General features: G+C 32.1%; 2 protein-coding genes and 1 pseudogene across 3 annotated transcripts; 1 reads left to right on the top strand and 2 right to left on the bottom strand.

Moving 5' to 3' along the window:
• The first annotated feature begins 4,918 nt into the window (after positions 1 to 4,918).
• Positions 4,919 to 5,562, top strand: LOC109120074 (cytochrome P450 71D6-like; annotated as a pseudogene).
• Positions 5,563 to 39,972: 34,410 nt separating this feature from the next.
• On the bottom strand, positions 39,973 to 42,567 carry LOC138348188 (uncharacterized). The gene has a single exon (XM_069296811.1). It carries the CDS (start codon positions 42,565 to 42,567, stop codon positions 39,973 to 39,975), a length of 2,595 nt encoding a protein of 864 aa, XP_069152912.1.
• Positions 42,568 to 42,878: 311 nt separating this feature from the next.
• LOC138348317 (uncharacterized) lies at positions 42,879 to 47,811 on the bottom strand. Of its 2 annotated transcripts, none has more exons than XM_069297245.1 (2): positions 47,463 to 47,811; positions 42,879 to 44,920 (listed from the first exon to the last, which is right to left on the bottom strand). In XM_069297245.1, exon 2 carries the CDS (start codon positions 44,914 to 44,916, stop codon positions 43,609 to 43,611), a length of 1,308 nt encoding a protein of 435 aa, XP_069153346.1. In that variant the 5' UTR covers positions 44,917 to 44,920; positions 47,463 to 47,811; the 3' UTR covers positions 42,879 to 43,608. The 2 variants fall into 2 exon arrangements, with proteins under 2 accessions (XP_069153346.1, XP_069153345.1); XM_069297244.1 differs by having other exon boundaries at positions 42,879 to 47,311.
• Between the last annotated feature and the right edge of the window lie 13,838 nt (positions 47,812 to 61,649).

A 61,649-nucleotide genomic window follows, 5' to 3' on the forward strand; every position in this document is an offset into this window, starting at 1 on the left:
ATCGAGAGATGAGCTTTCGAAAAAAGCCAAAGAATATTGAGTTGGGTTTTTTATTCAACAAGCGGTTACGATTAGGGAAAAGGATTGATTAAAAGGTTAAAGAAGAATACTATGACATATTTTCCAAGTTCATCAACCACAAGGCTAGTAGAATTTATTTTGAGCTATAATCGGAGGACTTAATAAAAAAAGTTCAGCTTCGTGCCATACATAGGTTTAAAGAAAATATACTCTAAAATTGGCTAGTAGTTAATTGGATTCATGGTTCAAAAATATACTCCCAAATGCACACTCCAAGTATACGTGATTGCGCAAGTAATATAATGGTTCTAAAAGATAGTCGAATTATCAGACCCAAAGAGCTTGTCGATTGACTATTTACCTAATTATATTAATTCTAATTATTTATGCAAGTGTGCCACAAGATTTGATTAATATTTGAATACTAAGAATGCAAGTTTTATGATTCAAAAATAATGTGGTGACACTTGTCTATTCCCAATAAGACAAGTCATCCTCAACCCGATGAAATGAAAGAAAAATGAAAAGATAAAACAAAGAACAAGATAAAACCAGAAAACTTATTCATTTTATTAACACTCCAAAATCTGGTTGTCACATGTACAATCCACTATTACATAAAAATGTGAAATTAAGAAATAAGGGACTGAAATGTCCCTCAAGTATTTGAATTGGTACAAAAACACCATCCATCCATCTATAGGTACAAAAATACCCCTGGCATTCACATTTCGGTTCATAATTACCCCCGGCGCCCACCTTTGCTTCAAAATTACCCTTATGTCTAACAAATGATACTCATTAGGTGATGGAAGGTAATATTGTACCAAATCTCACAATTTAAGGGCATTTTAGACCCTTTTTCGTGAAAATAATTTGAAATTCTTAATATATAAGGTCACACGATTTTAGATTTCATAGTGAATTTGAAATTATGAAAAGGTTAGGCATCTACTCTCTACACTCCTCCCTCCCCGACCCTTCACTACCTGTCTCTTCCAAAAAAAAAAATATATTTGGATGTTGTCTACCAATTTTATTTTTTTTTATTTATGACAAACAAGAGAGAGAGAGAAGGAAAATAACAATGCATTCATATAGAAATAATTAGTTCAATAAAAGATGATTTAATTAAGCATATATGTACAAATATTACATATTTCTTTTATGTGTACCCAAAATTAAAAATAAAAGAATAAAAATAATCATTTCTCTTATCCCCACCCTCATCTCATCATCACAATAATACTAATTAAAAGAATATAAATATATGAGTTCATTTCAAGTTTGAGTCTCGGATATCTTAATTAAAAATATGTGATAAAAAAGGGGAATAAAGGAGAAAATGGACAAGACATTTATATAATTGAGAGAAGTTTATATTAAGGGAAAAAGTTTGAGATATATATATATCCAAACTTTGACCAAAATTGTTGTAACAATACCGAACTTCGTAAATGACCTTTTACCGCTTTATTATTTAATATTGTATTTTAAAAGTATACATGTGCCCACGTGTACATCATAAATATGCATCATTATAAAATAGTAATGTTTTCACGTGAGCACATATACACCTTTAATTAAAATACACTATTTAATAGTGCAGAAGGTAAAAGGTCCTCCATAAAATATGGTATTGTAATAGCAATTTCAGACATTTTTTCCTTATATTAATGATTAGAATAAATTTTTTACATGGACAATCTATCGTGGTAAGTATAGATTTTTGTTAGATCCCCATCTATGAGTAGGGTTACGTATAATAAATTGGGGTTGATTTAAAATAGGTCAATAAGAAGACATCATGAAATTAGATATTTTTTTGATATTATTTTAAAGTGTATCGGGTCAAAATTTAATCATAAGTGGATTTTATTGAAAAATAGAATATTAAAAATATCATTTTTATTATTTATTTGAGAAATTTGGACCAATCACATTAAGCAATATAATAAATAAATATTTAATAATTTTACTTTAAGGAAGCTATTAAAATAAGGGCAATATGAGTTAAAGGATTAACATCAAGGGTATTTTTAAGCTGAATGGTGGACGTCAAGGGTATTATAGGGCCAATAGGTTGATAGAGGGTAATTTTGTACCAAATTAAAATACTTGAAGGGCATTTTAGATCCTTCTACGTTCATAAAATATTCACAAAAAATTGAGATATGACCTCTTATGTTCGAGAAATGCATTACTAACAATCCTAGAAAGAATTGAGGGAACAAAAAGAATTGTACCAATATCGTTTATCAATAATAATTATGTTCTTCATCAGAATTTATTTTCATCACGTGTAAATTTGTTGCAAAAAAAATTGGCACGCCTAGTGACACCAAACTTGTCCTTCATCACTTCTCTCACAAATTAGATCTGCCACTCGAAATCCACAAAACTACAAAGATGGAAGATTTATTTATTTTTATGGGTACTTCAATTCTAGTCTTTGAATTTCAATAAGTCTATTCTAGCGATACCTTTAAAGTAGAAAGTATTTGTAGACATCAAAATTTTATAGAATTCTACTAGACGAGTTCCACTTCAATTAGAGTTCTTAGAGGCTACTCTATCCTAAACTCTTACTCATGCCTATATAAGGATAATATATTCCCTTATAAAGGCATCTAGAAATTTCTACAAATTATATACATGACTTATCAAGTAATTATACTTTTGTTTAGTATGTAAAATTATCGGAAATGATATTTGATAGAGTATATTACTTTCTAATCTTGAATCACATTAAATACACAAATAAAAAAATTAAAAGTGAACTAAAGAATCCAGTACTTTATAAACCAGAGAAATTATCGATAACATGGAGAATTAAGTATTGTCAATGAATAAGGAGATAACAACTGAGTCTGATTGTGAATAACAGCAAGAATACTTTTATTATTTAAATATATAAATAAATATTTTGAGTTATAATTATATTTACTTATTAATTTGTATATATTGTATCCATAATTCAACTATTATTAATGTATAATACTGTGTCCCTACGTAATTTGTCCCTAAACCAAGCTATCATTATGGAAAAAAGAAGGGGTAAATATGAAATTTTGTTATTTTAATCCATTTATAATAATATCTACATAACTTATTTCATCTATCCTCCATAAAATTATAAATAAATTTCCTCATAAGTTATGTAAGTATTAAACATATGAAATCATTAAAACACAACCAAACATTTTATAAAATTAATACATATATAATTTTTATAAAACATTTGAACCTTACCAGCCAAATATTGTATAAAAAATATGAATAAATTTTACTCTATTTACCACCAAATATGGTATACTAAAATGTTGGGTTTTATTTGCCCTAAATATCTTACCATAAATAAGTTTTCCTTTTCGGAAAAGGTTATGGATTGACTAATCCTTTTTCTGGTAGGAAAAGGTTTAGGACTCTATAAATAGATGTATGTTCCTTCTAACTTAATCAGCATTCACAATATAGTCATAAGGGCTTTTAGAGTTTTGCTTAGGGGGAGAATTTATGGGTCAGAGGCTTGATACGTTATCACTTGTGTGAACCTCCCATGTATTCTTAGTGAATTGGTTGAGGTTGTTTCTCTCTGTATTTTGTACTCTCATATTTATAGTGGATTGCTCATCTCCTCTGTGGACGTAGGTCGATTGACCGAACCACGTTAAATCTTTGTGTCTTTTGGTATATTTCTCATTGTCTTCTTACTCGTAGTCTTTCGAGGTTTGCATTGCTAGCTTCCTCATTTACACCTGCTTATTTTTTGTCCTAACAAGTAGTATCAGAGCCAAATTCAATGATGGAGTCAGGTTCAGTGGTTCGATAATCGATGATTGAACCAGGTTAGAAAGAGTTGTTCATCTTGGCGGGTGTAGTTCTAGCCGCAACCTTTTTGACAGTAATGAATATTTTGTTGGAGAAATTATTTCAGACAGGTTCTCTTTGTTGAGACATAAATTTTGCAAAGGAGATGATGGAGAGGAGAAGCAAGTTGTTGAAAATTAAGTGAATAAGGTGGAAAAATTTATTTTGTCAGAAATTCAGGCCAAGGGGGAGATTTCTTGGGGTTTTATTTGCCCTAAATTTCTTACCATAAATAGGTTTTCCTTTTAGGAAAGGTTATGGATTGACTAATCCTTTTTCTGGTAGGAAAAGGTTTAGGACTCTATAAATAGAGGCGTGTTCCTTCTAACTTAATCACCATTCACAATGTAGTCATAAGGGCTTTGAGAGTTTTGCTTAGGGGGAGAATTTATGGGTCACAAGCTTGATACGTTATCACTTGTGTGAACCTCCCATGTATTCTTAGTGAATTGGTTGAGGTTGTTTCTCTCTGTATTTTGTAATCTTATATTTATAGTGGATTGCTCATCTCCTTTATGGACGTAGGTCGATTGACTGAACCACGTTAAATCTTTGTGTCTTTTGGTATATTTCTCGTTGTCTTCTTACTCATAGTCTTTCGAGGTTTGCATTGCTAGCTTCCCCATTTACACCTGCTTATTTTTGGTCATAACATAAAAGGCCAGACACAATTAGGACCGTACGCTTGAATACCTTATAGTTATAATTATAATAATACGGAGGCTTTGTCATATCCTTATTAATATTTGAATGCCAATAAGTAATAACAATAACATTCTTTGTTATGTGCTCATTAATATTTAAATGTCAATCATTGCAGTACCTACTCCACTTGCAAACAGGTTTTAAATGAGACTCCAAAAATACTCTACTCCAACAATGCTAGAAGGACGTGATATATAGTACTTTTTCATATTGAAATTTAATATTGAAATTTACGATCAAAATTGAAAAAAATTGACTCTCAAAATTCAAACTAAGCGTATAAAACAACACACTGAATTGAGCTTAGAAAAATCATCCAAACATGCAACTGGTTTCCATTTTCCTTTTCATATGTTTCCTCTTTTTGTTAAGGAAATGGAAAAATTACTCAAAAAATCGCCTCCTAGTCCATGAAAACTTCCTTTTATAGGAAGTATGTATAACCTGGCTGGCGGACTTCCACACCGCGTTCATAGAGATTTAGCTGAATAATATGGACTGCTCATGCACCTTCAACTCGTGTGAAGTTTCTGTTGTTGTGGTTACTTCTTCTGAGATGGCTAAACAAGTAGTAAAAACTCATGACCTCACATTTGCATCTAGGCCTAAATTCATGGCCATGGACATTATATGTTATGGTAGGTGTTACATTGCCTTGACCCCCTACAGAGAGTATTGGAGACAAATGCGTAAAATTTGTGTTATGGTAATGTTGAGTGCAAAGAATGTCCGATCATTCAGCTCTGATGAACTAGTTTGTCTCATTGACTCTATCCAATCATCTTCGTCTTCTGGTGAGCCGGTTAATTTTACGGAAAGGATCATTTGGTTCAACTGGAATAGAATACAGTGAACAACAGACCATACCTTGAGGCACGAGCCCAAAAACAATATACAACATACAAAATTAATCAAACAATAACCTAACCAAACCCCCATAAACTTACAAGGTACAAACAACAAACATAATTGTCACGAACCAAAGTAAACCCTAGGTGTAACATGACATATGGAACCCCAAGAGGCCCTACAAAAGCCACTTAGCATACATCATACAAGATAATACGAGTAAACAGTTCACAATATAGCATTTCATATAAAGAGCTTGACAAAAGCTGAAGTCTAAACAAAAGTCTCAAAGCATCTAGTACATCATAAGGAAAGTGATTGAGAAGTAACCCAAACATCACAAAAAGTCTGAAAATAGAAATGACATGAAAGCAATTAGTATAAATCCCACAAAATAGTCATTAATCGTAATTTATCTTATTATCCATGAAAAGACACAATTAGTAACCAGTCCAAACTAGAGTTCATTAAGAACTCCTTAATCTTGATTCAACTTAGGTGAGGAAAACTTTCAACCTTATGAATGCTTTCGTGAAAAAAAGCCCTTTCACAATCATGTATTAGTAGTATGTGAGAAATTATTTCACAACAACAATATCAAAGTTTTGCACTCAAAGCAACCTTAAATTATTTATATCAATTTTCACAAATGTACATGCATACTTTCATAAATTTACCTTTATAGTTCATAAGCTTAATTCATTTAAAGTAAAGTAGAAATCCGAGTTTTGGACTTTAGTGGATAGCGGGGAAGAGAGTGGTTTAATTTTCAGTTTTGTTCGTTTCTTTTTACTTTAAAATAATTCATTTAGTCAAATTGACATGTTATCGCGAGTGTATTTCACACATTTTCTACTTTTAGCTTATTCACAATTCTTTTTTCAAATGGTTAAAATTCGAAATGATAAAGGTGTTCAATAGGTACAAGTCAAGTTGAGGTATCTAAGTGAATTATGTGGAAAACTTTAAGGAGTCATAAATAACTTAAGTCTACTTCAATCCATGCATAAAAAGATGAAAATAGTTAAGTTTTACTGAGAGTAGAGTGACCTGCACATGTTTTCGTATAAAATACATAAACTATTTGATAAAAAATTAAAACAAAGGGATAATGCACAAGTACCCCCTCAACCTATGCCCGAAATCCCAGAGACACACTTATATTATTCTAAGGTCCTATTACCCCCCTGAACTTATTTTATAAGTAATTTTCTACCCCTTTTTTGCCTATGTGGCACGAGTTTGAGAAAAAAAGTCAATCATCGTTGGGCCCACAAGATAGTGCCACGTAGGTCGAAAAGGGGTAAAAAATTATTAATAAAATAAGTTCAGGGGGGTAATAGGACTTTAGTATAGTATAAGTGCGTCTCTGGGATTTCGGGCATAGATTGAGGGGGTACTTGGGCATTATCCCTAAAACAAAAATATAAAAGCGTTTAAGTTTTAAATATTTGTGGGATGCTTGTGTTAAGAATGATAATTTATGGGGAAATTTTTACCAAATTAAGACATAATATAAATCAGTTTACTAAAATAATATATTTTTAATTTTTTTTACAAAACTAGTGTAAACGTATTTCACAGTAACGTTTTAAGGTATACTTTGTTTTTAAAGAACTAAGAGCGTTAGATTGATATACGTAACTGTAAGTAACGTTTTACTCCTATAATGTCATTTTGAGTAACGTTTCACTCCTAAAACATTACTGTGAATAACATTTTAGGAGTAAAACGTTAGTCTAAGTAACGTGTATCAATCTAACGCCGTCAACTATAAAAAAATATACCCTAAAACGTTACAGTGAAATACGTTTATACTAGTTTTGTAAAATTTTAGAAAAACGTATTATTTTGGTGAATTACTTTATATTATGGCTTAGTTTGGTCAAAACCCCATTTAAGGGCGTAGTTTAAGTTGAGAGTATAGTTCATGGATGCTTTTGGTCAAAAACTCTATCTTACTCCAAATGTTATGTTCTAATTTTTCGAGTTCTAGTTCAATGCAGGAAAGGACGCAACTCACCGGTGTTGGGGGAGCCTTTCCCTGAAAAAAACTTTGTGATACACATCCTAATACTTGAGTACAATGAGTTGTTTGGAAGCTTAGTAGCTAAAGCGTGCTTGCGTGTTAATGGGGATACGCGAATTCGGGCTACTAAGTGGAACAGAGGAACAAATCATAAGGAATGAAGCTCACACAAAAGCGAATTTCAACTACTATTTTAGAGTATCGAAGCTCAATCACATTAATCACACCTACAACCAGAAGAAAAAAAATACTTAGCGCCCTATCCTAGAATAATATATAATTATTTGAAAGTATAAATGAGATTAGTAGATATGATATTAATGAATACTGCCGCAAAATGAACTCTTTTTAGGCACCAAATGCCAATAAGAGACCCTCTCTTAAAATATAGATCAAAACACACACTTTTTGACCATAAATGAGTTAATTGTTCACCATTACCGTTAACTTCAACTATTCCATCCGAATAGTATTCGGTTTGAAGCCGGACTTTAATATAAATATACATATGATCAAATAACTTTTTTTATATTTTTAAGGGATAAGACCCGCATAGCCTTCTAGACTATGATCAAAGTATCAAAGACACACCTAAATTACACTATGGTTCTATTACCTCCTTAAACTCATTTTTTTCATATTTTTGTGCACCTTTTGTGATGACGTGACACCTTCAACTATCCAAGTTAGTTGTGTTTGTACACACGCGTCCAGCACCTGCCGTGTGCGTAAAAATATTCTTATTTTCTTTATCTTGTATCTAAATTAAGTTAATACACATTTTTACCTTTTATCGAAACTTTTTTGATCATTATTCATTGTTTTCTCTCTTTATTTTTCTGATAAATTTATTTACTCCTTTTATTTTCTTCGTCTTTTGTTTTGATTTCAACTTCAATTTCAAATGTCTTGTATTTAAAATAAGTTAATTTCGAATGAATATAAAAAAAAGTGAAGAAAATCAAATAAAACATAAAAAAATATAAAGTTAAAATTAAAGGACACTTTTTTCATTTTTTTTAAAAAAGTACACATTATTTTTTAAAAATAATCAAATGTGAAAAGATAACAAATTAATTAAAGAAAGTTTAAAGTGAGAAAAAAAATAAAAACAAATATTTTATAAAAAAAGAAATAAAAATTATATATATATATATATATATATATATATATATATATTAATCAATACATATAACAAACTAATTACAAAATTATCAATTAAAAAATAAGATATGTCCAATTTATGCACTCAACATTGCCTTCACGAGAATGAGCACACTCTTTTTCTTCCATTTTAAATTAGTTTTAGGGGAATAGTACTGTAGTACTTAAATTTAGGTGTGGGTTAAGATTTTTATCATAGTCTAATATTATTTGCGTCTTATGCCTATTTTCAACCTACTTATTAATTAAAAAAAAGTATTTTTACACCCAAAAAAAAGGAATGATATTGATATACAATCATATTTTAAATAACTTAATATGAATAACGGATTGAAAATTTAAGTTTTTCAAAAAAATTATCTTTTTGTCAAAGTAGTTAACTGAAGTGAATAAAGTTGATTTATTCTTTTTTAATTTTCAAACAATAACAAGTAAAAAAATAAATTTAGACAAATAGTCAAGGACATTTTGCAAAAATCAAACAATCCTTCATTTTCCCCTATTTTCCCTTGTAATGGAAAAAAGTAGCAAGTTCCAAGAGCCACACTTCAATGGCAGTCTCAAAATGCCAATTTAATAATAATAATAATAATAATAATAATAATAATAATAATAATAATAATAATAATAATAATAATAATAATAATAATAATAATAATAATAATAATAATAATAATAATAATAATAATAATAATAATAATAATAATAATAATAATAATAATAATAATAATAATAATAATAATAATAATAATAATAATAATAATAATAATAATAATAATAATAATAATAATAATAATAATAATAATAATAATAATAATAATAATAATAATAATAATAATAATAATAATAATAATAATAATAATAATAATAATAATAATAATAATAATAATAATAATAATAATAATAATAATAATAATAATAATAATAATAATAATAATAATAATAATAATAATAATAATAATAATAATAATAATAATAATAATAATAATAATAATAATAATAATAATAATAATAATAATAATAATAATAATAATAATAATAATAATAATAATAATAATAATAATAATAATAATAATAATAATAATAATAATAATAATAATAATAATAATAATAATAATAATAATAATAATAATAATAATAATAATAATAATAATAATAATAATAATAATAATAATAATAATAATAATAATAATAATAATAATAATAATAATAATAATAATAATAATAATAATAATAATAATAATAATAATAATAATAATAATAATAATAATAATAATAATAATAATAATAATAATAATAATAATAATAATAATAATAATAATAATAATAATAATAATAATAATAATAATAATAATAATAATAATAATAATAATAATAATAATAATAATAATAATAATAATAATAATAATAATAATAATAATAATAATAATAATAATAATAATAATAATAATAATAATAATAATAATAATAATAATAATAATAATAATAATAATAATAATAATAATAATAATAATAATAATAATAATAATAATAATAATAATAATAATAATAATAATAATAATAATAATAATAATAATAATAACAACAACGACGACGACGACGATGATAATAATAATAATATAGCATATTAATGAATATCAAATTGGCACTAGCAAATATGAATATAATAGGTAGAAATATAAATTACACATCAAAACTTTCTTAAAAAAAATTAGGATAATGAGCAAAACAAAATTCACATTTACATTATTAAAAATAAATCTAAAGCTTAATGATAGTAGAAAAAAATACTTAGTATTTTTAAATAAATAGACATTGACTTGAATAAGATTTGAAATCTAACTTTAATAGTAAAATATATTAATGAAATATCATAATATAAAAAGCAAAAAATATTAATCAAATATCATAATATAGAAGGAAAATATATAAATGAAATACAACAATATAAAAGGAAATTATAGTAATGAAATATCAAGTGAAGTTAGAAAATATGAACAGAAAAAAGATAAACTATACATCAATTATTATTTTTTTAATTTTCGTATAATTAGGAAAATAAAAGTTCTCACTTTGTTAAAATGATTAAGTTCAAAAAGACAACAATAATAAGTGATTATAGTTAGGGATACTATAAATTGCAAACTAAATTAATTTGCAACTCAAAATAAATTTAATTATTTTACATGTATTAACATCAAATACACATTGACTTGAATAAAATTTAAAAGTTAACTTTAACAGGAAATGTTATAATAAAATACAACGATTAAAATATCAATAAATTACATTAATAGAAAATAAAATATATTAATAAAATATCAAATTAGAGTATAATTAGAAGATAGACAAAATGCACATGAAAATCTTTTTTTTTGGGTATTAATAAGCAACATCAAATATTTATTTGCATTAAAAAAAGAAAATTTAAAACTAAATCACAATATAAGAATATCTTGATGTTCTTACATAAAGTAATCAACTCTTAATAGACAATTAAAACTAACTGATCATAATTATAAATAATACATATAGCAAATTAAATAATTTAAAATATTACAATAAAACTAAATATTTCACATACATTAACATTAAATAGACTATGACTTGAATAAGATTCGAAAATCCATCTTTAATGGGAAAATATGTTAATGAAATACAACACTATAAAAGGAAAGAAAAATACATAAGTACCCCCTAGACTATGACCAAAATTCTAGAGATATACCTTAACTAAACTGAGGTCCTATTACCCTCCTGAACTTATTTTTTTGGTAATTTTATACACCTTTTGTCTTATGTGGCTTACTCCGTAATTCCACGCCAGCAAGTGAGAGATATTTGAATGTCACGTAAGCCAAAAAGGTGCAAAAAATTACAAAAAAAATAATTTTAGGGGGATAATAGAACTTTAGAATAGTTAAAGAATGACTCTGAAATTTCGGTCATGGTCTAGGGGGGTACTTGTATATTTTCTCTAAAAAGAAATTATATTAATGACATATCAACTTGAAGTAAGAAAATATGAACATAATTAGAAAAAAAGATAAACTTTGCACCAATTTTTTAACTTTTTTTATATAAGAAAAATCAAAATTCTCATTTTCATTAATTAATAGTAATAAATCTAAAGTCTAACTATAAAGAAAAGGAAAAAGGGTTAGAAATATATCTTAACTTTGATCGAAATTGTTATAACAATCTCAAACTTTGAGCAGAAATATATCCTTTGCACTATTCAATTGTGTATTTTTTAGGTATATGTGTGCCTATGTAGACAAGTTACTATTTATGATGATGAAAATTTTATAACATCCACGTAGATACATATATACCTTTAAAATACACTATTAAATAGCACAGGGGATAAAAGAATCTGCTCTAAGTTTGTGATTATTACATCACTTTGGATCAAAATTCGGATATATTTCAAAAAAAAAATCCCCAAAGAAAAATATCATAATATTCTTACATGAATTCTTCAACCAAATCGACAATTAAAAATACTACTTATAATTAGGAATAATATAAATTGGATATTAAAATAATTTAATAATTAAAATAAATTTAAATCATTCACATGTATTAACATCAAATAAACATTGAATTGAATAAGATCCAAAAATCTAACTTTAGTAAGTAAGTAATTAAATAAAAATACAACAATAAAATATAATGATGGAACAAATATTAATCAAATATCAAATAGGAGTTGAGCAAATATGAATATAATGAGTAGAAGAGAAAATACATAAGTACCTCCTTCCCTCCCCAAAACCTACGCTTGAAATCTCATACACACACGTATACTATACTAGATTTCTATTACCTCCCTCCCCCCTCCCCCCAACCCTGAATTTATTTTATAAATAATTTTCTACTCCTTTTTAGCCTGCATGTTGAGAATTTTTTCAAGCTATCTGGTTGATAGTGTTACGTAGGCAAAAAAAAGTTGAAAGTTCTTAATAAATTATTTTCGAGAGAAAGAAATATAATAAAGTCTTAGTATAGTATAAATGTACATATATGAGATTTTGAACATAGGTTAGGAGTACTTATGCATTTTCCCTTTGTAGAAAAATAAACTAAACATCAAAATCTTTAAAAAAAATTGTTTAATAGCCAAAGTCAAAATTCTCACTTGCATTAGGTTAATCATAATAGAAAAAATATCTTAATGTTCTTATAAATTTTAATCAAGTCTATAAAGGTAAGAAAACACAAGCGATTATAATAAGAAAGAGAAAATGGTCTACCCCGCCCCCCTCCCAATCTATATTTGAAATCAACTACACACTCCAACTTTACATGAACTTCATATTTTTCTATTTTCTACACACTTATACGCTGACCTGTCATAGGGTTTATAATATACTCTAATTTTTTTTTAAATCTCTAATTTGTTTTTTAATTTTTCTCAAAATTCATCAAAAATGGCAAATGAAAACTTGAATAAGCTTTGAAATCAAGTTGAAAATACACAACAAATTCCTTAGATTATCAACATAAATGCATATGCAAATGGAGAAAGAGATGAAAAAGAGAGAAAAAATATTTTTTATGGATCTTTTACGTTTTAGGAGGGAAATTGGGGGAAGACTGAAATTGGGAGTTGAAAAGTAGGGTACTCGGCGCGTGCAATTAAGCTGGAATATTTGATTGGTTTATGTATTGTGGTCAGTGTTTAAGTGTGTAGAAAATAGAGAAATATGAAGTTCATGAGGGTGTAATAGAACACCCGTAAAATTGGAGTGTGTAATTGGGATTTTGGGTAAAGATTAGAGGGGTTTTAGACCAATTTCTCAAAAAGAAATAATATAAATTACATATGTAATAATTTAAAATTTTTACTTTAAAAATTAAATGGACAGTCTTTGATTACATGTTTTTACATACTAGGAGTATTTAGTATAATTATGTAGTTATTTTCATGATCTCTTAGAAGAGAAAATTCATGTCTTTGAACCCGTGACGATTAAATTGAATGTTCTATTTAGAGTACATTCAATGCAGAGCACACCTTCATTATAAATAATAGTCTACTTTTAACTAAATTGTGAAAAAATCTCTATCTTAATATTAAAATGAATGGAGGATTATTGTATTGTGGTATATTACACAAACACATGTTCTTGTACTTTTCTGTTAGAGCCCTCCAAACTCTTAAGGTGATCAGTAGCTGACCCAAATACCCCTGATTCGAGATGAAGTCATGTTCCTGTACTTATCTGTTTGTGCCTCGATTACTTCATCGCGTACCTCTGACGACACACCTCTGCAAAAGTTAAACCTTAAAGAACAAAAAATCATTTGTAAATTCTGTTTCTCTTCAATTATAAGTTTTACCATCTTTTAAAAATTTGTGATGTTGGATAAATTGAATAATTAATATATATATATATATATATATATATATATATATATATATATATATATATATATATATATATATATAGTATGTGTGTGTGGATGCGCGCGCGCGCGCGTGTGTGTGTTATGGTACGAAAAAGGTAATCAACAGTGTTGCTGTCAACAACTGAAGCAGAGTATCGGGCAGCACAATAGAGTATGTGACTTATGCAGTTGATGGAAGATTTACAACAACCAATTGGCTACTCAGTTACCTTATATTGTGACAGGCAATCAACGATTTGCTTGGCTGAAAATCCTGTTTGTTCGTACAAAGACTAAGCACAAGGAAATACATTATAAATCACATTTTACTATATCTTGAATCCTAAAAATCACTGAAAAATTTGTGATCATTGATATAGTAATGCACTTAAGACACTTTTCTTGATCACATAAGATATAAATTCTTACAAATCTAATTTAAATACATAACCAAAAAACCTTCTCTATGCCTTCTTTTATTTGTCAATTTATACCCAAAATTAACAGAGATTCTACTCCTTTTGAATTGTTACAAAAAATAGGCGGACATTAAAATTTGTCAAAGCTGATGCCATCAAGAATGATGAGGAGTGGAAATTGAATAAAGATCACCCTTTCTAGCAGCAGTAATTCCAGCCGATTCAGTCAAGTCCAAGTCTTTTGGCTCCATTCCAATCGAAGTGATAAAGCAATTGAGCCAAAGGCAAATGATATTCCGGGACAAAATCTTCTCCCTCCACCAAACGGAAGATACTCAATAAGATTATTTAGTGTATCTCCAACCTATACTCTATTTTACTCTCCAACTGCTCTTCTTGGTTCTCAAGGAGTTATTGCATTGGATACCCAGTGGCGGATCCAAGATTTGAAAGTTATGAATGCTCACTTATTTAGAATAGAAGAAAAGAAAAAAATGCAAGAAATAAAGGCAAACATACAGCAGTGAAATAATAGAAGAGAAAAACTGTCTTTTTTAAAAAAAACTTTAAGGGCAAATTTTTTTAAAAATTATTCAATCAACACCACTTAATGATATTGATCAATAATTCATTTTACACAATGAGATTAGTTAGTGCATTTTCAACCTTATACTCTATTTTACTTTCCAACTGCTCTTCTTGTTGTTCAAGGAGTTGTTGTGCTTAATACCCAGTGGTAAATCCAGGATTTGAAGGTTATGGCCTCTCATTTTTTTAGCGTAGAAGAAAGGGAAAAAACAAACAAATAGCAATAAGAAGAAGAAAAAAAGGCAAACATATAGAGTAAAAATGTTTGGAAAAAAACCCTTCACTAGGACTTGAACACTCAACACTTGGGGTCATTTGCGCAAGCCTTACCTTGCATCTAAGAACCAAACATTCCATCAAACATTTTGGTTAATAGGGTCTCAAGAATTAATTATATGAAATTTTCATTATTTACAATGAACATATACAAATTTCCGTTAGACCCCCATGGATACCCAATGAACTTACCCACCGATTGATTAGAGTCGTATTCCATGGAATTTTGGACGAGGGGCAATATGTTAGTCAATGATAGTTAGAAGTGTTAATGATAGTGGACAAAATGGTATTGGAGAATCAATTCCTAGTAACCAGATAGCAAATAACAAATCATCAACTTACCCCAAAGTTACAAATAAAATTTCAAAGCATACAACTGATTGGAATTCGTTTTGTTTAACCTCAATATAAGTTGTCTTTAGAAGTTGGTGACAACTTCGAACATCTTTTTGCCATGATAGTGGCATGAGAGGCTACTGGCTCAGGTGTAAGGTCTTACAAGTATCACAAAAGTAACGTCTGAAAGTTCAATATGATGACATTCAAGATTGTGATGGTCCTGGAAAGGTCAAGGTACCTTACATATATCCTTCACTTTGTTTCCTCATTACCTTTGATTAGTTTATAGAAACGGATTCCTTCCTACAGAGTTATAGGCTTTGATAGACTGGTCATAAGATGCACCTGACACCTCACAAGTTGGCCCCAACTTCAGGAGGATTATTTTGACTATTCTTTGAAGTATGAGTTGAAGAGGATGTCTGGTGGTCTGGCGGGTGGTATGAAGGTGATTTTGCTAGATTGATGTCTATGGAAGCAGTCATCTTCAGTTTTACTTTCCTAGTATGAAATAACAGTCCCAAGAAGACTAAAAGTTTAAAATAGAATTGGGAATTATTGGAGACTATTTTTACATACATTGGTTGTTGAGTTATCCTTATGCAAAGTTGTAATGCATCAATCAGTCAATATGAATTCCCTTTTTATTTAGTATTTTTCTATTCTTTTCTAGTTTTTGGGACTATTATTTCTTACTAGAGAATCAATCCTGAAGATCAGCGCTCCCACAAACAACAAATACAACAACACCTTCCCATCACCCGTCAGGCCACCAAGCATCATCTACAACTTCTATTCTAAAGAATACTCAATATAATCCTCCAGAGGTTGGGTCTTAACTGTGATGTGCAATGTGTATCTGAAGCCCAATTTTTCTGATTCTCCAACTCCGTAGGAAGTAATCCATTCCTATAAATCAAAAAAAGGTGATGAAAAAATATGGTAAAGGTAGAGTGGACAAGTTAATATATGTAAGAATATCATATGTTATAGTATACATATTTAAGTTATAGTCACAGTTGTTAAGGTACCTCGAGCTTTTAAGGACCATCACAATCCTAGATGACGTCATATTGAACTTTCAGATTTTTTGTGAAACATGTATAGCCTTAGACTTGAACCAACAACTTTTCACGTCTCTATCATGGCAAAGAACCACTAAAGTTGCCACCAACTTCAAAAGACAACCCATATAAAGGCTTAACAAGCTGAATTCCAACTGCCCTATGCTTGGGAATTATATTTTAGACTTCGCCTGAGTTGGTGGTGGTTTGACTTTTGCAATTTGATTACCAGTCATTATAGTTCCGATACTAGAATGGCCACTTGCAACGACACTTCTTCTCTTTTGACTTCTCGGTATATTTACAAGATAAGGGAAGTTAAATTTACTATAATGCATAGAAGATTTAACTTAAGATAAACATAATTATATCATTTTCTCTACAGAGATCCAATTCTATATAGCTAAAAACATGGATGTTCAAGTACCACAATTCCACGGATGGCTGTGAGGTAGATCATATATCACGTGTAGTCTTAATCTTTATGAGCACAGAAGCTTTGAATTCAAGTGCATATAACCATCAAGAAGAAAAAAAAATCATTAATGAAATATGAAAAAAATATATTATGACAAAATTTACCAAATACATCAAACCAAAGACTAGTATTAATGATCCCGAGCTATAATTAGAAGTTCCACAGTAGGCTAGTAATTAATTTGCATCTACCGAAACATAAAACCACAACCCCAAATGAAACACAAACAGAATTTTTCTAAAACCATAGATAAACTAACCTTAATTGAAGAGAACTCTCAATACTACTCACTTACAAAGAGCAGATCTATTTTCGAGAATTACCAACCAAGGACCAATAAAGTGCAAACCCCCATGAAAAATGAAACGGGGTTTGCTGATTTTAAAAGAATAACCATTTACAAGAACAAAAATATGCAAGCATTGAACGAATTCAGAAGACATCAAATGCTCACATGATTTATAACAAATACTTAAGGCTGGAATACAAAACAAGCAGCAGAAGAGAACCCGGATTTCAAGAAAAACAAAAGGCTAAGCACGTTATAGATACAAGCTCACCTCAAAACTAGCAAATGTATGTTGCTTTATCGAGAGATGAGCTTTTGAAAAAAGCCAAAGGATGATGAGTTGGGTTTTTTGTTCAACAAGCGGTTACGATTAGGGAAAATGAACGATTAAAAGGTTAAAGAAGAATACTATGACACATTTTCCAAGTTCATCAACCACAAGGCTAGTAGAATGTATTTTGAGCTATAATCGGAGGACTTAATAAAAAAAGATCATCTTCGTGCCATACATATCTTTAAAGAAAATATACTCTAAAATAGGCTAGTAGTTAATTGGATTCATGGTTCAAAAATATACTCCCAAATGCACACCCCAATATACGTGATTGCGCAAGTAATATAATGGTTCTAAAAGGTAGTCGAATTATCAGACCCAAAGAGCTTGTCGATTGACTATTTACCTAATTATATTAATTCTAATTATTTATGCAAGTGTGCCACAGAATTTAGTTAATATTTGAATACTAAGAATGCAAGTTTTATGATTCAAACATAATGTGCTGACACTTGTCTATTCCCAATAAGACAAGTCATCCTCAACCCGATGAAATGAAAGAAAAGCGGAATGATAAAATAAGAACAAGAGAAAACCAGAAAACTAATTCATTTTATTAACACTCAAAACCTGGTTGTCACATGTACAGTCCACTAATACATAAAAATGTGAAATTAAGAAATAAGGGCCTGAAATGTCCCTCAAGTAGTTGAATTGGTACAAAAACACCATCCATTCCATCGATCGGTACAAAAATACCCCTGGCATTCACATTTCGGTTCATAATTACCCCTGACGCCCACCTTTTGCTTCAATATTACCCTTATGTATAACAAATGATACTCATTAGGTGGTTGGAAGGTAATATTTTACCAAATCTCACAATTTATGGAAATTTTAGACCCTTTTCCGTGAAAATAATTTGAAATTCTTAATATATAAGGTCACACGATTTTGAATTTCATAGTAAATTTGAAATTATGAAAAAGATTAGGCATCTACTCTCTACACTCCTCCCTCCCCAACCCTTCATTTCCTGTCTCTTCCCCAAAAAAATTCTATTTGGGTGTTGTCTATCATTTATATTTTTTATTTATGACAAACAAGAGATAGAAAAAGAAGAAAATAATAATGCATTCATATACAAATAATAAGTTCAATAAAAGATGATTTAATTAAGGAAATATGTACAAATATTACATATTTCTTTTGTGTGTACCCAAAATTAAAAATAAAAGAATAAAAACAATCATTTCTCTTATCCCCACCCTTATCTCATCGTCACAATAATACTAATTAAAAGAATATAAATATGTGAGTTCATTTCAAGTTTGAGTCTCGGATATCCTAATTAAAAATAGGTGATCAAAAAGGGGAATAAAGGAGAAAATGGACAAGACATTTATTTAATTGAGAGAAGTTTATACTAAGGGAAAAAGTTTGAAATATATATATCCAAACTTTGATCAAAATTGTTGTAACAATACCGAACTTTGGAAATGACATTTTACCGCTGCATTATTTAATATTGTATTTTAAAGGTATATATGTGTCCATGTGGACATCATAAATATGCATCATTATAAAATAGTAATGTTTCCACGTGAGCATATATACACCTTTAATTAAAATACACTATTTAATAGTGCAGAAGGTAAAAGGTCCTCCATAAATATGGTATTGTAATAGCAATTTCTACCAAAGTTGGAGTATTTTTTAGACCCTTTTCCCTTATATTAATGATTATAATAAATTTTTTAGATGGACAATCTGTCGTGTTAAGTATAGATTTTTGTTGGAACCCCATCTATGAGTAGGGTTACGTATAATAAATTGCGGTTGATTTATAACAGGTCAATAAGAAGATATCATGAAATTAATTATTTTTTCGATATTATTTTCAAGTGTATCGGGTCAAAATTTAATCATAAGTGGTTTTTATAGAAAAATAGAATATTAAAAACATCATTTTTATTATTTATTTGAGAAATTTGGACCAATCACATTAAGCAATATAATAAATAAATATTTAATAATTTTACTTTAAGGAAGCTATTAAAATAAGGGCAATATTAGTTAAAGGATTAACATCAAGGGTATTTTTAAGCTAAAAGGTGGACGTCAAGGGTATTATAGGGCCGATAGGTTGATGGAGGGTAATTTAGTACCTATTCAAATACTTGAAAGGCATTTTAGATCCTCCTCCGTACATAAAATATTCACGAAAAATCGAGATATGACCTCTTATGTTCGAGGAATACATTACTAACAACCCTAGAAAGAATTGAGGTCATTTTATACATTATAATTATGTTTCTTCATAACAATTTATTTTTCACCACGTGTAAATTTGTTGCAAACAAATAGGCACGCCTAGTGACACCAAACTTATCCTTCATCACTTCTCTCACAATTTAGATCTGCCACTCGAAAACCACAAAACTACAGAGATGGAAGATTTATTTATTTTTATGGGTACTTCAATTCTAGTCTATAAATTTCAACAAGTCTATTCTAACGATACCTTTAAAGTAGGAGGCATTTGTAGACATCAAAATGTTATAGAACTCTACTAGACGAGTTCCACTTCAATTAGAGTTCTTAGAGGCTACTCTACCCTAAACTCTTACTAATGCCTATATAAGGATAATATATTCCCTTGTAGAGGCATCTAGAAATTTCTACAAATTATATACATCAAGTTATTATAATTTTGTTTAGTATGTAAAATTATCGGAAATGATATTTGATAGTGTATATTACTTTTGTCTAATCTTGAATCACATTAAATACACAAATAAAAAAAATTAAAAGTGAACTAAAGAATCCAGTACCTTATAAAAACCAGAGAAACTATCGATAACATAGAGAATTAAGTATTGTCAATGAATAAGGAGATAACAACTGAGTCTGATTGTTGCTTCCTAAAATGCTACTTTGTGAATAACTGCAAGAATACTTTTATTATTTAAATATATAAATAAATATTTTGAGTTACAATTATAATTACTTATTAATTTGTATATATTGTATCTATTATTCAACTAGAGATAGCTATTATTAATGTATAGTACTGTGTCCCTAAACCAAGCTATCCTTACTTGAAAAAAAGAAGGGGTAAAATTATACATAGATTTCCTATAAATATTAGAGTACAAAATACAGAAGGAAACAACCTCAACCAATTCATTCGGAATACATGGGAGGTTCACACAAGTAATGACGTATCAAGCTTGTGACCCATAAATTCTCCCCCTAACCAAAACTCACAAAGCCCCTAACACTACATTGTGAATGTTGATTAAGTTAGAAAGAAATTTATGGTAAGAAATTTAAGGCAAATAAAACCTAACAAATCTCCCCCTTGGTGTAACATGACATATGGAACCCCAAGAGGCCCTAAACAAGCCACTTAGTATACATCATATAAGATAAATGAGTAAAGAGTTCATAATATTGTATTTGCAAATAAAGAGCTTGACAAAAGCTGAAGTCTAAACAAAAGTCTCAAAGCATCTAGCACATCATAAGGAAAGTGATTGAGACGTAACCCAAACATCACATAAAAAGTCTGAAAATAGAAATGACATGAAAGCAATTAGTATAAATCCCACAGAATAGTCATTAATCATAATTTATCTTATTATCCATGAAAAGACACAATTAGTAACCAGTCCAAACTAGAGTTCATTAATAACTCCTTAATCTTGATTCAACTTAGGTGAGGAAAACTTTCAACCTTATGAACGCTTTCGAGACAAAAGCCCTTTCACAATAATGTATTAGTAGTATGTGAGAAATTATTTCACAACAACAATATCAATGTTTTACACTCGAAGCAACATTTATATCAATTTTCACAAAGGTACATGCATACCTTCATAAATTTACCTTTTAGATCATAAGCTTAATTCATTTAAAGTGAAGTGGAAATCTGAGTTTTAGACTTTAGTGGATAGCGGGGAAGTAGAGTGGTTTAATTTTCAGTTTTATTCGTTTCTTTTTACTTTAAAATAATTTATTTTGTCAAATTGACTTGTTATCGGGAGTGTATTTCTTACATTTTCTACTTTTAGCTTATTCACGATTCTTTTTTCAAATGGTTCAAATTCGAAATGATTGAGGTGTTCAATAGGTACAAGTCAAGTTGAGGTGTCTAAGTGAATTATGTGGACAAATTTAAGGGGTCATAAATAACTTAAGCTACTTCAATCCATGCATAAAAAGATGAAAGTGGTTAAGTTTTACTAAGAGTAGAGTGACCTGCACATGTTTTCGTATAAAATCCATAAACTATTTGACAAATAAATTAAAATAAAAATATGAAAGTGGTTCATTGTTAAACATTTGTGGGATGTTTATGTTAAGAATGATAATTTAAAGGCGTGGTTTAAGTTGAGAGTATAGTTCATGAATGCTTTTGGTCAAAAACTCTATCTTACTCCAAATGTTATGTGGTCTGATTTTCGAGTTCTAGTTCAATGAAGGGAAGGACGTAACTCACAGGTGTTGGGAGAGCCTTTCCCTGAAAAAAAACTTTATGATACTCATTCTAATACATAAGTATAATGGGTTGTTTGGAAGCTTAGTAGCTATAGTGTGCTTGCGTGTTAATGGAGATACGTGAATTCGGGCTACTAAGTGGAATGGAGGCACAAATCATAAGGAAGGAAGCTCACTCAGAAGCGAATTTCAACTACTAGTTTAGAGTATCGAAGCTCAATCGCATCGATCACACCTACAACCAGAAGAAGAAGAAAATACTTAGCGCCCTATCCTAGGATAATATAAAATTATTTGAAAGTATAAATGAGATTAGTAGATATGATATTAATGAATACTGCCGCAAAATGAACTCTTTTAAGGCATCAAATGACAATAAGAGACCCTCTCTTAAAATATAGATCAAAACAGACACTTTGACCATAAATGAGTGAATTGTTCACCTTTGCCGTTAGCTTCGTCTATTCCATCCCGAATAGTATTCGTTTTGAAGCCGGACTTTAATATAAATGTACCTATGATCAAATAGTTTTTTTATACTTTTAAGGGATAAGACCCACGTAGCCTTTTGGACTATGATTTAAGTATCAGAGACACACCTAAATTATACTAGGGTCCTATTATCTCCTTAAACTCATTTTTTTCATATTTTTGTGCACCTTTTGTGATGACGTGACACCTTCAACTACCCAAGTTAGTTCTGTTTGTACACACGCGTCCGACACCTGTCGTGTGCGTAAAAATATTCTTATTTTCTTTATCTTGTATATAAATTAAGTTAATACACATTTTTACCTTTTATCAAAACTTTTTTTTGACCATCATTCATTGTTTTCTCTCTTTATTTTCTGTTAAATTTATTTACTCCTTTTATTGTCTTCGTCTTTTGTTTTGATCTAATTTCAAATTCAATTTCAGATGTCTTGTATTAAAAATAAGTTAATTTCGAATGAATATAAAAAAAAGTGAAGAAAATCAAATAAAACATAAAAAAAACGTTAAAATTAAGGACACTTTTGATCATTTTTTTAAAAAAAGTACACATTATTTTTTAAAAAATAATCAAAAGTGAAAAGATAACAAATTAATTAAAGAAAGTTTAAAGTGAGAAAAAAAATAAAAACAAATATTTTTTTAAAAAATAAATAAAAATTATATACATACATACATACATATATATATATATATATATATATATATATATATATATATATTTTAGTCAATACATATAACTAACTAAATATAAAATTATCAATTAAAAAATAATATGTGTCCAATTTATGCACTCAATATTGCCTTCACGAGAATGAGCACACTCTTTTTCTTCCATTTTAAATTAGTTTTAGGGGAATAGTACTTAAATTTAGGTGTAGGTTAAGATTTTAGTCATAGTCTAATATTATTTGTGTCTTATGCCTATTTTTAACCTACTTATTAATTAAAAAAAGTATTCTTACACCCAAAAAAAGGAATGATATTGATATACAATCATATTTTAAATAACTTAATATAATAACGGATTGAAAATTTAAGATTTTCAAAAAAATTATCTTTTTTCAAAGTAGTTAACTGAAGTGAATAAAGTTGATTTATTCTTTTTTAATTTTCAAACAATAACAAGTAAAAAAAAATTAGACAAATAATCAAGGACATAGGGGTATTTGGTTTAATTAATCATTTTGCAAAAATCAAACAATCCTTCATCTTCCCCTATTTTCCCTTGTAATGGAAAAAACTAGCAAGTTCCAAGAGCCACACTTCAATAGCAGTCTCGAAACGCCAATTTAATAATAATAATAATAATAATAATAATAATAATAATAATAATAACAACAACAACAACAATAATGATGACGATGATAATAATAATAATAATATAGCATATTAATGAATATCAAATTGGCACTAGCAAATATGAATATAATAGGTAGAAATATAAATTACAAATCAAAACTTTCTTTAAAAAAAATTAGGATAATGAGCAAAACAAAATTCTCATTTACATTATTAAATATAAATCTAAAGCTTACGATAGTAGAAAAAAATACTTAGTATTTTTAAATAAATAGACATTGACTTGAATAAGATTTGAAATCTAACTTTAATAGGAAAATATATTAATGAAATATCTATATTCGAAATCACAATTACACACTCTAACTTTACATGAAATTCATATTTCTCTATTTTCTACACATTTATACGCTGACCTGTCATAGGAGGTAAGAACACCTCATCTAGGCGCGTGAGAAGGTGAGAACACCTTAAATTTTGACGAAAGTTTTCTCTTTCTCCAACAATCAACTTTCCCATCATCAAAAAAAATAAGTAAGGTTTAGTTATTTATGTTCATTCAAATCTTGAATTTAGGGTTTGTAATATACTCTAATTTCTTATTTAGGTCTCTAATTTGATTTTTGATTTTTCTCGAAATTCATCAAAAATGGCAAATGAAAACTTGAATAAGCTTTGTATGAATAAATCAGACCCAATGTTGCTCTTAATTTCACGAATCAACAAAAACCTAAGGGATAAAACAACAACTCGAAATAAGGGATAAATAACTAACCTTTTACTAAGCTAGTTGATAAACTATGAAATCAAGTTGAAAATACACAACAAATTCGTTCTATTATCAACAGAAATGCATATGCAAATGGAGAAGGAGATGAAAAAGAGAGAGAGAAAAAATACTTTTTATGGATCTTTTACGTTTTAGGAGGGAAATTCGGGGAAGACTAGAATTGGGAGTTGAAAAGTAGGGGACCCGGCGCGTGCAATTACGCTGGAATATTTGTTTGGTTTATATATTGTGGTCAGTGTTTAAGTGTGTAGAAAATAGAGAAATATGAACTTCATGAGGGTGTAATCGAACACCCGTAAAATTGGAGTGTGTAGTTGGGATTTTGGGTAAAGATTAGAGGGGTTTTAGACCAATTTCTCAATAAGAAATAATATAAATTACATATGTAATAATTTAAGATTTTTACTTTAAAATTAAATGGATAGTCTTTGATTACATGTTTTTACCAACTAGGAGTATTTAGTATGATTATATTGTTATTTTCATGATCTCTTAGAAGAGAAAATTCATGTCTTTGAACCCGTGATTATTAAATTGAATGTTCTATTTAGAGTATGTTCAGTGTAGAGCACATCTTCATTATGCATAATAGTCTATCTTCAACTAAGTTGTGAAAAAATCTCTATCTTAATATTAAAATGAGTGGGGGATTGTTGGCGTCACATTTTAATACAAATAAAAGTATATTATATGTCACATTATATATCATGTTATGTCTATGGACATTACATTTGTGCCTCTTTACTCTCGTTAATTGTGGAAGAAAGTGGTGATTAGTTTTTAGTAACTTATGTAACTACCAATTTTTCGTTTCATCCATTATTCTATATTTATGTCTTGTAACTTATGTAACATTTGAGTCATTCATTTGGAAAATTCACTACCCACTATCTCCTATTCATTGCAAGGAAGAATTCATCACCTATAAATAGTGTAGTCTTCATTTGTGTTGATATAGGAGAAGAAACAAGAGAAGTACAAGAGAAAGCATAGAGTGAAAAAGATGAGTAATATTTTATTGAGGTTAGTGTAGTTAAACATAGAGTTGAGACATAGAAAATATTCTAAGTCTTGAACTATATTCACTATACAAAAGAGAGTATTATATGTTGAAGGAAGGTGTTCTTTTGTGGAGCTTTGGACTCTTCAACTAATCCGGTGTTGTTTGAGTTATACACTGTTGTTGGGTTGTTGTATCCTGGAGGGGACAAATCAAGAGCCATATTGCTGGATCGGTGTAGATTATGCCGCAGTGGGCTTAAATCTCCTTAAAGAGAGCGATATATCCGTGCCTCGGCCTAAAGATTATATATTCATTTTTGTTCATTTTATTTTAACTGTAATTTATTATTGTATTGTGGTATATTACACAAACACATGTTCTAGTACTTATCTGTTAGAACCCCCAAACTCTTATGGTAATCAATAGCTGACCCAAATACCCCTGATTCGGGATGAAGTCATGTTCTTGTTTTTATCTTATTGTGCCTCGATTACTTCAACACGTACCCTTGACACACACCTCTGCAAAAGTTAAACCTTAAAGAACGAAAAATGATTTGTAAATTCTGTTTTTCCTCCACTATAAGTTTTATCACCTTCTAAAAATTTGTGATGTTGGATAAATTGAATATAATGTATATATATGTTATGGTACCAAAAAGGCAATCAATAGTGTCGTTGTCAACAACTGAAGCAGAGTATCGGGCAGCACAATAGAGCATGTGGCTTATGCAGTTGATGAAGGATTTACAACAACTAGTTGGCTACTCAGTTATCTTATATTGTGACAGTCAATGAGCAATTTGCTTGGCCAAAACCCTGTTTGTTCATGCAAGGACTAAGCACAAGGAAATGCATTATAAATCACATTTTACTATATCTAGAATCCTAAAAATCACTGAAAATTTTGTGATCATTGTTATAGTAATGCACTGAAGACACTTTTCTTGATCACATAAGATATAATTTCTTACAAATCTAATTTAAATACATAGCAAAGAACCTTCTCTATGCCTTCTTTTATTTGTCAATTTATATCCAAAATCAACAGAAATTCTAATCCTTTTGAATTGTTACAAAAAAATAGGCGGACATTAAAATTTGAAAAAGCTGATGCCATCAAGGTTGATGAGGAGTGGCAATTAAGTAAAGATCACCCTTTTCTAGCAGCAGTCATTCCAGCCGATTCAGTCAAGTGCAAGTCTTTTGGCTCCATTCCAATCGAAGTGATAAAGCAATTGAGCCAAGGGCAAATGATATCCCGGGACAAATCCTTCTCCCTCCACCAAACGCAAGATACTCAAAATTGTTACCAATAAAGTCTGCTCAAGTCTCTCCGGCTTAAAGCTTTCTGCATCATCCCAATAATTTGGATCTCTTGCCAATGCCCAAACATTAACCAGTACAATATATGTAGCCGTTTATTTCAGTTTCTTCCCTACATTCTCTTGGTACCAAAAGTGGAACTGGTGCATGAAGTCTCATTGTTTCTTTAAATATTTTAACATTTCCACATCATTTTTATCAAACTTCACTTTGTCTCTTAAAGCGATGTCGCGTCTATCATAACAAATAAGGTCCACCCAAGAGTTTAGGCCTAGATTGCAAAAACGATGTCATGAGTTTTTAATACTTGTTTTGCCATATCAGGAGATGTGACCACAATTGCAGAAACTTTACCAAGTTGAAGGTGCATGAGCGGTCCATATTTTTTCACTAAATCTCGAAGAACACGGTGAGGAAGTCCATCAGCCAGGTGATGCATACTTCCTATAAAAGGAAGTTTCCATGGACTAGGAGGCAATTCTTTTGTTTGGCTATTATTGGAGAAGTATTTTTTCCATTTCCTTAACAAAAAGTGAAAAGATATGAGAAGAAAAATGGAAACCAATTGCATTTTGAAAAATATTTTGATTCATCAAACCTCAATAGAAGTGTGTTGTTTTAGAAGCTTCAAAGTGCTAAATGTTCACTATTTCTTCGGTCTCAATTTACGTTACCATATTTTAATTTTAATAGTTAAACTTTTCAATTTTAATCGTAAATTCAAACATAAAAAAATTAAAATAAAGATAAATTTTCTCGACTCTCAAAATCTGAAAGCTGCCATGTCATTATTGATCATTTTTAGGAGTCAAATAAATTCAGCTTACTTGAAGAATAAACAAATATTATTTATGTAATAATTCCCAATAATAAAGGATGGCGCAGACGACTCGTAACCTATTATAATATAATTGTTTGACCTTTTTGTATAGTAATCAAAATTGCTGCTTGTTGTTATTTTGATTTCCCTAAATTTAATTAGTGTACACTGTTTTTTAAAATTGTGAGACCGTTTTGTGCATGTCTTTTACTTTTATATTCATATCTTTCGATTAAAGACTTATTACTTTGAATATCATTGATATTTGTGTAAATTTTAATAACTATCTTGAATAAAAAATCGAAGATTTATCAAGAAAAATACTTCAATTATAAAATATCCCAATGGCCGCCCTCCCATTAGGTTTTCATGTAAAAAAAATAAGATGAATTATTTCACGCAAATAGATATATAATTTACTTTAGAGCAAAAAATTTAAAATTATTCGATCAACACTGCTTAATGATGTTGACATGTATTCATTTTACACTCAATAAGATTATTTAGTGCATCTCCAACCTTATACTCTATTTTACTCTCCAACTGCTCTTCTTGTTGATCAAGGAGTTGCTGCATTGGATATCCAGTGGCGGATCTAGGATTTGAAAGTTATGAATGCTCACTTTTTAGCATAGAAGAAAAGAAAAAAATGCAAGAAATAAAGGCAAACATACAGCAATGAAATTATAGAAGAGAAAAACTGTCTTTTAAAAAAAACTTCAAGGGCAAAATTTTTTAAAAATTATTTAATCAACACCACTTAATGATATTGATCAAGAATTCATTTTACATAATGAGTTTAGTTAGTGCATAATCAACCTTATACTCTATTTTACTTTCCAACTGCTCTTCTTATTGTTCAAGGAGTTGTTGCGCCGGATACCCAGTGGTGAATCCAGGATTTGAAGGTTATGGCCTCTCATTTTTTTTAGCGTAGAAGAAAAAACAAAAAAAAGAGACAAATAGCAGTGAGAAGCAAAAAAAAGGCAAACATATAGAGTAAAAATGTTTGAAAAAAAAAACCTTCACTAGGACTTGAACATTCAACGCTTGGGGTCATTTGCGCAAGCCTTACCTTGCATCTGAGAACCAAACCTTCCATCAAACATTTTGGTTAATAGGGTCTCAAGAATTAATTATATGAACTTTTCATTATTTACAATGAACATATACAAATTTCCGTTAGACCCCTATGTATACCCAATGAACTTACCCACCAATTGATTAGAGTCGTATTCCATGGAATTTTGGACGAGGGGCAATATGTTAGTCAATGATAGTTAGAAATGTTGGTGATAGTGGACAAAATGGTATTGGAGAATCAATTCCTAGTAACTAGATAGCAAATAACAAATCATCAACTCACCCCGAAGTTACAAATAAAATTTTCAAGCATATGACTGGTTGGAATTCGTCTTGTTGAACCTCAATATAAGTTGTCTTTAGAAGTTGGTGACAACTTAGAACATCTTTTTGCCATGATAGTGGCATGAGAGGCTACTGGCTCAGGTGTAAGGTCTTACAAGTATCACAAAAGTAACGTCTGAAAGTTCAATATGATTGTCGCGCCCCATTTTCGCAGAAAACGGGTTTTGTGCACGACCTAACAACTCTTTTGGGATTTTTGAGTTTTGGAGTCGCCACCTAACGAGTTAAGGCGCGTTAGGGCACCTATCTAAACTAACTAAGTCTAACTAAGGTCAACGAGCCAGAGATTTGGGTAAGGGTTCAAATTATCTCGAGGGGAAGGTGTTAGGCATCCCTCGAGGTCCACAAGTGCGGGTCCTGGCCGTATCTCATGCAATCTATGTGGGGGGTACAAGTAGCAATCAAGGTCGTTTAATTTATTAATTTATTTAATCTTACTAAGTGATAACAAATATAAAACAATTAATACTATTAATTTAAGCATGCAACGCTAGGTGATGACAACAAATAAACAATCAAGTTTTATTTAAGCATGAGACTAAGTTATAAACAAAATTTATAAATATTAAACAATTAATATGTGAGAAAGTAAGGTTTTGAAAATCAAGCAAGTTTGAATATGAATTTTTATTTTAAAAAAATGTTTGTTTCTTTATAGGGATGATGCCACGATATTATTGATCGCGCTCCTCCACCATAGAAACAATTTTGATTTGAGGTCGGTATATAAAAAAAAAAGTTATGTTTTGAAAAATGATTTAAAAGATTTAGTTCACACGTAGGCACATAAACATTTACACATAAATGCACATAATTCTTTTTTGAAATTCATGGGAAGTGGTACTTCCGGAGACGCGTCGGGTTTAAAAAAATTGGAACTAGACCTCGTAGTTCCTTTGACTTTCCCACTAACGATAGGTTAGGAGATAGTACTTTATAATTTATTTCAAAAATAAGCAGAGTCATAATCAATCCAAAATTTAAAGAAAGATTGAATTATGTTGAAAGGTTTTGATATGAAATATTTTTAAACTAAGTAACTTGCTAGATGCATAAAATGATTCTAATTTAAATAAAATAAAGTTGCATAATGAAGGCGGAAATCTTCAAGAGGACAAATAGGATTTCTAATGATATTAACTAATTTTAAGGGGAGGGCACAAATATGCACAAACAAATTTTGTTAAAAATTATTTACAAACCTATAGACATGATTTCTAGGTGTTTAAAAAAAACAATGTAACATATATATGCATGATTTTGTAAATGATATGAACAAATTAAACCTTAGACATGGTTTCTACATGACAAGATGATGCTAAAATTATAACATTATTAAAACACCTAATCGGCCTATTAAGTTACTATGATTTGCTTTTAACATTAACGGAATCTAGTTTATTATTTTTTAGACTTCATTAACAAAAGTGTCAAGCAAATTGAAAATTGATTAGATTATAACACCTATAAACATTAAATCTAGGTGGTTAAAGACAAACCTATAGGCATGATTTCTAAAAATATAACGAACAAATAAGCATATAAATCCCCCTCCCCTAGACGACCCCCAAATAAATTTATTATATGATCTTTAGGGTTACAATTGTTACATCATTCGAATAAATAAAATAGCGAAAAAAATAAAAATATATAGATATATATATATACATTCAAACAAATAAATAAATCCTTCTTCAGTTAATCTTCAACTTGAACTTCAAATATGAAACCTGTCAAAGTAATTAAATAACTACACAAGTAATCACACTTGTTAGTTAAGGTGAGACAATATGCAATCGTTTAATGACGAATTCTACATACAAAACAATAGCTTACACAAATTGTGAATGTAAAGATAGTGTGAATGTTAAGATACTAACCCGTTAAGCAAAACGAATTGATTCAACCTTTACTCGAACAAAGTAATAAGATAGCAAAGAAGAACCCTTGAATAATTACCGGAATATTAATGTTTTGTTAAGTAGCAAGAGAGCAAATGAGAGAAGGGAGAATGATGCGAGAGTTTTGTGATTGAGAGTGAATGAATGTCCATGAATGAATAAAAGGAGCTCTTTATATAGTAGAGGAGGGGGAAACAAATAAGGGAAATAAATATTTAAAGAAATCAATTATAATACAATTTTCCTTATTTTAAAGGATATCCAAATCAGAAAATATGGTATTACTAAATATAAACAAGTAAGAATAAATTAATAGAGCAAGATATTTATTTTTCCTTAAATAACAAAAGGTTAAAATCAGATTTAATTTATTGTACCAAAACATGAGCAACTAAATATGACAAGGAAATAATAAGGTTGTCATAAACAAACAAGTAAGAATAATTAAGCCAAATATTAAAGGAAGGAGATATTAATTAATATTATTATTATTTTTTTATTTTAAAGAAGAGCCAAATTAAAATTTTAAAATATTTAAAAGTCAAATTAAAATTTTCGAATATTTGCTACCAATTAATTATCAACAAATAAATATACGGGAAGAACACCAAACATGAAGGATGAATAAATCAAAGACCGTAATCAATAATATGCTAGCAGCTATTCAACAATCATATGAAATTAAAAAAAAATAATTAAAAGGATGACAAGAAATCAATATCCGCCAAGGTTATTCGAATTGATCAGACAATAATCAATTAAACATACCAAGCATAAGCTAGTATTAACAAATTGACATCATTTGAACATTTATAGCAAGAATAATGAGACAGTAGATAAATATTATTAACAAGCATGTACGAATTAAACGAATGTAGTAACAACTTAAAACCTTCGAAACTTCGCCGGAGTTGCTTCTCGCCAAGCTGTTGTCCGATTTTTCTTGTCCTCGCTGCTGCTGGTGGCGCTGGTGTCGGCGTTGTCGGAGCTGCTGTCACTGCTGTCGGACTGCTTCCCTGTCAAACCTGCAAGAAGAAAAAAGGAAAAAGAGGACGAAGGAGAAGAGGAGACGAGAAGAGGGGAGAAGTAGAGAGGGAGAAGTGGAAAATGACGGGAGAGGGAGGAAGGGGCGGCGCCGCCTGGCTGCTGCTCGCCATGGCTGCTGGTCGCATGACGTTGCTGGAGGCCCGCCGGAGGCTGCTTGGTTGCTGATGGGAGGCGCTGGTACCTGCAAACAAGAAGAAGAAGAGAAAATAGAAGAGGAAGGGGAAGAAGATGAGAGAAAGGGGGAGAAGGGGGACAACGGGAGAGGGGAGAAGAAGGGGAAGAGAGAGAGGAGAGGCGGCTTGGAGAGGGGGGAGGAAGAGAATGAGAATTATTTTTAGGGATTAGAGTCTTTTAGTTTAAAATATGTAGATTAAATCTGGACCATTGATTTTAGAAGAGATGAGGGGTTAGGATTAGATCTACGAATTAATTAAGATGGACGGATGAGATCAAAAGATCATTTCTTGAAATTAGATGAGTTAGATACGGAATGGCTAAAATTGCAATTAAAATTGACTAGAATTGAAAGGAAGAGATGGCTATGATTGTAATAAAATTTTAATTGGAGTGGCTAGAATTGAAAGAAATTGGAATAGAATAGGCTAGAATTTAAAATTTAAGGAAAGTGTAGGAATTACTATTTAATCAAAATACTACATATATTAAAATATTTTTATATAATTGAAAATCATTTAAATTTTAACATTTGAAATTCAGTAATAATTTTAAAATATTTTAATAATATTTACGATAATTTTATAGAATAAAACATACTAATATATAATTTTCAAGCAAAGTCGATTAAAAATTCTAAAATTTAAAATACGTATTTAATCGAATAGTATTCCTAAAAATGGTCAAAGGTCGGTCAAAATTGGGTGTCAACAGCTGCCCCTTGGTTGATTGAGAATGAAGAATGAATTGTCAGGCAACCAACGTTGACTTAGAAGCCGATTTTGTCTGACCGGCGAAAGATGTCAGTTGGATCAATTGAAACGATATAGAGTTGAAAAGGGTACGACCGAGACTTTGGTATTAAGCCGCCTACATATCTCTGGTTATACGAGAATCAGGTCGTGTGTAGTTCTAGATTCAAGAGCAAGCGAAACTCTTAAAAGTTGAAAGAGCGGTAAGGTATTCGGAAGGCACGATATCGGCTTGAATGGATAAGACTAGAGTAGCGAGAAAAGAGAGATTGAGAGGCTGAAAGAGCGTGACAGAGAAGCGAAAAGAGCATGATAGAGTAAGGCTATCAGCCTTTGAGCGAGGGTTCGGAGTATGAAAAGTGAAGAATTGATAGAGTCATTGTTGTGATAGAGGATAGCGTGATAATTGTAATCAAGGGCGATCGATCATATCTGCAAATTCTAGATAATATGTTAGCTTATAAATAGATAAAGTATGACCAATAATAATAAAATATGAGTTCTAAATAGAAAAGAGGTGATAAAAACATATCTGTTTGAGACGTAGTGCAAGCCTTGATAGTCTTCAACTTCTCGAAGGATTGAACCCATCTCTGAAGAATGACGTCAAACTCCAATAGATTTGATACTATAAGATATAATAATATAGACGAAAATATCTAGTTATAAGGAGAGTCTAAACGTCATTTTAAGGCGGACGAGCCTAAGTGTCGTTTTAAGGCGGACAACCTAAATATCTTATAAAGCGAACAAAATATCTTATAAAGCGGACGAACATAAATGTCCTATGAGGCGGACAAGCCTAAATGTCCCTTTAAAGTGGACGGCCTAAATGTTCTATAAGATGGACAAACCTAAATGTCGTTTTAAGGCGGATGAGCCTAAATGTCCTATTGTAAGGCGAACGAGCCTAGATGTCGTATTGTAAGGCGGACGAGCCTAGCTGAAGAGATAGAAAGTCACAGTGGCGAGTTGAATCCGAAGATATCTTCATGGTAGCCTGAATGATAGATGAGTAGTGAAACGATAGTGCGAGTAGCCAAGAAGTTGTCGGAGCCTTTGTTTTGTAAACAAGTGAACAATCGTTCAAACGGCGACTTTGTCTGTAATCTGCATAACTGTAACTTGTAATAGAGTGATTAGAGCAGAAAAAGCGGTAAATGTAAACATGATGCAATTTCCCATATTGACCATGAATGTTTGCCTTAAGACCATGCAAAATGACGTCTTAGGCTATGATGTCTAGGGCCATGATATGCAGGGTGTATCCTCAGGTCATGAAAATGTTGTCTGTAGGCCATGAAAATGACGCCTTTAGACTATGACACCTTCGGATTATGATAGACAGGAATTAAACCCTTAGGCCATGATATGATGTCCGCAGGCCATGAGGATGATGCCTTTAGACTATGATACCTTAGGGACATGGTAAGCATAAAATAAGTCCTCAGGCCATGACATGAAGTCCGCAGGCCATGAAAGATGACGCCTTTGGAGGATGACGCCTTTGGAATATAAATGATGAGTAAAGAGAGCGTATCTGTTTTTGACATCTGTTGATACTCTTGTGACTTGATTTGATTCGGGCGCATGTAAACTTCGAGCACGATGCATTCTTGAGCTTATGCAAACTTCGGGCACAATGTAGTCTCGGGCACAATGCGATGATGCATTTCTTCGGGCACATGCAATATCGAGCACATGCAATGATGCATTTCTTCGGGCACATGCAATATCGAGCACAATGCAATGATGCACTTCTTCGGGCATAATGTAATATCGGGCACATGCAGTATCGAGCATATGTAATGGTGCATTTCTTCGGGCATATAAAATATCGAGCGCATGCAATAATGCAATTCTTCGAGCATAAGTCAATATTGGGCATATGCGATGATGTATTTCTTCGGGCACATGAAATATCGAGCACATGCGATGATGCATTTCTTCGGGCACATAAAATATCGAGCGCATGCAATAATGCAATTCTTCGAGCATAAGTCAATATTGGGCATATGCGATGATGTATTTTTTCGGGCACATGAAATATCGAGCACATGCGATGATGCATTTCTTCGGGCACATAAAATATCGAGCGCATGCAATAATGCAATTCTTCGAGCATAAGTCAATATTGGGCATATGCGATGATGTATTTCTTCAGGCACATGCAATATCGAGCACATGCAATAATGCATTTCTTCGGGCACATGCAATATCGAGTGGAATGCAATGATGCATTTCGGCATTCTCGGGCATAATATAATGATGTAGTTCTTTGAGCATAGTGTGATATCAGGCGTAGGTGCAAAATGATGCAATATCGGGCATAATGTAATTTGTCAGCACAGCAGCTGCATTGAGGGCATACAGTAGCTTGGGCGTTCGCCTTATTGGAAGGGTCGAGTGTCATATGTCGGGCTCAAATGTGGTGATGTTGATTGTTGCAGTTGCCTTTGTATACGTACCTGTATTTTCTACATTCAAAGAAAAATAGTTAGTTTTAAGGGGGAAGGTTGATCTGTATCCATGATTTGGCGCAGCGTGCTCCTTTGGCTTGCCATCCACACCTCTTCGAGTGTCTGTTTATTTTTTCATAAAAAGGGGGAAAGATAAGAGAAAAAAGAAAAAGAATAATAATAAAATAAAAAATAAAAAATAAATTTTTTTGAAAGATTATCATTTAATAAAAGCTAATGTCAAATCTTTGACCATGACATAGGTTGAAACTTTATAACGTCTGACTCAAGAGTGGAGCTATCATTTAATCTTCGTTGTAAGCTGACTGCTTGTTGAGAAGAAACTTTCGGTAAAATTTTGAGTTTACTCAAAATTTCTGCCCCAGTATGAAGATGTGCCAGGAGAAATCTTAATGGAATTTTTGAGATCCTCTCAAAAATTCTGCCCCAGTTATCAATAGAAAAGGGGGAAATGAAAGTTTTATTTATAATAAGACCGAACCCCATAGGAGTGCCTACGTATCCCCTCTTAAATGGGAATCAGGTCTGACGTAGTTCCAAATTACAAACGAGCATGCATCAATCTCTAGATGTAATACTTTATCACAGAATCTGAATTGATAGGTTTTGGCCAAACTTCTCCATCCATTTCTGCAAGTATGAGGGCTCCGCCGGTCAGTACTCGAGAGACTATGTACGGACCTTGCCAATTTGGTGAAAATTTACCCTTTGCCTCGTCTTGATTTGGAAAAATCCGCTTCAAAACCAATTGCCCAGGTGAGAAATGTCTGGGTTTAACCTTCTTGTTGAAAGCTCTGGCCATTCTATTCTGATAGAGCTGACCATGACAAATGGCGTTAATTCTTCTTCCATCTATTAATGCCAAATTCTCTGCCCGACCTTGTATCCAATCAGCATCACTCAACTTTGCTTCTTGGATGATCCTTAGGGAAGGTATCTCAACTTCGGCGGGTATCACAGCTTCAGTGCCGTATACTAAGAAGTAAGGTGTGGCCCTGTGGAAGTTCTGATTGTGGTACGATACCCCAGCAATGCGAAAGGTAGCTTTTCCTGCCAGTGTTTGTGATTATCGATCATCTTGCGCAATATCCTTTTGATGTTTTTGTTTGCCGCCTCAACAACCCCATTCATCTGTGGCCTGTATGCTGTAGAGTTTCGATGACTGATCTTGAACTTCTCACACATTGATCTCATCAGGTGACTGTTTAGGTTGGTGCCGTTATCGGTGATGATTGACTCAGGAATTCCAAACCTACAAATAATGTTGTTTTTGACAAAGTCATCCACAACTTTCTTTGTCACTGATTTATGGGAGGTGGCCTCAACCCACTTGGTGAAATAGTCAATTGCAACAAGAATGAATCTGTGCCCGTTGGATGCTGTTGGCTCGATTGGACCAATGACATCCATGCCCCATGCTGCGAACGGCCAAGGTGAACTAGTGACATGGAGTTCGTTGGTAGGTACTCGAATCATATCTGCGTGAGTCTGACATTGATGGCATTTCTGGACGTAGCGAATGCAGTCTGTCTCCATAGTTAGCCAATAATATCCTGATCTCAGAATCTTCTTTGCTAATGTAAAACCGTTCATGTGAGGGCCACAAGTGCCTGCATGTATCTCTTCGACCAGCCTGCGAGCCTCTCTTGCTTCGACGCATCTTAGCAGTCCCAAATCGGGAGTTCTCCTATAGAGGATTTCCCCACTTAAGAAGAATTGGGTTGCTAACCTTCGAATTATACGCTTTTGTACACTTGTTGCATCTTCTGTGTATTCACCACTCTTCAAATATCTTCTAATGTCATCGTACCAGGGCTTTCCATCAGGCTCTTCCTCAACATGGAAACAATAAGCTGGTTGTTCATGTATATGAATGTGAATAGGATCGATGTAATTGTAATCAGGGTGTCGAATCATAGAAGACAGAGTGGCTAAGGCGTCTGCAAATTCATTTTGGACCCTTGGTACATGTCTAAATTCTGTTTTGACAAACCTTTTACATAGCCTGTGCACGCACTCCAAATATGGTAACAACTTTCGATTTTTTGTTGCCTAATCACCTCGAACCTGATGGATCAATAGGTCTGAATCCCCTATTATTATCATTTCCTGGACATCCAAGTCGATCGCCCGTCGGAGACCTAGTATGCAGGCTTCCTTATTTGGCCATATTATTTGAGCAAAGGAATCTGAGTTTTGCTGATACTGGATAATGTTGCCCGGTGGGTGAGATCAAAACAGCCCCAATGCCGCATCCATTCAGATTTTTAGCTCCATCAAAGAACATTCTCCATCCATCATATTCTTCAGAAATGTCCTCTCCCATAAAAGCCACCTCTTCATCTGGGAAGTAGGTCTTCAGCAGTCTGTAATCATCGTCCACGGGATTCTCTGCCATATGGTCTGCTAATGCCTGTGCTTTCACTGCTTTTTGCGTGACATACACTATGTCAAACTCGCTCAACAGTATCTGCCATTTTTCCAGTTTACCTGTGGGCATAGGCTTTTGAAAGATATACTTCAAAGGATCCATCCTTGAAATCAGATAAGTAGTATGCTATGAGAGGTAATGTCGTAACTTTTGGGCAACCCATGTTAGAGCACAACAGGTACGCTCTAATAGAGAGTATCGGGTTTCGCACAATGTGAACTTCTTGCTCATATAATATATTGCTTGCTCCTTCCTCCCTGTTTCATCGTGTTGTCCCAAGATGCAACTGAAAGCATTATCCAATACTGAAATATACAAAAGTAATGGTCTACCTGACTCTGGTGGCACCAATACAGGAGGATTGGATAGATAGTCTTTGATCTTGTCAAATGCCTGTTGACATTCACTTGTCCATTTCACTGCAGCATCCTTTTTTAACAGCTTGAAGATAGGTTCACAGATGACAGTAGACTGAGCAATGAAACGACTGATGTAGTTAAGTCGCCCTAAGAAACTCATTACCTCCTTCTTGCTCTTTGGTGGGGGAAGATCACGAATGGCTTTGATATTCGACGGGTCCAATTCTATACCTCGACGACTGACAATGAAACCTAAAAGCTTTCCAGCGGGCACACCAAAGACACATTTTGCCGGATTCAGTTTCAGATTGTACTTGCGTAGCCTGGCAAAGAATTTCCGTAAATCCTTCAAATGATTTAAACTTTCCTTTGATTTGATGATGACATCATCCACATAAACTTCAATTTCCTTATGGATCATGTCATGAAACAAAGTAGTCATCGCTCTCATGTACGTAGCCCCAGCATTCTTTAATCCAAAAGGCATCACCTTGTAGTTATAGACGCCCCACGGCGTGATGAAGGCAGTTTTCTCAGCGTCGTCTTTGTGCATCTCAATTTGATGATAGCCGGCAAAGCAATCCACAAATGACTGAGTTTCGTGCTTAGCACAATTGTCAATCAGTATGTGTATGTTTGGTAATGGAAAGTTATCTTTAGGGCTAGCTTTATTGAGATCTCGGTAGTCCACGCAAACTCTGACCTTGCCGTCTTTCTTGGGCACTTGAACGACATTTGCAAGCCAAGTTGGGTATTCTGTCACTTGGAGTATCCCAGCATCTAATTGCCTTGATACTTCTTCTTTGATTTTCAAACTCATCTCGGGCTTGTATTTTCTCAGCTTCTGTTTTACCGGAGGACATGCTGGATCAGTGGGCAGTCGATGGGCTACGATTGAAGTACTTAGCCCTGTCATGTCTGCGTAGGACCACGTGAAAATGTCCTTATTCTTTATGAGAAACTCGGTATACTCTTTCTTGTCTTCTTTTGTCATATGGATGCTTACTCGGGTTTCTTGTATCACCTCTGCATTTCCCAAATTCACCACTTCTGTCTCTACCAAATTTGGATTGGGTTTTCCCTCGAATTCCTCAACCCTTTTGATTAACTCCTCGGGAACCTCATTGTCTTCGACTTCTTCTAAGTCATTAATGTTAAGTTGAGCTGTCTCATTGTATGCCACGGTCTCAGATTCGACATTTTTATAATGAATTTTGCTGGTGAGAAAAAAAATAGCAAAAAATTAAATACAAGACAAAAAAATGGGGAAAAGAACTTTATTGATAAAGATTTGAAAATTTCATAAGTCCTCATTCGAAAGCAATACAGGGGACGGGAATTAAAACATTTATTAAAAACTCTTTTATTTGAATTAAAACTTGATAGAAAAACATCTTCCAAGGCTACCCAGATGCTCGACGAGGTCTGGATGGAGTCGAGGTCCAGTTGCTGACGATGATCTTTGCCTCCTTGCTTCCACTAGGGCCCCCTTTCTCCTCCTCGGTTATCACGACGTTGCAAACTTTCCCCTCTTCTTTGGTTAGCGATAACCCCTTCAAGTCGTCTGAGATCTCATCAATATTGTCTCCCATGAAACCTGCTGATCGAAATGATTGATACAATAGCGGTATGGGTTTCTTCAATGGATAGTAGTACCCATCTCTAGGTGGTCGCCAATCGAGCCATTCTTCGGTGGTGTATTTATAACCCAAACCAAAAGTGGTGGAATGTCGAACAGGCTGTATAGGTTCGACTATCCCTTGTAATTCAGCCCCCAAACCTTTCCCAAGCTCGAAACCGAACCAGGCCATCATATCTATGATTTTTTGGCTGAACCAAGGTTGCAACTCAATATTACCAACAAGCTCCACTGTATGGTACATTTCGCCATCCATATTCTCTCTTCCTTCAATCGTGTATACAGGATGCCCTTTTTCCCCATGGACTACAACCTCTTCGTAATCCCATTCAAACTTCAGGCATTGGTGAAGAGTAGATGGAACCGCTCCAGCCATATGAATCCATGGACGACCCAACAATAAGTTGTACGATGAAGGGATGTCCAAAATTTGGAAAGCTATGGGGAAAGTGACAGGACCAATGAGCATGTCCAAGGTTATCTCCCCAATAGTGCCTCTCTGAGAGCCGTCAAATGCCCTCACATTCATCTTCCATGTCTGAATTTTTGCACTATCCACACCCAGCCTCGTCAGTGTGCTCAGAGGGAAAATGTTTAAACCTGAACCTGCATCAATTAATGCTTTGTTTATCACCTTATCCTGATACTGAACCGAAATGTACAAAGCTTTATTGTGAGTTGTTCCTTCGATTGGCAGTTCATCTTTGTGAAAAGATATTTTGTAAGCCTCAAAGACCTGCCCCACCATTTGGGATACCTCTCCATGAGTGATGTTAGACGGGACATAAGCTTCACCAAGGATCTTCAGAAGGGCGTCTCGATGAGTTTCGGAAGATTGTAGTAACTCCAGAATTGATATTTGGGAAGGGGTTTTACTCAGCTGCTCAATGACAGAGTATTCTTTAGCTTTAACCTTTTTCCAAGTACTTTGATCCTCGAGCTCTATGACTGGCGCTTTGGATTTGCTAGAGCTTCCCTGAACCAAATTTTCAGAAGTGTAAATTCTTCCAGATCTGGTGACCCCTGTTGCAACATCTGTCTCTTCCACATTTGTTTCTCTTTTGTTGTAATCCCAAGGTACAGCATGTGTGTCACATTGTATTGGGGAGGATGCCTTATAGACAGCGAATGGTGGTCTGGGTGCAGCAACTTCTACTTCAAATGGGGCGAGTCCTTGCACTATTAGTGGTGCTTGGGCAGTGGTAGGCATGGCTTCCTCTGTTTCGACGGCCCAGATAGATTCTTCCCAATCCCAGACATCACCAGCTTCCACCATGTTGACTTGATGGTTAGGGAGAGGATTATTCGCAACATTCGGTGTAGGATCCTTCAGTTGGATGGTTTTTGTATCAATCAACATTTGAACCTTATCCTTAAGGGCTCTGCAAACTTCGGTGGTGTAGCCCTTCATCCCAGAATGGTAGGCGCAGACCTTGTTAGGGTCGTACCATTTCGCGCGAACATCCACAGGTAATGCAGGAATTGGAGAGACGTACCCAGCCTGTTTCAGTCTCTCATAAAGTTGTGCTATGGGTTCAGCCAAAGGGTTATAGGTTTTTGTAGGTCTTCTTTCATAGGAAGGTCTGTTTCGGTATTTTGGTGTTTGAGTGGGTGGTGGAGTTTGGAAGTGTGTTGGTTGAACATTATAGACAGGATATGAGGCATGCAAATATTGAGGAGGAGCATTTTGGTAATATATTGGCATGGGTTGGGGAGATATAGGGGGTGGAGCTGAGGGATGTTGAGGGTATGGGGTGTGAAGGTATGGGGTGTGAGGGTATGGGGATGGTGGTGGGTTTGTTGTCTTGTGCCTCAAAGGGGTCCTAGTTCCATGAGCCATCATTACAGAACCTGTTTTCTTTCGACTCTCTGTCATTCCACCAGATTGCAGAGCCTTGTTGGTTGCTTGTAAAGCCTCTAAGTTGATGATAGTCCCATTCTTTATGCCTTCTTCAATTCTTTCGCCTAGTTTGATGATTTCAGCGAAACTCTTTTCAGCCACCAGCATCATTCGGTCATAGTATTGTGGTTCTTGGGCACGGATGAAATAGTCTTTCATTTGAGATTCTTCCATAGGGGGTCTGGCCCTAGCCGCCTCAGACCTCCAGCTTATGGCATATTCTCTGAAGGATTCACTCGGTTTCTTCTTTAGGTTCTGAATGTAAAACCAATCAGGCGCATTTTCAATATTGAAACCAAACCTATTCATGAAGTCAGTTGCCATATCAACCCATTTTATCCATTTCCGCGAGTCTTGCTCAATGTACCATGATAGGGCCTCCCCAGTAAGACTCCTCATGAACAACTTCATGAGTATCCTCTCATCTCTCCCCACCCCTACAAGTTTGTCGCAATACATTCGTAGGTGGGCTTTGGGATCCCCAATGCCATTGAACGTCTCAAACTTCGGTCAGTTCCACATCAGGATGCATACACAGATCCTCATAGCCCAATCCTCCCAACTTTTTGTTTCCTTCCACGTGTTGTACCCTGTTGGTCAAGTTGTCTAATCTCTCAGTCAGGGTTTTTATTAGGATGTCTTTCTGATGGGACTCTAATTCATGGAGGTCATGAGTCAGAGGGGCAGTTTCAACGTATATGGGATTGGGATTGTTGTTCCCAAAAGTATATGGGATATTTGTGTTTGGGGTAGTTTCTGGGACAGTTGGTTTGGTATGTTGGTAATAGTGGTGAAATGGAAATTGAGTATTTTGGGCGTGGGGTGGTGGAAAGGCATTTGGACGAGTGGGTTCAGGTGGGGATATATGGATTGGAGGATTGTCTGGCGTGGCTGTTTGATTAGGAGGATTGTCTATGTTTTCTCCAAATTGGGTTCCAAGAGAGATAGACAACTTGGCCAAATCACGCATGCTGGCTACCTCTTCTTCCAATTGCGAAATCTTGCGCTCAAGTCTTAGGATAAGATTACTATGAAGTTGTCCTCCCTCAGAAGCTTCTACCCTTTCAGTGGTGCTGTTGTCGTCAACCATTTTTCCTTTGTCTTTTGAGCTTGCTCTTTGAGAAGAAGGAGAAGGGGGGGTCCCTTTGATCGTGTATGTGCCAGGATGAAGGACAGATCAACCTTAGGAAATGGGAAAACAATAGAATCAAAAGAAAAGAGTTAGGGGGTTAAGATAATATCACAATATCAACACGTTGTTTTGAAATAAACGCCCTAAATGCAAGGAACCTCGTTGAGCCAGAGGTAGGCCTAAGCGACACATAAGTGATGCATAATAATTAATTTAAGCCTTATTTGCCAATTTGGAGTTTAGAGTTAGATAATAGAACAACTTTCGATTATTGAAATAATTTCTGTTTATTACATCAATCTAAAGATAACTAAAGGGCTAGGGATAACATATGGGGAGTAAAGAGAAATAAATAATAATAAAAAACTTTAATCATGTTGCTCTCCAATGTTAGGCAGAATCTGCTTCTTCATTTCTGGGGTAATGTCATAATCAGTGTTGAGGAGGTTGCGAGCCCATCTTCTCTCTTTTTCATCGCCAAAACCAGGAAGACCTCCTTCGCTCAAATCTCTATGCTCTGCATCTTCTAAAAGCCATACATAATATTCAGGTGTGCATAAGGGTCGGTGCTCTTGAACATCGATAGTTATCACATTCTTCCATCTTCGCAGTATGGTGTTCACTTGCGGTAATGCTGACCCAAAGTCATATCCATAGTGGCTCATGTGGGATCGTAGAGGTATCATTTGGATCTGTCCGAATTGTCGAAGGACTCGAAGTGGTGCGTATGGTTGCACACCGTTCAAACCGATAAGCTCAATGAAGTAAAGTTCATTTCCTCTTATGAAGGCACGTCGTGGCTTCAACCAATAATACTTCCATTGGATTTCAACGGCTGAGCGCTCCTTTAGGTATGTGAACCAGTCCTCTGTTCCCATAGGGGAGATAAAATGTTTCATCCTTAGGGGATGGTTGATAATTTTGTTCCCCATAGTCCCTCTAACAATGTCTACTTTATTAGCTCTTTGGTAGAAATGTTTGACGGCCCAAAGTTGCAGCAGAAAGTTGCACCCTTCAAAGTATCTTTTGCCTTTGGTGCATGCAGTCAAAGCTCTTAGAATTTCTGCAAGTATCATGGGGACCAAGGTTTTCCCACCTCGAGCCAACATACGAACCACATAACATAAGTCGGTGTGGATCTTTTCTCCTTCTCTAGGAAAAACCAATGAGCCTAATAGGGCGACAACGAACGCATTAAGACGATACCTTTCCCATTTTGCAGAAGAGCAAGCAAATTCTCTATGAAAGTTTTGATGACCTTCCTCATCCCCAAAGCGTGAATATAAGAACTCTAAAGAAATCCAACCTTCTTTCAGACAAAGTAGATTTGGATTATGACACATGCCCATTTGCTTCAGAAAAGATCTTGGACTTGGCTTGTGTGGAACAATCATTTCCAACTCTTTGTATGCGAGACCCATGAATCCTCCAACTTCTTCTATTGTTGGAGTTAGCTCAAAATCCCTGAACTTGAAGACTAACCTCTCAGTGTCCCAGAATTTCAACAATGCCTTGATTAAGTGACGATCTGACTCTACGGAGATCAAAGCAGTGAGGCCGCCTAACAATTCATTTGCTTCTAACTCTCGATTTTTTTGAATATCTTTCCACCAAGTCTTCAAAATGGGATTAACTTTGACCACCATTTGCGTGTTTGGAAAGTGAGGGTGAGCCATGACTCTGCAAACAAAGTAACAAACAACTTCTAAACTCCATTTTGGTAATGTTGGCTTGATTTAATTATTATGATCACGTTGACACATAAATATGCAATTTGTCTAAGGGTGTTGGGGCCCTTTAGACGAGAGGGTGGCTACTAATTACATGGATTGACACCAAGGGTCAAACCTCCTAGGGCTTATGCAGCATGTATGACTTAACCAGGACTTCTAAGAGTTGGCTTGACACGGACTTGAAAGGGATTCTATGCGAGAGGCTCGTGGCTTCGCGGTAGTAAAACTATCCACTACGTCCACGCATATGCCGACTCTCTATAATGGGTATTTGTATAAGATTGGAGTAGTTGTGAGAGGTGCAAAGGCACAACATCACGAGAACAAAATATAAAAGGAAGAGGGTCCCAATTGGGGGAAGTATGAGCGGGATGCTAATTATCAAAGCAGTAAACATTTAGCATTTAAATTGGAAAACGATAACATATAGGCTGTTTATAAACAATAAATAAATAAGCATAAATAAAGGAAAGTAAACATATAAAGATATGAAAACTACGCAAATAAAGCAAGAGGATACGAGATTAAACATGTAAACAAATAAGGGGAAAGGGAAGAGGTGAAACATGATAATAAACAATTAAGGAAAAGGGAAAGGGAGGAACATGAAGAGGACACAATAAATAGGGCAACAAAATAAGTTAACCATGGTAAGCACCTAATGAATAAAATAAACCCCACATAAGTAAGCAATTAACACGTAATGGTAAGAACCTAATATCCCCAGCGGAGTCGCCATTCTGTCGCGCCCCATTTTCGCAGAAAACGGGTTTTGTGCACGACCTAACAACTCTTTTGGGATTTTTGAGTTTTGGAGTCGCCACCTAACGAGTTAAGGCGCGTTAGGGCACCTATCTAAACTAACTAAGTCTAACTAAGGTCAACGAGCCAGAGATTTGGGTAAGGGTTCAAATTACCTCGAGGGGAAGGTGTTAGGCATCCCTCGAGGTCCACAAGTGTGGGTCCCGGCCGTATCTCATGCAATCTATATGGGGGGTACAAGTAGCAATCAAGGTCGTTTAATTTATTAATTTATTTAATCTTACTAAGTGATAACAAATATAAAACAATTAATACTATTAATTTAAGCATGCAACGCTAGGTGATGACAACAAATAAACAATCAAGTTTTATTTAAGCATGAGACTAAGTTATAAACAAAATTTATAAATATTAAACAATTAATATGTGAGAAAGTAAGGTTTTGAAAATTAAGCAAGTTTTGAATATGAATTTTTATTTTAAAAAAATGTTTGTTTCTTTATAGGGATGATGCCACGATATTATTGATCGCGCTCCTCCACCATAGAAACAATTTTGATTTGAGGTCGGTATATAAAAAAAAAGTTATGTTTTGAAAAATGATTTAAAAGATTTAGTTCACACGTAGGCACATAAACATTTACACATAAATGCACATAATTGTTTTTTGAAATTCATGGGAAGTGGTACTTCCGGGGACGCGTCGGGTTTAAAAAAATTGGAACTAGACCTCGTAGTTCCTTTGACTCTCCCACTAACGATAGGTTAGGAGATAGTACTTTATAATTTATTTCAAAAATAAGCAGAGTCATAATCAATCCAAAATTTAAAGAAAGATTGAATTATGTTGCAAGGTTTTGATATGAAATATTTTTAAACTAAGTAACTTGCTAGATGCATAAAATGATTCTAATTTAAATAAAAAAAAGTTGCATAATGAATGCGGAAATCTTCAAGAGGACAAATAGGATTTCTAATGATATTAACTAATTTTAAGGGGAGGGCACAAATATGCACAAACAAATTTTGTTAAAAATTATTTACAAACCTATAGACATGATTTCTAGGTGTTTAAAAAAAACAATGTAACATATATATGCATGATTTTGTAAATGATATGAACAAATTAAACCTTAGACATGGTTTCTACATGACAAGATGATGCTAAAATTATAACATTATTAAAACACCTAATCGGCCTATTAAGTTACTATGATTTGCTTTTAACATTAACGGAATCTAGTTTATTATTTTTTAGACTTCATTAACAAAAGTGTCAAGCAAATTGAAAATTGATTAGATTATAACACCTATAAACATTAAATCTAGGTGGTTAAAGACAAACCTATAGGCATGATTTCTAAAAATATAACGAACAAATAAGCATATAAATCCCCCTCCCCTAGACGACCCCCAAATAAATTTATTATATGATCTTTAGGGTTACAATTGTTACATCATTCGAATAAATAAAATAGCGAAAAAAATAAAAATATATAGATATATATATATACATTCAAACAAATAAATAAATCCTTCTTCAGTTAATCTTCAACTTGAACTTCAAATATGAAACCTGTCAAAGTAATTAAATAACTACACAAGTAATCACACTTGTTAGTTAAGGTGAGACAATATGCAATCGTTTAATGACGAATTCTACATACAAAACAATAGCTTACACAAATTGTGAATGTAAAGATAGTGTGAATGTTAAGAATACTAACCCGTTAAGCAAAACGAATTGATTCAACCTTTACTCGAACAAAGTAATAAGATAGCAAAGAAGAACCCTTGAATAATTACCGGAATATTAATGTTTTGTTAAGTAGCAAGAGAGCAATGAGAGAAGGGAGAATGATGAGAGAGTTTTGTGATTGAGAGTGAATGAATGTCCATGAATGAATAAAAGGAGCTCTTTATATAGTAGAGGAGGGGGAAACAAATAAGGGAAATAAATATTTAAAGAAATCAATTATAATACAATTTTCCTTATTTTAAAGGATATCCAAATCAGAAAATATGCTATTACCAAATATAAACAAGTAAGAATAAATTAATAGAGCAAAATATTTATTTTTCCTTAAATAACAAAAGGTTAAAATCAGATTTAATTTATTGTACCAAAACATGAGCAACTAAATATGACAAGGAAATAATAAGGTTGTCATAAACAAACAAGTAAGAATAATTAAGCCAAATATTAAAGGAAGGAGATATTAATTAATATTATTATTATTTTTTTATTTTAAAGAAGAGCCAAATTAAAATTTTAAAATATTTAAAAGTCAAATTAAAATTTTAGAATATTTGCTACCAATTAATTATCAACAAATAAATATACGAGAAGAACACCAAACATGAAGGATGAATAAATCAAAGACCGTAATTAATAATATGCTAGCAGCTATTCAACAATCATATGAAATTAAAAAAAAAATTAAAAGGATGACAAGAAATCAATATCCGCCAAGGTTATTCGAATTGATCAGACAATAATCAATTAAACATACCAAAGCATAAGCTAGTATTAACAAATTGACATCATTTGAACATTTATAGCAAGAATAATGAGACAGTAGATAAATATTATTAACAAGCATGTACGAATTAAACGAATGTAGTAACAACTTAAAACCTTCGAAACTTCGCCGGAGTTGCTTCTCGCCAAGCTGTTGTCCGATTGTTCTTGTCCTCGCTGCTGCTAGTGGCGCTGGTGTCGGCGTTGTCGGAGCTGCTGTCACTGCTGTCGGACTGCTTCCCTGTCAAACCTGCAAGAAGAAAAAAGGAAAAAGAGGACGAAGGAGAAGAGGAGACGAGAAGAGGGGAGAAGTAGAGAGGGAGAAGTGGAGAATGACGGGAGAGGGAGGAAGGGGCGGCGCCGCCTGGCTGCTGCTCGCCATGGCTGCTGGTCGCATGGCGTTGCTGGAGGCCCGCCGGAGGCTGCTTGGTTGCTGATGGGAGGCACTGGTACCTGCAAACAAGAAGAAGAAGAGAAAATAGAAGAGGAAGGGGAAGAAGATGAGAGAAAGGGGAGAAGGGGGACGACGGGAGAAGGGAGAAGAAGGGGAAGAGAGAGAGGAGAGACGGCTTGGAGAGGGGGGAGGAAGAGAATGAGAATTATTTTTAGGGATTAGAGTCTTTTAGGTTAAAATATGTAGATTAAATCTGGACCATTGATTTTAGAAGAGATGAGGGGTTAGGATTAGATCTAGGAATTAATTAAGATGGACGGATGAGATCAAAAGATCATTTCTTGAAATTAGATGAGTTAGATACGGAATGGCTAAAATTGCAATTAAAATTGACTAGAATTGAAAGGAAGAGATGGCTATGATTGTAATAAAATTTTAATTGGAGTGGCTAGAATTGAAAGAAATTGGAATAGAATAGGCTAGAATTTAAAATTTAAGGAAAGTGTAGGAATTACTATTTAATCAAAATACTACATATATTAAAATATTTTTATATAATTGAAAATCATTTAAATTTTAACATTTGAAATTCATTAATAATTTTAAAATATTTTAATAATATTTACGATAATTTTATAGAATAAAACATACTAATATATAATTTTCAAGCAAAGTCGATTAAAAATTCTAAAATTTAAAATACGTATTTAAACGAATAGTATTCCTAAAAATGGTCAAAGGTCGGTCAAAATTGGGTGTCAACAATGATGACATTCAAGATTGTGATGGTCCTGGAAAGGTCAAGGTACCTTAACCACTGCAACTATAACTTAAGTTTTATATACTATAATTAATTATCTACTTACATATATCCTTCACTTTGTTTCCTCATTACCTTTGCTTGGTTTATAGGAACGGATTCCTTCCTACGGAGTTATAGGCCTTGATAGACTGGTCATAAGATGTACCTGACACCTCACAAGTTGGCCCCAACTTCAGGAGGATTATTTTGACTATTCTTTGAAGTATGAGTTGTAGAGGATGTCTGGTGGTCTGGCGGGTGGTATGAACGTGATTGTGCTAGATTGATGTCTATGGAAACGGTCATCTTCAGTTTTACTTTCCTGGTATGAAATAACAGTCCCAAGAAAACTAAAATTTTAAAATAGAATTGGGAATTATTGGAGACTATTTTTACATACATTGGTTGTTGAGTTATCCTTATGCAAAGTTGTAATGCATCAATCAGTAAATATGAATTCCCTTTTTATTTAGTATTTTTCTATTCTTTTTTAGTTTTTGGGACTATTATTTCTTACTAGAGAATCAAACCTAAAGATCAGCGCTCCCACAAACAACAAATACAACAACACCTTCCCATCACCCGTCAGACCACCATGCATCATCTACAACTTCTATTCTAAAGAATACTCAATATAATCCTCCAGAGGTTGGGTCTTAACTGTGATATGCAATGTGTATCTGAAGCCTAATTTTTCACATTCTCCAATTCCGTAGGAAGTAATCCATTCCTATAAATCAAACAAAGGTGATGAAAAAACACGTTAAAGGTAGAGTGGACAAGTTAATATATGTAAGTATATCATATGTTATAGCATACAAATTTAAGTTATAGTCACAGTTGTTAAGGTACCTCGAGCTTTTAAGGACCATCACAATCCTAGATGACGTCATATTGAACTTTCAGATATTTTTGTGAAACATGTATAGCCTTAGACTTGAACCAACAACCTTTCACGCCACTATCATGGCAAAGAACCACTAAGTTGCCACCAATTTCAAAAGACAACCCATATAAAGGCTTAACAAGATGAATTCCAACTGCCCTGTGCTTGGGAATTATATTTTGGCCTTCCCCTGATTTGGTGGTGGTTTGACTTTTGCAATTTGACTACCAGTCATTATAGTTCCGATACTAGAATAGCAACTTGCAATGACACTTCTTATCTTTTCACTTCTCGGTATATTTACAAGATAAGGGAAGTTAAATTTACTATAATGCATAGAAGATTTAACTTAAGATAAACATAATTATATCATTTTCTCTACAGAGATCCAATTGTATATAGCTAAAAACAAGGACATTCAAGTACCACAATTCCACGGATGGCTGTGGGGTAGATCATATATCACGTGTAGTCTTAATCTTTATGAGCACAGAAGCTTTGAATTCAAGTGCATATAACCATCAAGAAGAAAAAAAATTCATTGATGAAATACGAAAAATATATATTATGACAACATTTACCAAATACATCAAACCAAAGACTAGTATTAATGATCCCGAGCTATAACTAGAAGTTCTACACTAGGCTAGTAATTAATTTGCATCTACCGGAACATAAAACCACAACCCCAAATGAAACACAAACAGAATTTTTCTAAAACCATAGATAAACTAACCTTAATTGAAGAGAACTCTCAATACTACTCACTTACAAAGAGCAGATCTGTTTTCGAGAATTACCAACCAAGGACCAACAAAGTGCAAACCCCCATGAAAAATGAAACGAGGTTTGCTGATTTTAAAAGAATAACCATTTACAAGATCAAAAATATGCAAGCATTGAACGAATTCAGAAGACATCAAGTGCTCACATGACTTATAACAAATAGCTTAAGGCTAGAATACAAAACAAGCAGCAGAAGAGAACCCGGATTTCAAGAAAAACAAAAGGCTAAGCACGTAATAAATACAAGCTCACCTCAAAAGTAGCAAATGTATGTTGCTTTATCGAGAGATGAGCTTTCGAAAAAAGCCAAAGAATGATGAGTTGGGTTTTTTGTTTAACAAGCGGTTACGATTAGTGAAAATGACAGATTAAAAGGTTAAAGAAGAATACTATGACACATTTTCCAAGTTCATCAACCACAAGGCTAGTAGAATGTATTTTGAGCTATAATGGGAGGACTTAATCAAAAAAGTTCAGCTTCGTGCCATACATATCTTTAAAGAAAATATACTCTAAAATTGGCTAGTAGTTAATTGGATTCATGGTTCAAAAATATACTCCCAAATGCACACCCCAATATACGTGATTGCGCAAGTAATATGATGGTTCTAAAAGATAGTCGAATTATCAGACCCAAAGAGCTTGTCGATTGACTATTTACCTAATTATATTAATTCTAATTATTTATGCAAGTGAGCCACAAAATTTAATTAATGTAGTCCACTAATACATAAAAATGTGAAATTAAGAAATAAGGGCCTGATATGCCCCTCAAGTAGTTGAATTGGTACAAAAACACCATCCATCCATCTATCGGTACAAAAATACCCCTGGCATTCACATTTCGGTTCATAATTACCCCCTGACGCCCACCTTTCGCTTCAAAATTACCCTTATGTCTAACAAATGATACTCATTAGGTGGTTGGAAGGTCATATTTTACCAAATCTCACAATTTAAGAGAATTTTAGACCCTTTTCCGTGAAAATAATTTGAAATTCTTAATATATAAGGTCACACAATTTTGAATTTCATAGTAAATTTGAAATTATGAAAAAGGTTAGGCATCTACTTTCTACACTCCTCCCTCCCCGACCCTTCATTTCCTGTCTTTTCCAAAAAAAATTCTATTTGGATGTTGTCTATTAGTTTTTTTTTTATTTATGACAAACAAGAGAGAGAAAAAGAAGAAAATAACAATGCATTCATATAGAAATAATTAGTTCAATAAAAGATGATTTAATTAAGCAAATATGTACAAATATTACATATTTCTTTTGTGTGTACCCAAAATTAAAAATAAAAGAATAAAAACAATCATTTCTCTTATCCCCATCCTTATCTCATCGTCACAATAATACTAATTAAAAGAATATAAATATGTGAGTTCATTTCAAGTTTGAGTCTCGGATATCCTAATTAAAAATAGGTGATCAAAAAGGGGAATAAAGGAGAAAATGGACAAGACATTTATTTAATTGAGAGAAGTTTATATTAAGGGAAAAAGTTTGAAATATATATATCCAAACTTTGACCAAAATTGTTGTAACAATACCGAACTTTGGAAATGACATTTTACCGCTGCATTATTTAATATTGTATTTTAAAGGTATACATGTGTCCATGTGGACATCAAAAATATGCATCATTATAAAATAGTAATGTTTCCACGTGAGCATATATACACCCCTTTAATTAAAATACACTATTTAATAGTGCAGAAGGTAAAAAGTCCTCCATAAATATGGCATTGTAATAGCAATTTCTATTAAAGTTGAAGTATTTTTTAGACCTTTTTCCCTTATATTAATGATTATAATAAATTTTTTAGATGGACAATCTGTCGTGGTAAGTATAGATTTTTGTTGGAACCCCATCTATGAGTAGGGTTACGTATAATAAATTGGGGTTGATTTATAATATGTCAATAAGAAGACATCATGAAATTAGTTATTTTTTCGATATTATTTTCAAGTGTATCAGGTCAAAATTTAATCATAAGTGGTTTTTATAGAAAAATATAATATTTAAAAACATCATTTTTATTATTTATTTGAGAAATTTGGACCAATCACATTAAGCAATATAATAAATAAATATTTAATAATTTTACTTTAAGGAAGCTATTAAAATAAGGGTAATATTAGTTAAAGGATTAACATCAAGGGTATTTTTAAGTTGAAAGGTGGACGTCAAGGGTATTATAGGGCCGATAGGTTGATGGAGGGTAATTTAGTACCAATTCAAATACTTGAAAGGCATTTTAGATCCTTCTCCGTACATAAAATATTCACGAAAAATTGAGATATGACCTCTTATGTTCGAGAAATACATTACTAACAACCCTAGAAAGAATTGAGGGATCAAAAAAAAATTGTACCAATATCATTTTATCAATAATAATTATGTTTCTTCAACACAATTTATTTTTCACCACGTGTAAATTTGTTGCAAACAAATTGGCACGCCTAGTGACACCAAGCTTGTCCTTCATCACTTCTCTCACAAATTAGATCTGCCACTCGAAAACCACAAAACTACAAAGATGGAAGATTTATTTATTTTTATGGGTACTTCAATTCTAGTCTTTAAATTTCAACAAGTCTATTCTAACGATACCTTTAAAGTAGGAGGTATTTGTAGACATTAAAATTTTATAGAACTCTACTAGACGAGTTCCACTTCAATTAGAGTTCTTAGAGGCTACTCTACCCTAAAATCTTACTTATGCCTATATAAGGACAATATATTCCCTTGTAGAGGCATCTAGAAATTTCTACAAACTATATACATCAAGTTATTATAATTTTGTTTAGTATGTAAAATTATCGGAAATGATATTTTATAGTGTATATTACTTTTGTCTAATCTTGAATCACATTAAATACACAAATAAAAAAAATTAAAAGTGAACTAAAGAATCCAGTACCTTATAAAAACCAGAGAAACTATCGATAACATAGAGAATTAAGTATTGTCAATGAATAAGGAGATAACAACTGAGTCTGATTGTTGCTTCCTAAAATGCTACTTTGTGAATAACAGCAAGAATACTTTTATTATTTAAATATATAAATAAATATTTTGAGTTATAATTATAATTACTTATTAATTTGTATATATTGTATCCATAATTCAACTAGAGATAGCTATTATTAATGTATAGTACTGTGTCCCTATGTAATTTGTCCCTATACCAAGCTATTCTTACTTGAAAAAAAGAAGGGGTAAAATTATACATAGATTTCCTATAAATATGAGAGTACAAAATACAGAAAGAAACAACCTCAACCAATTCACTCGGAATACATGGGAGGTTCACACAAGTGATGACGTATCAAGCTTGTGACCCATAAATTCTCCCCCTAACCAAAACTCTCAAAGCCCCTAACACTACATTGTGAATGCTGATTAAGTTAGAAAGAACATACCTCTATTTATAGAGTCCTAAACTTTTTTCTACAAGAAAACGATTAGTCAATCCAAAACTTTTTCCTAAAAGGAAAACCTATTTATGGTAAGAAATTTAAGGCAAATAAAACCTAACAAATCTCCCCCTTGGTGTAATATGGCATATGGAACCCCAAGAGGCCCTAAACAAGCAACTTAGTATACATATATAAGATAAAGGGATAATGCACAAGTACCCCCTCAACCTATGTCCGAAATCTCAGAGACACACTTATACTATACTAAGGTCCTATTACTCTCTGAACTTATTTTATAAGTAATTTTCTACCCCTTTTTAGCCTACGTGGCACTGGTTTGAAAAAAAAAGTCAACCAGCGTTGGGCCCACAAGATAATGCCACGTAGGGCGAAAAGGGGTAAAAAATTATTAATAAAATAAGTTCAGGGGGGTAATAGGACCTTAGTATAGTATAAGTGTGTCTTTGGGATTTCGGGCATAGGTTGAGGGTACTTGGACATTATCCCTAAGTTAAATGAGTAAAGAGTTCAAAATATTGTATTTGCAAATAAAGAGTTTGACAAAAGCTGAAGTCTAAACAAAAGTCTCAAAGCATCTAGTACATCATAAGGAAAGTGATTCAGACGTAACTCAAACATCACATAAAATGTCTGAAAATAAAAATGACATGAAAGCAATTAGTATAAATCCCAAAGAATAGTCATTAATCATAATTTATCTTATTATCCATGAAAAGACACAATTTAGTAACCAGTCCAAACTAGAGTTCATTAATAACTCCTTAATCTTGATTCAACTTAGGTGAGGAAAACTTTCAACCTTATGAACGCTTTCGAGAGAAAAGCCCTTTCACAATCATGTATTAGTAGTATGTGAGAAATTATTTCACAACAACAATATCAATGTTTTACACTCGAAGCAACATTTATATCAATTTTCACAAAGGTACATGCATACCTTCATAAATTTACCTTTTAGTTCATAAGCTTAATTCATTTAAAGTGAAGTGGAAATCTGAGTTTTAGACTTTAGTGGATAGCCGGGAAGTAGAGTGGTTTAATTTTCAATTTTGTTCGTTTCTTTTTACTTTAAAATATTTTATTTTGTCAAATTGACTTGTTATCGCGAGTGTATTTTTTACATTTTCTACTTTTAGTTTATTCGCAATTCTTTTTTCAAATGGTTCATATTTGAAATAATAGAGGTGTTCAATAGGTACAAGTCAAGTTGAGGTGTCTAAGTGAATTATGTCGACAAATTTAAGGGTTCATAAATAACTTAAGCTACTTCAATCCATGCATAAAAAAATGAAAGTGGTTAAGTTTTACTAAGAGTAGAGTGACCTGCACATGTTTTCGTATAAAATCCATAAACTATTTGACAAATAAATTAAAACAAAAATATGAAAGTGGTTCATTGTTAAACATTTGTGGGATGTTTATGTTAAGAATGATAATTTAAAGGCGTGGTTTAAGTTGAAAGTACAGTTCATGAATGCTTTTAGTCAAAAACTCTATCTTACTCCAAATATTATGTGGTCTGATTTTCGAGTTCTAGTTCAATGAAGGGAAGGACGTAACTCACGAGTGTTGGGAGAGCCTTTCCCTGAAAAAAAACTTTATGATACTCATTCTAATACTTGAGTATAATGGGTTGTTTGGAAGCTTCGTAGCTATAGTGTGCTTGCGTGTTAATGGAGATACGTGAATTCGGGCTACTAAGTGGAATGGAGGCACAAATCATAAGGAAGGAAGCTCACTCAGAAGCGAATTTCAACTACTAGTTTAGAGTATCGAAGCTCAATCGCATTGATCACACCTACAACCAGAAGAAGAAAAAAAATACTTAGCGCCCTATCCTGGGATAATATAAAATTATTTGAAAGTATAAATGAGATTAGTAGATATGATATTAATGAATATTGCCGCAAAATGAACTCTTTTTAGGCACCAAATGCCAATAAGAGACCCTCTCTTAAAATATAGATCAAAATAGACACTTTGACCATAAATGAGTGAATTGTTCACCTTTGCCGTTAACTTCGCCTATTCCATCCCGAATAGTATTCGTTTTGAAGCCAGACTTTTGCACAAATGTACGTATGATCAAATAAATTTTTTTATACTTTTAAGGGATAAGAACGTAGCCTTTTGGACTATGATTTAAGTATCAGAGACACACCTAAATTACACTAGGGTCCTATTATCTCCTTAAACTCAGTTTTTTCATATTTTTGTGCACCTTTTCTGATGACGTGGCACCTTCAACTACCAAAGTTAGTTCTGTATGTACACACGCGTCCGACACCTGCCGTGTGCGTAAAAATATTCTTATTTTCTTTATCTTGTATATAAATTAAGTTAATACACTTTTTTACCTTTTATCGAAACTTTTTTTGACCATCATTCATTGTTTTCTCTCTTTATTTTCTGTTAAATTTATTTACTCCTTTTATTCTGTTCGTCTTTTGTTTTGATCTAATTTCAAATTCAATTTCAAATGTCTTGTATTTAAAATATGTTAATTTCGAATGAATATCAAAAAGAGTGAAGAAAATCAAATAAAACATTAAAAAAACGTTAAATTTAAAGGACACTTTTGATCATTTTTTTAAAAAAAGTACACATTATTTTTAAAAAAATAATCAAAAGGGAAAAGATAACAAATTAATTAAAGAAAGTTTAAAGTGAGAAAAAAAATAAAAACAAATATTTTATGAAAAATAAATAAAAATTTTATATATATATATATATATATATATATATATATATATATCTATATATATATTAATCAATACATATAACTAACTAATTATAAAGTTATCAATTAAAAAATGATATGTGTCCAATTTATGCACTCAATATTGCCTTCACGAGAATGAGCACACTCTTTTTCTTCCATTTTAAATTAGTTTTAGGGGAATAGTACTGTAATACTTAAATTTAGGTGTGGGTTAAGATTTTGGTCATAGTCTAATATTATTTGCGTCTTATGCCTATTTTCAACCTACTTATTAATTAAAAAAAAGTATTCTTACACCCAAAAAAAGGAATTATATTGATATACAATCATATTTTAAATAACTTAATATAAATAACGGATTGAAAATTTAAGATTTTCAAAACAATTATCTTTTTTTCAAAGTAGTTAACTGAAGTGAATAAAATTGATTTATTCTTTTTTAATTTTCAAACAATAACAAATAAAAAAAAAGTAGACAAATAATCAAAGACATAGGGGTATTTGGTTTAATTAATCATTTTGCAAAAATCAAACAATCCTTCATTTTCCCCTATTTTCCCTTGTAATGGAAAAAAGTAGCAAGTTCCAAGAGCCACACTTCAATGATAGTCTCAAAACGCCAATTTAATAATAATAATAATAATAATAATAACAATAATGATGACGATGATGATGACGATGATAATAATAATATAATATAGCATATTAATGAATATCAAATTAGTTAAAGAATGACTCTAGATTTCTGTCATAGTCTACGAGAGTACTTGTATATTTTCCCTAAAAAAATTAAATTAATGAAATATCAACTTGAAGTAAGAAAATATGAACATAATTAGAAAAAAAGATAAACTTAGCACCAATTTTTAACTTTTTATATATAAGAAAAATCAAAATTCTCATTTTCATTAATAGTAATAAATCTAAAGTCTAACTATAAAGAAAAGGAAAAAGGGTTAGAAATATATTGAATTTTGATCGAAATTGTTATAACAATCTCAAACTTTGAGCAGACCTTATTATCCTCTGCACTATTCAATTGTGAATTTTTAAGGAATATATGTGCCTACGTAGACAAGTTACTATTTATGATGATGAAAATTTTATAACATCCACGTGCATTTATATATATATATATATATATATATATATATATATATATATATATATATATATATATATACTTTTAAAATACACCATTAAATAGTACAGGGAGTAAAAGGACCTACTCTAAATTTGGGATTATTACATCAATTTGGATCAAAATTCGGATATATATCAAAAAAATTCCCCAAAGAAAAATATCATAACATTATTACATAAATTCTTCAACCAAATCGACAATTAAAAGTAACTACTTATAATTAGGAATAATATAAATTGGATATCAAAATAATTTAATATTTAAAATAAATTTAAATCATTCACATGTATTAACATCAAATAAACATTGACTTGAATAAGATCCAAAAATCTAACTTTAGTAAGTAAATATTTAAATAAAAATACAACAGTAAAATATAATAATTGAACAACTATTAATAAAATATAAAATCGGACTTAAGAAAATATGAATATAATTAGTAGAAGTAAAAATACATAAATACCCCCCTTCCCTCCCCCAAACCTATGCTTGAAATCTCATATACACAATTATACTATATTAAGTTCCTATTATCTCCCCCCCTCCCTCAATTCTAAACTTATTTTATAAATAATTATCTACCCCTTTTTAGCCTACGTGTTGACAATTTTTTCAAGCTATCTGGTTGATAGTTTCACGTAGGCAAAAAACGGTAGAAAGTTCTTAGTAAATTGATTTCGAGGGAAAGGGATATAATAAGACCTTAGTATAGTATAAGTGTACATCTGAGATTTTGAACATAGGTTAGTAGTACTTATGCATTTTCACTTTGTAGAAAAATAAACTACACATCAAAATCTTTAAAAAAAATTGTTTAATATCCAAAGTCAAAATTCTCATTTGCATTAGCTTAATCATAATAGGAAAAATATCTTAATGTTCTTATAAAAATTAATCAAGTCTAGAAAGGTAACAAAACACGATCGATTATAATAAGAAAGAGAAAATGGTCTAAACCTCCCCCCCCCCCAATCTATATTCGAAATCACAATTACACACTCTAACTTTACATGAAATTCATATTTCTCTATTTTCTACACATTTATACGCTAACCTGTCATAGGAGGTAAGAACACCTCATCTAGGCGCGTGAGAAGGTGAGAACACCTTAAATTTTGAAGAAAATTTTTTCTTTCTCCAACTATCAACTTTTCCATCATCAAATAAACCATTGTTTCTTCTTCCTCACCATTAACTCTTGTTCCTTTTATTAAAAAATCATGATTTTGGCTAAAAAAAAAAGTAAGGTTTAGTTATTTATGTTCATTCAAATCTTGAATTTAGGGTTTGTAATATACTCTAATTTCTTATTTAGGTCTCTAATTTGATTTTTTGATTTTTCTCAAAATTCATCAAAAATGGCAAATGAAAACTTGAATAAGCTTTGTATGAATAAATCAAACCCAATGTTGCTCTTAATTTCACGAATCAACAAAAACCTAAGGGATAAAACAACAACTCGAAATAAGGGATAAATAACTAACCTTTTACTAAGCTAGTTGATAAACTATGAAATCAAGTTGAAAATACACAACAAATTCCTTCGATTATCAACAGATATGCATATGCAAATGGAAAAGGAGATGAAAAAGAGAGAGAAAAAAATACTTTTTATGGATCTTTTACGTTTTAGGAGGGAAATTGGGGGAAGACTAGAATTGGGAGTTGAAAAGTAGGGGACCCGGCGCGTGCAATTACGCTGGAGTATTTGTTTGGTTTATGTATTGTGGTCAGTGTTTAAGTGTGTAGAAAATAGAGAAATATGAAGTTCATGAGGGTGTAATCGAACACCCGTAAAATTGGAGTGTGTAGTTGAGATTTTGGGTAAAGATTAGAGGGGTTTTAGACCAATTTCTCAATAAGAAAAAATATAAATTACATATGTAATAATTTAAAATTTTTACTTAAAATTAAATGGATAGCCTTTAATTACATGTTTTTACCTACTAGGAGTATTTAGTATGATTATATAGTTATTTTCATGATCTCTTAGAAGAGAAAATTCCTGTCTTTGAACCCGTGATGATTAAATTGATTCTTCTATTTAGAGTACGTTCAATGTAGAGTACATCTTCATTATGCATAATAGTCTACCTTCAACTAAGTTGTGAAAAAATCTCTATCTTAATATTAAAATGAATGGGAAATTGTTGGTGTGACATTTTAATACAAATAAAAGTAATATTATATGTCACATTATATATCATGTTATGTCTATGGACATTACATTTGTGCCTCTTTACTCTAATTAATTATGGAAGAAAGTGGTGATTAGTTTTTAGTAACTTATGTAACCACCAATTTTTCGTTTGATCCATTATTCTATATTTATGTCTTGTAACTTATGCAACATTTGAGCCATTCATTTGGAAAATTCACTACCCACTATCTCCTATTCATTGCAAGGAAGAATTCATCACCTATAAATAGTGTAGTCTTCATTTGTGTTGATATAGGAGAAGAAACAAGAGAAGTACAAGAGAAAGCATTGAGTGAAAAAAATGAGTAGTATTTTATTGAGGTTAGTGTAGTTAAAGAGAGAGTTGAGACATAGAAAATATTCTAAGTCTTGAACTATATTCACTATACAAAAGAGAGTATTATATGTTGAAGGAAGGTGTTCTTTTGTGGAGCTTTGGACTCTTCAACTAATTCGGAGTTGTTTGAGTTATACATTGTTGTTGGGTTGTTGTATCTTGGAGGGGACAAATCAAGAGCCATATTGCTGGATCGGTGAAGATTATGCCGCAGTGGGCTTAAATATCTTTAAAGAGAGCGATATATCCGTGTCTCAGCCTAAAGAATAATATATTCATTTTTGTTCATTTTATTTTAACTGTAATTTATTATTGTATTGTGGTATATTACACAAACACATGTTCTTGTACTTATCTGTTAGAACCCCCAAACACTTAAGGTAATCAGTAGCTTACCCAAATACCCCTGATTCGGGATGAAGTCATGTTCTTGTACTTATCTTATTGTGCCTCGATTACTTCATCACGTACCCTTGACACACACCTCTGCAAAAGTTAAACCTTAAAGAACGAAAAATGATTTGTAAATTCTGTTTCTCCTCCACTATAAGTTTTATCACCTTCTAAAAATTTGTGATGTTGGATAAATTGAATATAATGTATATATATGTTATGGTACCAAAAAGGCAATCAATAGTGTCGTTGTCAACAACTGAAGCAGAGTATCGGGCAG

This window comes from Solanum lycopersicum, chromosome 4 (assembly GCF_036512215.1).
Source record: "Solanum lycopersicum chromosome 4, SLM_r2.1".
Taxonomy (NCBI): Eukaryota; Viridiplantae; Streptophyta; class Magnoliopsida; order Solanales; family Solanaceae; genus Solanum; species Solanum lycopersicum.

Excerpts from the sequence above, each read along its gene's own strand:
- LOC138348317 (XM_069297245.1), bottom strand. The coding sequence starts at position 44,916 with ATGGCTCACCCTCACTTTCCAAACACGCAAATGGTGGTCAAAGTTAAT.
- LOC138348188 (XM_069296811.1), bottom strand. The coding sequence starts at position 42,567 with ATGTATTGCGACAAACTTGTAGGGGTGGGGAGAGATGAGAGGATACTC.